Here is a 53,033-nt window from a genome sequence, read left to right as displayed (position 1 = left end):
TGATGTAGCATTCCCTCCCTTCTCCATAGTTTTGCTTTAACAAGTCGGTTCTCACATTCACTATAAAAAGCGAATACAGTAAGCACGCCAGTAGACTGATGATGTTGGAGCTGACTTGCTTAAACCATGTTTTCATCTCCATGTGTTTTGGGCCACCCAGTCAAATGTTTGGAGAAATAACTTGTATGTCACAAATTGTGTATTAAAGTTGTTCCACATTTAGTGTATGCATAAACCATGGCCTACGGGTATTCATGTAAACAAACTCCCTACAAGAAGACCTAGTGTGGCAACAATTTTCACACTTGTTAGATAAATAAAGTACGCAAATAAAAGTTAGAAACACTGGATGATGTAAGGTCCCATCGTGAAGCGTGTTCATTTGCATGCGTTTACGCACCAAGCGCACTGTCATTGGTTAGGTTGTTTTGGCTCAGGCAGGGTAGATGGAAATTCGTATGGTCGATGGCTAAGGTAGGGAGTAGGCGGGGTGTGAATGGATGGAGCCGTGCACAATAAGGATATGCCGATGCATGCAGCTTCCTCTCCCAGACCCGGCAGATCTGTGAAGCAAGAGTACAACGGTTGATTGTAACTTGTCTCCTTTATGGGTTTTGGCAAAAGAGGAGAGGACGCCGGTGGACATTTCCTATTAATCGGGACCGGTGGAAACCTCTGCCCAACAAACGAGTCGCGGAGTTCAATCCTAACATCTAGTCCGCAACGAAAAGGTAGCCTATCATTTGTTTAAATGTTTGTGTAGGCAAATTAGTGTTGACGTCCACGTTCACGTTTGTTTCATCCCAAACTGTTTTTATATATTATGAGAGACTATAAAGTTAATATTATAGCCGTCATATTTTTTTTTTTACTGCATGTCGCTTTATTTATATTTAAATAATCATAGCCTACAACTTTATTTACAAACATGCGTAGCCTATATTGTTCCCTCACTTGTTGATTACTTAAAATGTTGATTACAAACACCGATCCGTTTTGAGACCTGAACATCCTACTTACACACACACACACATACACACACACACACACACACTCACACACACGCACACACATACACGCACGCACGAACACACGCATGCACGAACACACACACAAATTCATGCACTTTTAAAGACCCTCTCCTTACTGTCACACTTTCCTGTATCCTGGAAAAGCAAAACAATGGGGTTGACGGAGACCGAGAGAAGGCAGTTAATGCATTCAGGGATGTTTCATATCAGACACTTAACAGCTCTGTAAACAAAATACAGTAGTCAATACCATAGTTAAAAACCACTCAGACGTATGGTTTACTGTGTCCACAATCACACTTCTCATGGTTAATATACTGTTCAGTTGCAGTGCCGGATCAGGGCAGTCAGTGCCAATATCCCTGTGCTGTAGCTACAGTGAGACTAAACAAAAGCCTGGAAGTAGTTTGTATAGGGGACATTATTGAATTTGTGGTTCATAAAAGAGTTAGACACATACACATCACAAAAGAAGGACGGCATTGTGTTGACTTTGGTCTAGGATGTTCAGTTGCTTTCATTGGGGTCAGCGTTTCCAATTCAATAAAACTATTAACTGTCACAGAAGATTCCATTGCTGGTGCTCAGCCAGCACAGATAAGAGTTATTTGCCAATCAGAGTACATTAATGGACCCATCCATATAATCCTTTCAGAGGGTAAACAGCAGAGACCTTTTCTGTTTAGATGAAACAGAAACAGCCTTCAGAGTAACACAACGTTCATAGACACAGGTCTGAGAATTAAGTCAATAATATTTTCCCATCTCGGCACAAAGCCCACTTACCTTAACATTTCTCACAAACATTTTAAAAGGAGGATTGTCAGTTAGCTGATACCCTGGGAATGCAAGTTCATAGAAACCTATGTTAGATTGCACTGATCCAGTATAACAGGTTTTCAAAACTGAGAATTCCTCCACAGACAATGCTTCAATCTGTCTGACTACAAGGACTACCTAAAACTGGGAACGCAAATAACAATAGGGTAAATACTTATAATTGTGTATGATGATCCCCAATTCACATTCTTTCTCAAAATATTGCATTTTGTGCAGTTTTATAGACATTATATCATAAAGTCTATGACGCAAGTTTGTTTAAATAAGCATGCTTTCTCCTTTATAATAATGGGGTCTAGTGTAGGTCCAAGCCCCAAAGCGATTCTGGTCAATGCCTGTTTGTGGGTCAACTGTAATCTTTAAGCTAAGCAGTGGAAATCAATTCAGAGCTTCTGCCACTGTGGATTGCTGTGTGAATGACCAGACGGGAAATCTGAGGAGAAGTAGTACAGTAGTAAAGAAACACAATATGAGAGAAGCATTTAAGCAGTTAAAAATATTTGTTTGTGGTGGCAGAGATTACCACAATGTTACTATATGTTTGGATTTACTCCTCTAAGAGGTGCTACAAGTGCCCAGTCTCTAAGGCCAAAAGAACAGGAAAGGTTCTAAGTGTAAGAACATAATATGCTGCCAAATCTCCCAATATCGCAAGAACGAAACTGTTGCAATCACGGTTAACAGTTGTGTACACCGTCATCTTTTCTCACTCGGCTGAAAATCTCCAGAGCACACAGGCAAGACCTTTTCCTGCCCTGTCCTTGTTTTTCCTTTTGTCTCCAGACAGGACGTCCTGTGTAGAACAAATAGTCTGCCTTGTTTCCACAACACTTTCTGGAATATCCCCGATTTTGGAATAACCCACTCAAAAAGATCCTGACAAACATACAGTGTATAGGCTGATGAGGAGAGAGACATGAACCAGGAGTACTTTCCTTCTGGTCCGTTCTCCTGTCTTTTAATGTGGTTGGAACAGTTATCCTCTAATGACTTTTGATGAGATATACTTGATTTCCATCATGAACCGGGTGTTGGTGCACAACAATGCAGCAAGCAGAAGGTCTCTTTACTGGAAGGCTCTTCCTCTGGGATCCAGGTCCCATAATCATTTAGATGAAAGAGACTGTATTAAAACAATCTGCGATCTATTTAAGGATATGGTATTCCCAGGTGGTGAACAATCCCTCCTTCTAAAATCCCCAAGCACATACAACTCCATATAAATTATGTAGGAAATGGGGAATGGATTTATGGATTATCAATTTGTGTCAGTTGTCATTGATTGAAGCACTTCACAGTAAGTGGCTCTTTTCCTATGGGAATTACAGAATTCACAGAAAAAGTCACAAATCAAATTTTTTAAGCATAACTACATTTTGGCATTTCTGGTGTAGTACATGTTCCTTAAATACAGTTGTACAGGAACAAAGCTTGATAACTATCCTATATATCACTGATCTATGAATATGCTAATCACTGATAAAGCTAGTGTCTTGATTACCTCCATTATATGGAATCATTGTCTTTATGTATCTTCCCAGATATATTTTCGAATTCCCTTTGCTCTGATATAGGGGTCTTGTCTGATCCACTACCAGTAGGTCTGGTAGTGGAGCTGTAGCACAGCCAGGACTTACTAGTGTGGGAGTGAGACATAAACTGCAGGGTGTAACTCCCAACAGAGAAAACATCAGCAGCATCCTAGTGCGGGCACCAAATATCCCTCAGCTTTGTTTTTGTTAGTCTCTTCCTCATCCCAGGGCACCTCAGACAAGGATTCAATTGCTCTGAGGCTCGCAAGATGGAAATAACAACAAAGCCAAACCCTTAGATACCCTATCTCTGTGTGTGAGGGTGCAAGCCTGCTGCTAGGCCTCCTGACTGGGGGAGCTGTCGATGAGCCTTCCTGTAATTACCCAGTTTGTGTCCTGTCTTGCTCTCTTTCCTTCTCCACTCCCCCATCTCTTTCTTTCTCTTTGTGTGTATTATTTCCCCCCCCCCCTCTCTCTCTTTCACACGCACACACACACCCTGTCTCTCTTTGTGTGTATTAGAGCTGTGTATAAGGGGGTAAGCAAAAAACATGCACATGTGCACACCAGGGCAGAAGGAGAGATTATTTAAGGGGTGTTTCAGGGATGAATGATAATGACCAGTGAGAGTCTCCATGCTGAATGGGGGGATGGATGTGGACAGAGAGCTGTGCTGCTATTATTTTCTCAGTGAAGCGTTCTACTGAGAGACACATGCAGAGCCTAGAAACAGGCGTTTTCACAAAGCAGACATACCCTGAAGCCTTGAAACCAAAGAGATCAATAAAGCTCAGTGGTTAAAACCCCATGTGAGTATTTCACACATCTAATGCCAGAGGGGGTAGCACGGTGAAGAGGCTGCTAGCAAGCCAAAGTTCCATATGAATCTCTGATATTGAGCGTTCCTCTCAAAGGCTCATTTTAAAGATGCCTGGAGTAAGATTATCTGGGATACATCATTGTCTCATCATTCTGTTTCTATATTGTACTGCACAGATTCATCAAGCATGTGATGTTTCACCTATTGTGCATCTCTTTTATAACTTCTGCGTGGCCTTATTATGAGATATACTGTAAGCTGTGTTCATAAAATATTTAAATGATGTTGTGCTAATAGTGTTGAAAGAGACAGACCGACCGACAGGTTTTACGATCCTTTAGGTGGATGAGTGGCTGAAAGCCCTGCATTGTTAATGGTGTGATGTATGAGCACCCTTCACCCACACACATCTCTCTCTCTCTCTCTCTCTCTCTCTCTCTCTCTCTCTCTCTCTCTCTCTCTCTCTCTCTCTCTCTCTCTCTCTCTCTCTCTCTCTCCCTCCCTCCGTCTCTCTCTCTCTCCGTCTCTCTCCCTCTCTCTCTCTGTCTCTCCCTCTCGCTCCCTCCCCCCCACCTGTCCCTGCTTTAGAAAGCCACCTGTCCCTCAGCACAGTTCTTCTCATCTCTTCTGATCCACTGCAGCGTACAGAGCAGGCGCCCAGCTGCGGTCACCTTCCCTGCTGCTGCTGCTGTGTGTGTGTGTGGAGGGGGGGTGGGGGGAGGTGGGGGGGGGGGGGGGGGCGGTGTAGGGACCAGTGGGTTCACAATCACCTGCCCAGTGGCCCAGAACCAAGCCAGCGGCCCCGCTGATCTGTACAGGGAAGCCTGTCTGATCACTGCGACAGAGAGGAACACTATCAGATTACTGGTGGCAGATAGAACACTCAGTTATCACTGAGACATGAGGAGGGCTGTCCTGCCATTGTGTTACTGACAGAGGGAAACCCTGCCTGGGTCATTCAATGGAGAAGCTGTTGTAGAGTGCACAGGGATTGTTCAGTGTATTATGTGGTTAGAGGTGGCTCGGTCACTCCCTGTCGTTTGAGAACAAGAGATATTATGTGAACTCTGCTGCTTTGACAGTCTGTGTACGATGGCAGAACCTGTAACATCCACAGTTATGGGACCTCATTTGTACACATTTACAGAGACAACAACTCAAGCTTGACCCCACATTACCAAGGCTTCAACTTATCGGTTACAGTAATAGGAAAGCTCACTTGATGTAAGTGGCTTTTGATAAAGTGTGTGCTAAATGCTGCAAATGTCAGCAGTAAATCTAAGACTGTGGTTAGCAGGGTCGGACTGGCCGTCGGGAGATTTCCTGAACAGATGATCAAACGGCCGCGGCATAATGCAAAAAAAAATATATATATAATAATAATACACAGTCGTGGGCCGGTCTGCATTTCAAAGTCCCAGTCCTGACCTGGTGGTTAGCAATGTCACTGAATAGTTTGCAGCAGTGAGTGAAAATATGACCTGAACCCACACAGAAACCTAATATGCTGTCCGTGTGTCTTGGTCCTAAGCTGCCTTGGGGTGCTTCCATAGAGACAGCAGCCCCCTGTCAGAGAGACAGCAGGTGTCATCCACACTAGCTGGTAAAGTCATCCCCCAGAGAAAAGACTGGGGGAGGTTTTCTTGAAGAATGGTCAGTGACCTTGTTTGTATTTGCGTACAGAAAAAATGACTGACAGTCTATGCGAGTATAGAACATCTGTACAGAGAAGAGAGCCCAGTAGCAGGTTATCATGGCCTCAGGGTTGGTCCTGACAGGGACTGAACGAGTTCAGAGAGCTGTGTCCGTTTTGTGACAGTAAAGAATGATCTGACATAGTTGAATAATTGCGATTTGTGAGCAACAGTTATCACATAAAACTAGTGGATTATCATATCTCTGTTCTTGGAAAGAGTTATGTAGGATGAGACAGACCAGTGTTCATCCAGTCGGTCAGTATTATGATGACTAGAGTGATATAGGTTTGGTTTTAGGCTGTCTAGATCTAGATCTGTTTTTTACTCATCTCGTCTTCCATATGTGCCACTGTGTGTGTACTTGACAGTTGGTGTAGCATGCATAATGACCTCTTTACTGGGTCCCAACAGACCTCGTCCTGGTCTCCATTCAAATCATGTTGATAATTAGATTCATGATGGGGTAACTCATCCCATCCCAACCCCCACCTCTCAAGTAGCTTCTAAACACAGCTTTGAACACAAACAGTCCAATACTGCGAGTCCAATATTTAATAGAACAAAAAGAAATGTACAAATGTATGAATCAAAAAAGGCTTTATATTTTCAAATGCATATTTTGACATTCAGTCTTCAGTGGTCTCTTATCCCCTTGTCTCTCTCCACCTTGTGAGACTCTTTTTTTCTTTCTTTCTCCTTCTGGCTCTCTTCATCTCCCTCTCTTTGTCTGTCTCTCAGGACCCCCACAGAGATATTAAAGGAGGCCATTCATATCCTCCATCTCTTGTATATGATATTTAAACCCGGCTGCTCCAGCACTTTTTGCACTGTAAGAGCTGCCTCTGCAAATCTCAGCACCGAAAATCCCTTGAGGGGCTTATTTGATGGGGCAGACAGTGTGCGGGTGACACCAACGGCCTTGGTACCCCCCAGGCACCATGGCATCTGGGTTATACACACACACGGTTTGTCACAGTCCAGGGCTTCCAGCAGGCCTAACACACTAGGCCTGTATGACAGTGAAGCAGACTCCAAATCCCAGTTACAACAGACATCTCAATGGGCTGATGGTGGCAATGCTGACCCCCAGGCCCTGTTCCCACCCCCTGCCGAGCAGGACAAAGCAGGGCTTGACTGTACCATCCAGGCATTCACAAAAAGCTTTTCTCTTTCTTGCCTGACTCACCAACTACAGATTCATCACATGGCTTTAATTGGTTTTACTTGAAATGTCTTATGTATTACCTAAACAGATGCAGTGATAACTCGTCAATATGCATAATAGCTACCACATTCAGAGGTGTAAATGTTATATGGTAACACAACTACACAACTACTACAGAACTAGCCTTATGTATGTAATACATACTTTAGTTCATACTAATTAGGCAAAGGAAGGATTGAGCACAGGCCAGAGGATGTTATTTGAATCCAATTAGATTCATGTTTTTGCTCATGAGGCATGTAGGCATGCATGAGACATGAGGCATGCACATTCAATTACAAACTGAATGCATGACTTGACATCTCAAGCACTTTAATATTTTATAAAATCACAGCAACTGATATTATATTTATGACTACAAACGTCCCTATTGGTGTGTCAAGCCTTGTAACAAATTGACCACCTGCTGAGGTCCTAAACAGAAGCAGCAGTCACTTGTTTTCCTTGTAAGCCAGGTCCCTGGAAGCATGGGTGGCATCTAAGGGTAAACAGGGAGTCTTCACACTGCAACATCCAGCCAGTGTGCCAGTCAGGCATCCAGGGTTACTTTCAGTGTGTTTCAGTGTGTGTTTGTGTGTGTGTGTGTGTGTGTGTGTTTGTGTTTGTGTGTGCGTGTGTGCGTGTGTGCGTGTGCGTCAGCCTGTCGGCTCTCTGTCTGTGGTGGAGGGACTGTCAGCTGCAGAACTATGTTCATGACAGCTGTTTCCCTACCCTCTTCTGGAGCTGCCTCCAACTGTGGCTGGCGTCCTTCTTTTAGACTATTAATATACTACTTACTGTACTATATGCTAACTGCAATTCTACAGCAAAATGGGTTAAGCTATGCAGACAAGTGATGGTGTATACCCTGTCAGGCTTTTTCTTATATTCTCTAAAGACCCAGCCTATTAATACTGATAAGATAGGGGACTGAACAGAGAAGCACAGAATTGAATCTGGCATACGCTGTTTCTGTCTGTTAGAAGAATCATTAGAGGAATGCCTGAGGTTTGCAATTATGTCAGCAGAAATCACAAATTAGATTCATGAAACTATTTTTGGAGGTCATGATTGCTAAATGCAAGCAATGGCACACAGGAGAGAATTTGCTTTCAGATTTTCTACACCAAATGGGTTCCCTTTGTGTTCCCAAGTGATTCTCCTTTGGGGAGGAATCATCCCATCTGCTGGTGACAAAGGCTTATTGCAGCCTGTGGCAGTGTGTCATCTTGTATTCTGTTTCAAGGGATAGAAAGAAATACACTAGCTTGAAAAATACAACTGCTTGTCAAGTACCCCCTGGTAGTCCTGAGGAAGATAATCAATTGTGACATAAATGTGTCTTGTTTGCTGCGTGTGCTTAGGAGGGCCTTATCAGAGGAGTGTTTACCACAGTGACATCAGAGAGGATTGCGAGTCATTGTGTGAGATCATGCTGTGTTGGTACCAGGCTCTGTATTGTGTTATGGGCATGGCCCAATCAGAGGAGGGAGGGAGGGAGGGAGGGAGGGAGGGAGGGAGGGAGGGAGGGAGGGAGGGAGGAGGGAGGGAGGGAGAGAGAGAGAGAGAGAGAGAGAGAGAGAGAGAGAGAGAGAGAGAGAGAGAGAGAGAGAGAGAGAGAGAGAGAGAGAGAGAGAGAGAGAGAGAGAGAGAGAGAGAGAGGAGAGAGAGAGAGAGAGAGAGAGAGAGAGAGAGAGAGAGAGAGAGAGAGAGATGAGAGAGAGAGAGAGAGAGAGAGAGAGAGAGATAACTGAGCTGCACTGAACACTCTCTTCACAAACCACACACCATTTAAATTAATATGGGTTATGGACAATGCCCACTCTAAAGTTTAGTTGTAATTTAGTTTGTGGATATATTGGCTGCATTTTTTAGGTCAATAGTCTTCCTCCTAAACAGGGGCTGTTGCAGACTGATGAAGTGATGATTAGATAGATTAGATAAAGAGTGTGGTTACATCTCAGTCAGGAGAGGTAGTCAATTCTTACCTTCCCCTGGGATCCCCACTGTCTGTGTATTCACTTCTCAGCTAACCCACAGACCCCTAGCTCATGGATATCAGCTATGATGATCAGACACCTGCAGGCAGTGTGTGTGCGTGTGTGTGTGTGTGTGTGTGTATTCCTGGTTCAACTGCCCTCTTTGTGTCTCTGAGTCTGTGAAAATAAACATTGCATATTATAACGGGGGTGTAACAGCTCCGTCCTGAAGGCTTCCTGGACGATGTTCGTCCCTGCCCAGGCTCCAACACGCCACCTCTGACTGCCAAGTGCAACCACTACCAGCCATGCCAAAGAAACGCTAGCTATTCGTTGACGCGGGTGGCCTACATACCTGAGGAGTGAGTTTCACCGATTCACACCGGTTACACATACTCTTGTTTTGTAGAATCCTACACACGTTTTCTTCCGGTCTTACATAGGGTAAGGAATCATCTTACCGTAGTACTACAGGGGATAATCATGTGACAAGGCTGCCTTGTGTCCACCACAGCTGTGGCTGTTATGGCTGTTGTCACTTCAAGCAGCTGTTTACAGGCACACATCTACGATGGGACACATGGTTCATTGAATCTACCCTCCAGCCGAAGCCACAATGTGGGTCTCTAATGAATTTACCATCCAGAATGAGATCAATCCAATTCCTGTCATGCCCTAATACACAAATTGAAATATCAATAAAATGAAGTCATTCTTTTTTAAATTATTGCTTCACATTTTGGTTCATGGTACTTTTCCAGTCTGAGTCAGGACACTGTAGACAGATGACAAGGGATTGATATTACCTGGAGGGTCATCAGGAGGTGTGTGTGTGTGTGTGTGTGTGTGAGAGAGAGAGAGAGAGAGAGAGAGAGAGAGAGAGAGAGAGAGAGAGAGAGAGAGAGAGAGAGAGAGAGAGAGAGAGAGAGAGAGAGAGAGAGAGAGAGAGAGAGAGAGAGAGAGAGAGAGAGAGAGAGAGAGAGAGAGAGAGAGAGACACAGAGAATGTGTCACACCTAGAAGACTACCTGTCCTCTCACTCATCCACACAGCTGCTAATGTTTTCTAGCCACAGTACAGGCACAATTGATCAGCCCATGTTCATGTCCCTCTGCTGATTTAAACCGTCTTCAGTTACATCAGTTAGCCTCAGGCTTTAGGTTTGTGATCTGTGGCTTTGGAACATGTTCTGCATGTGTTGACTCCATTCATAATGCACACGAACACTGTATATGTTTACAGATGGACCATAGCCTGAATGTACACAATGCATTTAAGTTTATTTTCTCTCTTTTTTTACCTTTTTGATAATGCACATACTATGCATTTTACTGTTGATCAAAATGAGCTACAACAACAGGATCCATTAGGATGTTTGTAGATATTAAGAAGAAACGTGAAGCTCTGTGCTTGGTACTGTGCTACAGTTAGCAGTGGAAAACTCATCACACTCATTCTATATTCCCTTTACACCGGATGTGCTGTGAAGTTTCCAAGGGAGTCAAAGGGAAACTAAAGTTCCAATTGTAGCTGTTAGTAACATTGCTCTGTCACCCCTGCTGGTCCAGATGAAGTGTTTCCTACTGGATACGATGGTCAGACACATCTGCTATCCTCAGGAAACTGCTACCTCGCAGACACTCATCCTGGGTCAATAACACCTCAGCTATATCACACTATGACATCCTCATACTGAAACCACAAAACCGAGAATCTGGGGATTCCTTCAACAAACCTACAGAAGGAGTAAGAAAGAGAGAGCGAGGGAGGGAGGGAGAGCAGAGCCCTTTGCACTGTGACTCAGAATGAAAATCAAGGGTGTGTTTACAAGTAGTGGAGAAAATGAGCTGTCTGTCAGACTGCATGAGAGTGTATGCGTGTGTGCAACTGTGTTTATGTGGTGGGCATACAAAGCCTCTGGTTCTTTGTGGGCCCACCCTTCTCTCCCTTCCTCTCCCTCCCTCGCTCTGTCCTGGACCAGGGCCCAGGGCGGGATGCTGGAGGCTGGCAGACCAGCCTGTGGCGTCTACTCCAGCCTCTCAGGAGCTCTGACATGACATCAGCAGCAGTCATAGCGAGTTTCTACAGGGTCGAGGCATTCTGAGATCACAACAGCAGTGTCACAGAGCCTGAGATTGTCCTCCTAGCTATATCCTGAGGATCCTTTGTGACTTTTAGAGGACTGTTACATACATTGTGATTGTGAGACTTTGTCAGTAGCCATAGGTTTAGCTGGGCATCAAGGACTTACGTGAGGGGGGAAACAGTCACAGTGCTCTCCATGACTCGGAGTTTCATGTGTGGCATGGAGGAGTTTCTGACATCAGGCAGCCAGTACATGTGGCGCCTGGCAGAGCAGACCTTCAGGAGATGGTACTTCCAGGGGCTCACACCATATCGACGCTTTTTTGAGAATTGGCGCAGGCTGGGAGAGTGTTATCAGGTATGCCAGGAGCGATCAGTGGGGTTTTAATTTTGTGCTTATATTGACAACCTGTTGTAATGGTTAGGGGGTACGTTTTCGATGGAATTCTACTCTAGACTAAAGCTAACCTCTAGTATGTGTGTGCATGATTGTGTGTACGTGAAAACCTGTTCTTAATAAGGGTCTCCCAGCATCTGGAAGTCATTAGCAGACAGCATGCCCAGTCTTTTGATCTCACCCTTTGACTGAAGTGAATCACTTCAAAGTAATCTTTAAAACAATTTGTATTGTGAGGTGAGACGGTACTTATAAAAGTCAAGTTGACAAAAGTCACATTTCTTCTCGGTTAGTTATTCTAAATCTAGCAGACTTCTGCAAAAACATCTAATTTGACTAATAAGGGCTGACAGATGACGGTTAACTAGTTCGTTTTGAATTTAGAGGCCGTCTGTTGAGCCGAGCATTAGGAGGGAGGTGACCAGGTTGAGGGGCGGGGAGGGCAATGCTGTGGGCTGGGTGCTGCTAAACCCTTGTAGGTCAGTGGCAGGGGGTCATATGAAGAGGGCAGGGCCGGGGCCCATCACCCTAATGACAAGAGCTTCAGGGAGATGACCTCTCTGCTGTGGCCATTACAGAGCACATGACCTCCCTTTAAACATGCCTGACCTCCTCCTAACACTCTGACAGCTCCTCAACTTTAGTTTGGGCCCCTGCCTTCCAGCAGGTTTTCAAATGAGAGTCCTACACCCTGCCACCAATGAAGAGTAAATTACATTAATGTGTACAAGATACACCCATCACACAACATATTACCTTCTCGTAGTCGATGGGTATTTAAAATGTTTTATAGCTCTTTATTTATTGGTTGTGCTTGTTGAGCTCTTGAGCTGTGAAATATATTCAGCAGACAGGGAATAAGATATCCCATCAGATGTTTTTGCAAAGGTGGATTTATACTGCTGACAGCTGTGGGGAATCTAAGTGTTAAGCCATGCAGTTTTAAATCTTTTCTGTTTTGATGTTTTGATGTCATTAGTCTGTAACAATGCAGCATTGATATGTACCCTGGTAGAATCATGCACTGGGCGACCCCACAATCCTTTTAAGGGTTACTATAGTGACTAATCCTGTCTTAGACAATGGTGCTTGTGTAATTAACAGCTACAATAATTCTCTCCATTAAGACGGATTACACACAATCCTATGTTGATCTATGAATTCAGATCCATGGCCTAGCTGTTCTTTGTGTTCTTTGTCGGATTGAGACTGTGATTGTAATAGTGTGCAACAGTACGCCATCCATTGGTCAGATATCTAGGCCCTTGCTTGGTCTTTCATGTCCAGTCCTATTGTACCAATAAAATATAGTAGGTCTTATGGCTCAAAGCAAACTACAATAGATGGGCTTTCCTAATCCACGTAAACTAAGGTTTTTAAAAAAAATACATTCAAGTTTCCATGACAGTCCAAAAAAATAAATCAATAAACATTTTGTCCAGACTTAGACAGTGGGAGACAGTACATTCTCCCACATGAATAGGAATCTGAGGTTTTGTGTTTTTTTGTATCAAAGCAAAAAGTAGCTTGTAAAACTGCTTAATGGCAGCTCTGTTGTGGCAAGGAGAACAATATATCCTCGCAGACTGCAGTTAACACCAGCCCAGAACCTCTCCTCCCACCCTGTGGTCACTGCATGGTCGTCAACATGACTGTCACTTTCCACCAGAGAAGCCAGGCCTGACCATTTGGAGGCCACATGTGTTTTACTTTGAGTCACAGAAGTGAAGGTTGTCTATCCCTCATTCCTGAGTGGCGGCCATCCTTGAGAGAAGACTCTGACACACAGGCTGTGCTGTGGATTGTGTACCTTTTTCTTAATCTTGTTTTCTTATCTGAGCTTCAACAAACACATTAATCCTATCATCAATGGATTTTCCAAGAAAAACTGGATATGAAAGGCAGATTGAGGCTCAAAATATCACCATCTCAAACAGTAATTTGAATGTGCTGAATAGTACACATACTATATACTATATAGTATGTGTCGTCAGTGTGTGGTTGCCATAAACAATTAAAACACTCACTCAGCAAGGACTAGTCATAGAAAAATGAGAATGTGCACCTGCAAAAAATGCTGACAGTGCCTAAATGAACACTAACATCCATTTGGACAATGGAACAGAAATCCAATTTATCTCTTTAACAACTCCACATGAGGAATTCTATTTCCTTACAGCAGAGCAAAGGTACTGATGATTCAATTGAGTTCCTGTTAATAAGAGAGGCATAGATGGAGGTCATGGTTGTGGAGCAGCCAAGTAGCCACGCTCTACACTCAAGGTGGAAAATACTAGATGAAGATAAGGTGCAGCTGTTGTTTGAGTGTAGATGGTAAAATAAGGTGGGAAGTGATGGTTGTCTGGGTACTGCATGGTGGCCTCACACCTGTTCTGTTCTCACAGATGACAGAGGGCCGACTCTGCCAGGTGCACCTCCTGGACGACAGGAAGCTGGAGCTGCTGGTCCAGGTAAGGCTAATTAGCAGCAACAAAGCTGTGGCCACAGCCTTGAGTACCAGACTTGGCATCTAAAATTGCACGTATTTATCTGTTTATTCTCAGCCCAAGCTCTTGTCCCGGGATCTGTTGGATTTGGTGTCGTCACATTTTAACCTGAAGGAAAAGGAGTATTTTGGAATATCCTTTATTGATGACACGTATGTCATTTATCATGCTACAATGTCTGAGCTGTATTTTTAACCAGTTGGAACGGTGATGATATGGCATTTCTGACCCTCCCTCCAATCCCCTACTAGTGGTCAAAAGAACTGGCTCCAACTGGACCGAAGGGTCCTGGATCATGACTTTTCTAAGAAGACCGGTCCCTTACAGCTCAAGTTCCTAGTCAGGTTAGTAGGCTCTGCATCTTATCAAATGAAAAACAGAGTATGAGGTATGGCACTATGGAACTATGTATTGCACCTGTCCAAGGTATATTAAAGTTAACTGAGTAGAGCTTCTTAGTAGTAGCACTTACACTTACTATACACGTCTGTGCATGTATTCACATTGTGTGTCACGTGTGAGATGAATAAGGATTGTTCTAATCTTCAATTGCAACTTTTCAAGTTGCAACTACTGTCCAGCAGGTGTCACTGATGTAACAGTGTCAAACCCTTTCATATACATTTCAAACTTGTATTACCATTTTTGGTGTTGTGATTTACAGGTTTTACATTGAGAAGATCTCATTCTTGAAAGAGAATACAACAGTGGAGCTGTTCTTTCTTAATGCAAAATCATCTGTCTACAATGTAAGTGCATGAATGATCCCTCAGAATGAATATTGTTATGCATTATGTAAAACACGCTCTGGGTGTTTAATTCAGTGTAAGATGTGAACATGTAAGATGTAAGACATAAACCAAATGCTGCAGGCTAGAATTTGAGGGTAAATGTATAGGCTAATCTTACAAATGGAATTAAAATAATAGGTTGGGGAGTCATACATTTAGCTGAGAAAATGGCTGACTTTAAGTTGTGACAAATCAATCTTAATGTAGGTAACAGTTCTTTGCAGTTTAGCGCATATTTAAATGGGCCTGTATGATGGACCATTCAAGGTCGAATAAGTAGAATAATCCAATATCTGTCTGTTCAACTGTCACACTTATGTTATTTGTTGCCCAATATAATGTGGTATCACTAATGTCTCGCTCATCAAACAAAACGTCCCTTAACCCATGCGCTTTCTGAAATTGGTTTTAAAACTTCATTTTTTGGGGGGGTGGGGGGGGGGGGGGGGGTTCCGGGCGTGACTGGAAGCACTGTGTTACAAAGTGCAACTTTCTTTACGCGATGGCCAGAGCCGTTGATGGCGATTGGCCACGATGTGGTCAAAGGAAACGTTGAACCTGTTCGCAGAGTGTACCATTTCCTTGGAGGGTGTATCTCATAAATCATTTTCATTTACCAGGCTTTTAATGACAATCGCTATCATTTAACGCTATCCTAATGTTAAAATATCATTTAAAGTACTGATTAACTATACTAAAACTACAGTTTTTGAATTGATTAATATTCAAAATACGTGCACCACAAATGAAGCGCAAATGGTTTAGTCGGTAACTGTGGAACGAGGTACGGAGTGCACGGGACGGTCGAGAGGGAAGAATCTTCTGAAGTCAAGTGCTTCAGTTGTTTCTAGAAACATTATCTTGTTTTTTCATTGAATAATTCCGTCTTTTTCCATCGTAGGAGACAGTCGAAGTGGAAAGTGAAAATGTTTTCAAGTTAGCCGCATACGCGTTGCAAGTAAGTGTTTCACAAATTGAATTGAAGTGTAGAAAGAGGGTGAACTGGGCTATTTGATACTAATCCAAACGCAACGAAGACAGACCCTTGCGTACATAGTAATCACTTTATGGTTGATTAGAGGTTTTAACCGTTTATTTGTGCATATAGGCTACCCGCATTTGGTTCTCGGCTCCTAATTGCCTTTGTTTTATTTTACCTTAAGGCATGGAGAACAGGGGACAGTAAACAGCATCAGATTATGCTTTCTACTATATTGCAAAGCTGTTACCATAATGACGTGTACATGCTAACAGCTTATTTTATCCATTACTTTGTAGGAAGCAAAAGGAGACTACACAAGGTAATGACATATTTCCATTATTCAAAATATGTATACTGACCTATAAATACATTAACGATGTCAACAAATAGCTTTAAATGTATAATTACTCAATCAGTGGACCCAACTCGCTGAGTTGCAACTCATGGGCATTTGCTCACTTATAGCCTAACTATTTATAATTGGAAAGTCGCTGTAGATTATTATATAGATGCCAAGGAAGTGGACTCTTGTTTGACCTGATTGGTCGAATCCCACTGAGTAAACTGTAGACTCAAGAGGGCCTTGGTTGGTGGGTAGTTAATAGTCAACCTCATTGACTCAGATTTTGGTTTATGTTGAAGTTGATGATTCCTGGACATTGTACTTGCCCTTGTATGTTGCCTGTTTTCCTCTGAGAAAGAGCCAGTGTGTAAAGTCAGCCACTGCTCCTGCCAGGTGTAAACACAGGGAAAGTCTATCGGCTCTTAGTGGTCAATTGTGTAAAGGACATTAAAGGACGTGAAGGTTTATTTCAAACTCCATTTATCCACAGCAACAAAAAAAAACGAATCAGACAACGATCAGACTTGGTTTACATTATTGATGTTTTTGCCTCTTGGTGGCTGTGCGAGACCCCACTTAGAGAAATGTTTTTGTTGAGGCCCTCACACGAAGAGACTTGACCTGGTGATAAGACTAGTTATTTTAGCGATCAGTAAGATGGGGGACGCCTGCTCTGGTCTAGGAATATGGACCTGTGTCTGTCAAAGTGGCTGAGCAGGTTATTGCAGAACCTGTGTGTGTGTCCTAGCTTTGTACCTCTAGAGGCCCCTGTGTATTATCTGAACACAAAGCTTTGTGCTCTGTAAGGGATTGTATGGAGTGAATGCACAGTGATATTTCATGCTGAAAATGCAGCTTGGGCCATCTTTGTACTCTCAAAAACACGCTTCAGCATATGTTTTTGTCTTTTTTGTCTTTTTTTCTTCACTTTACAAGCCTGACTGAGTTGATGATGATACACAGCTTGCCCTCTAATGCCCTGCTCTGTTCTCGCAGTATTTTTGTAGATGATTTTGGCCTTAAGTGTTATCCACGCGAGTTCCATCTTTCAGGTCATGTAGGCGTGGGGATGGGCTGCACTGTGTTCAGACTATGAAAGCACAATAAAAAGCAATCTGCCAGCAAGTCTGTAAAGCTGTGTGGATGGATGGGAGCTGGGCCAACTATGAACTGGTCTCTCTTTAATTGTCTCAGGCTGATGTGTCTTCCCTGGTGGTTTTCATTTCTACCTTTTGGAAGGAAAAGGTCTGCAAATCCCTTCATAAAACACTGTACTGCTCTAGACAGGCATGAGGAGTGGCCCTGGAGCGGAGAGATTAGATATGTAGGAGTTCGGGAGACCCCCTTCCAACCAACCAGCCAGCCTGTTTTAAGAGGGATGAGCCTTATAAGTGCAGTCCCACAGCCCAATGGCAGACAGCCTGGCGTCAGAGGGGTTAACCAATGTGATGTCATCACTGTGGTCTGAGCCAACCTCCTGCTGTACCTACCTTGTCTGTTTCCCAAGTCGGTCAACCCGTGACATGATTCTCAGTACTGGTAGGCAGGATACATGGCCATTATCATGGTTAACTCAGGTCACCTGACAATAAAGGTTTGTGCTCCTTTACTACCCTACTTACGTAAAAAGGATGGATTTTTGAGCATGATTACTTAGCCTAAATAATATGGCCAGAGCATGCTACATCCTGAGATTTCTTTTCACGTTTACAACAGTAGGCAGACCACATGCCATATCCTTGCATTTCCTCAAGTTACCAAGTTTCTGCCTACTAAAATACAGCTGACGTGGGTGTTTGTCCTCCACTTTGACTGTGCTGGGCTTGACTGGGTGGAGGAGTTGCCCCCATGTTCCAGGAAGATAACAGACATCATAATGAATTCCAGATTGCTGACATGGCAATGTGGCTAAGTAGTAGATCACCCCAACATCGCCAGCCCCAGCATCCCATAAAATACACGCCTGCGAACTGCCATGGCAGCAAAACCCAGTCAACCCAGAAAAGGTTGTTGCTGCTGAGGAGCAATCATTCAAGTGGCACTGTCGTAGGTTTTTCTTTCGTTTTTGAACTTAGGTAGCAGGCCGTTTCAGTGACGCTCATGATTAAGTTGCTTTCCATTAGGCTAATCTTTAAAATCACAAAGTATAAACCAGCTGTTTGAAGTCAGGATCAGGTCATGTCTTTTTGTTTTCTTATGTTTTGAAATGGTGGCGATTCTTGCAGACCAATTATGCACAGGGAAAGCAAACCAGACCATCCTGGACGTCACAGTGGGATGGTACTGATATGAGTACAAGTTTGGAGTCTTGCCTTAGAAGCCAAGTCCTATTTTTTAAGAGCTCTGGGACGTGTACAGTACCTTTCAACACTGTGAGAGCTGCCAGTGCTGGTGAATGGCTTTTGTTCACTGCTTCAGTGGATTGGCTGCCAAGTCATAGCCCTCTTTGTCCACTAGTAATTGTAGACCAAGTGCCTCCCCCTCATGTTGTTGGAGTGAGTCATAGTTCACTATCGTAGACCTTGACAGTGACATACAGTTTGTCCACAGACACAGAGATAACATGCTATTGCTGTCCATCACTAATCTTGCATTTTACTTCACACTCAAGGGTGATTGGTACCTGTTTATTTTATAAACTATAATCTGTGGACAGATCATACACTTGCTCGTAGCAACCTGCACTGACATGAAAGAACTTCACGGATAGAACCATACCGCAGTCTTATTTTAAACAAGACCCTCTGTTGGCTTAAAAGGGCCCGTATGTTCTACCATAGAGGAACTTTGGCAAGACATAAGTTAAGATCAAGCCCGGTTCTGGCAAGCATCAGTGCTTTTATAGATAAAAAGGTGAAAAATATCCTGACACTGCACCTTTCCTTGAGTTTGGTTTTTGAGTGATCACTGTGATATGCAGCCACGCTAGAAGATTAAGGCATTTTACTGCTCTGTTAAACCACAAAGAAAGGCTTCATACAGTAGAGTATTTTCTAAACAGCACCTTAACATTACTTTGTGCTCGATCTCAAATGAGGTCATTACAGGACACAGACGTATTAAGACTGGGAGAGAGATATTCATCTAAAAGAGAGCTAGGATAGTAATTGGTATCAAGCCTTTGATCAGTCAACAGTGTCATTATGGATTCTCCAGGTGTATGAAAATCAAAATGCTGTTGTGAATGATCCACTGCTGTAACATGAAAACAACTCTCTTCTTCCACAGTGTTGAAACAACCAGATCTGACCTGAAGCAGCTCCCTGTTCTACCCACTAGAGTCCTGAGGGAGCACCCTTCTCTGGCTTACTGGTAAGATGCTAGCACATTAGCACATTAATCATTCAGGGACACTGAGTATTATTCCAGGTGAATTCCAGACAGACCAATATAGACCCACAATACTGACGACACCCCCCCCCCACCCCCTCCTTCACATGCCACCAGAAGGCTTCAGTGGAACACCTGGATGCGCAGAGCAATTATTTCCCCAGATGAGCAGTTTAGAGCGAGGGAGATGCACGCCGAGTCCTGCCTGGCAGGATGTTCACCTGAGACGGGGGGGCTCATTAACGAGCAGCTACGCCGTGTTAATCATGTCTGGCCAGCCGCTTGGCGTGTACAGGGAGGCGCTGACGGGGCAGATGCAGAAACTGCCACTGTCTGTCCGAAGCCTTCGTGAGTCCGTCTGACTCCGCGCCACTGCTGTCTCCTCCTGAAGCCGGCTGTAGTCCGTCTGACGAACAGCAGCTGGATTCACATCAGTGGCCAGATTGGAATTGGTGTGTGTGTGTGCGCATGTGTCATGATCTGCAATTCGGCGGTCCCGCTTGCCTTTTAGGGGGGATGATTGCCGCCAGAGCTAAATTTGTGTGTGTGTGTGTGTGTGTGAGAGGAGGAGCTGAGAGCCATTGGCAGGCCACGGGGCCAGACATCATTTTCTGCATGAACAGACAGAATGTGTGTCAAGCTGAGGACTGTCTGACCATCACTTTCGGTTGGGCATGTGTAACAGTCTGATGGATTATTCATCAACGACTTGGTTTGTGTATTCCAGTGAAGACCGAGTGGTGGAGCGTTACACCAAGCTGAAGGGCCTGAGCCGAGGACAGGCCATCGTGCGGTAAGTCAGGGAATCCATTCTGTACTGTACCTATGATCACACGATCACTGAGCTGCCTTTCATCTCAGTGTTCATCTCTCTACCTACACCCTCCGATCTGTCGGTCTCTCTCTCTCTGTCTCTCTCTTTGTCTCTCTGTCTCTCTCTCTCTCGTGTTGTTGTCGAAGGAGGTTGCTGTCACCGTTCAAGAATGTGTCATTAATTAGTGGACAGCTCTTACTGTTGGCAGCCAGCCAGCATGTAACAGTGCTTCACTGTGTTAGCCCTGGGACAGCACGAGCCCAGGTCCTTTACATGATGATTGGTGCCCTTGGCTCAATCAATCGGCTTACCCTCTCCCTGTCATGGCCCTGGAAAAGAATATATATATATTGATTGACCTGCCACTGTGAATGACAGTGGCTGCCGAATGACTGTGACTTAAACCCCATTCTGTCCTCTGTAGGGCAGCCACCCTCAGACAGTGATGAAGTGTAACTGCTTGAATTACTCTTAACGTGTTCACTCTCTTTGAAGGTATTTGGCCTTAGTCCAGTCCCTACCTACGTACGGAGTTCACTATTACTCAGTGAAGGTAAGAGCATTCTCCGGCAGACGACAGTTTCTAATGTGGACCTGCGCCGTCAAGCCACTGTGCCCTCCTTCTCATTTTTCAAATGTGCTTACTGACGTAAGCGCCTTCCTGAACCACGTGTGTCGTGAGGGCCGTCCAGCTGCTAAGTCCTGGGTCTGAATGTGTGCTTCTGTGGCCCTTGTTCTGTGTTGAGTTCAACTAAGTAAGCGGTCCCTCTGGAAATCTCCATGTGGTGCCTTGGCCACACTGGCTCACCTTCCTCGCTAACCCAGAGTGTCTGAGGAGATCAAACATGGGTGTTAAAATGACTCAGCCTGGCGGCCGATGTTTTAGGGCTGCTTAGGTCTATTTGATCTCTCCTTGCGTTGCTGCTGCTGCTGCTACCAGCCTAATGGGGTGATTGCCTCAGTAATGTGCTGTTCTTCTTTTCAAATGTTCCCACTAAAACGTCCTCTAATGAGTGGTGTGGCGCGGTGCGCCCTGTGCTTCTCAACAGGACAAGACAGGCATACCGTGGTGGCTGGGAGTCAGCTACAAAGGCATCGGCCAGTACGATTTACAGGACAAGCTCAAACCTCGGAAGGTAGGCTGGCCTCTCTTGTCCCCTCCATTGTGACTTTTGTTCTGCGTGCTCCAACTGGCCTCCCGCCCCCGGTCCTTGTGGTTAATGTTCTACCAAACTGTAAATAGCTGAAACAGAAAGTATGTGCTCTTGTCCAGGGTCGGGGGGGGGGGGGGGGGGGGAGAAAGTGAAAAGGAAATGGAGACAAGTTCTGTTTCTGTTGGGATGGAATTAAGGTTACACTGATAAGAGGGTCACATTCCGCATGAACTAGAACAGTAAACGGAACAGTAAACAGTGACATGTAAATCACTCACATATAAAGCCCTGTGACTTTCCTGGGCTTTCTGTACCTGTCTGGTGCGTTCCTGTTAGATCTCTGTTGATGCTGCTGGGTGTGCTGTGGCAGCAGATGCCAAGGCATTAATAGCCATGTTCAGCTTATTAAACCCACCCTACTACAGCTCCTTCCCCCAGCCTCCCAGTGGAAGGTGTAATTATGGCGCACCATGGGGAGCAGCAGGGCTCTGGGGCAGGGGCTGGCAGAGAGCCAGGCCTGGGCCGGGTTGGGTGAGGGGCTCGGCTCACCCGGAACAGCACTCCCCTGTAGCACCCCACCCCCAAGGGAAACGATGGGCTTTTTAATACGCTGCTTTTTTGAAAGTACACAATTCCTTGTCCCTGTTTCTTGAGGGGCCCATCATCTGGCCATATTGATAGTGCTTCCTGTCATGGCTGGCAGCCTTTGTATTCAGCACAGCCCCCCCCCCCCACTCAACCCTCTCCCAGCATGCAACGCTCATTATGCAAAGCTGCTTGTCATTGTGTGTCTGTGCGTGTGTCTGTGTGTGTGTGTGTGCGTCTTATAGCAAACAATTGATCAAGATCAAGCAATAAAACACAATCACCTTGGTAGGGGGCGTGAGAGGGGTGTTGTGGGGGGGCTGCAGATGGATCCCACCCTGTTCCTCTCACCGTTCCTCTCACCCCAGGAAGAGTTTTAGGGAGCCGGGATAGTGAAGGGTTTATAAGTGTGGTTTTCCCCCGCTGTGGTGGCAGGCTCTAAAAGAAGCTACTGTAGCTTAACCTCTCATTATACGTCCCTTTATGGGTGTCTGTTTCGTCACTTCCTAATGAATGGGCTGAGACCAGAACTGTCCCCCTGCTGAGTTGGAAGAAAAAAGGAGACTTGACTTGAAATGTATCAGGTTGTCCTTCGCACAGAGTTTCAGCTCTCAGTCTGGTGTCCGGTGATTTGGATATGAACAAGGAAACGCACATCAAGATCGACCGACATAACAGTCCACTCACGGACTGAGAGAGTGCTGGATTCGAGAGGCAACTTCCAAGATGGAACAGAAGCCGCCGTCACGGAGAGGCTCTTTATTCACAGAGCCTTAAATCATTCATGAGGTCTTCTCTCTACCTCTCTTCATTTCTCCTTCTTCTGTTCCCGCTCAGCGGGTTGCAACACTTTAGGATTGCGTTCTGGACACACAAAACAACAGATACTTTTCAAGTAAAGTTTCTTATTTTAGTAAGGTAGACAGTTTAGTTCCCAGAATAATGTCATTAAATCAGCCATGTTGTTCCTAGACGCATGAAACTACTCCATTATTTATAAGGAGGCTGCTACGATAAAAAGCACTCCTCAGTTCTATTGGTGTACTTAACGTTCCCCACAAATTCAGATAAAGCCATGCAAAGATTTTCAACCCTGTATTTAAACTGGTTAAAGCACACTCCTAGTGCTTGCATGACTCAATCATACAGTAGTTATATGTCATACTCAGTGCAGTGCCCCCAGTGGAAATGTACAGGTTTGCCTGCCTTTTGGCTGCGTGACATGGGAAGCAGGGTGGGGCAGATTGTATCCCGCACAGGCGTGCGAGTCAGGACCTTTGACACATATTTATGTTAGGCTGGGGGGTCTCCGAATCAGGATGTTCTGAGCCACAGGCATTTTTTCCTCCCCATAATGAGGAGTTTTAACAACTAACAGCTGAAATGAGCTAGGAAGAGATAGGGAACTACTGCGGGTTTCATATCCATTCACTGCATGTTGGTATATTTGTCTCAGCTAAGCTAAACCGTCGTTGTTGGAAAGTTACAAGTCTTTTTTGGTTTGTTCTGTTTGTCTCGTGACTGTTGAAAGATACTTCTGTTCCTATGTGCAGTACACCTGTGTGGTCTTGTGGTGTGTCACACCCAATATGGAATTCACGTTATAGTTGGCCTGGCTTACACTTGGCTCTCATTAGCAGTTACAATTCATTAGCATGGTTTCTAGTGTGTATGCGTGTGTTAGCACATGAGTGTTTTCTAGACGTTAAATGACCTAGTTAAGTATGTGTTACATGTTATCTGTTTTTTGGAATACAAATGCTGGTAAGCCAGTGTGGCTCCAGGGTTTGTGGATTGGAGAGAGGTGTCCCATACAATGGGACGAGTCTGTGGGAAGTGGAGAGACAGCCGCTTCCCATTGTTCATTAATGACCCTGCTCCCAGTTCACTGAGGCTGCCCCCTGGCATTGATCAGGACTGCAGTATCATCTGAAGCAGCAGGGGGGGACCACGTTAGACGCTCCACCGTCTGGAATTCCCGACACGTTTCAATGTATCTGGGATTTCATGCTGTGATATGGATGTGTTCAGTTTAACACACGAGAGATGTTGTTTTTGTTGGGATTGTCTTAAGTCGCGTCATGCCTGCTGTCGGTATCTGTTGCATGTGCAGAGCAGGCGGTGGAGGGGTAGTGAGAGATTCCTCCAGGTCAGGTAGGACCCTGGTCTGGGTGCTGAGATATTGCTGCCTTGTTTTCTCAAGGAGGTGAAGAGGGCGAGGTGACTGAGCCCCATCAATGATTATACCAAAGTTGTAGATTCCTTACATATTTGCCCTGGGCAGTGGTGGTGGCTGGAGTCAATTGCACTGTCCACACAACAGGGGCCTGCGTGGTATTAAGAGACAAGAATACCCAGAGTGTACCGCAAACACAAAGGGTTAGATTACAGAGTGATTATCTGGAGAGGATGCCGGAGCCTAAGTGAAATCAAGGAAATGAATGACTTCACATGAGAGATGATGCATCAAATACCTTCGGGGAAACCCAACTGGTCTGTCTGGTTTGACCTAGAGGTTAGTGAGGTGTAGAGAGCGAGCGAGAGAGAGAGCGAGAGAGAGAGGAGTGCCAGAGGAGTGACTCTGAGAGATAGAATGTATGAGAAACTGAAGGAGACCAGAGCACGGCACAAGGTGGGCGAGGGCCGAGGGAGGTGTGCGCTGATGTCAGAGGGAGGGGGGGGAGGGGGTGGCAGAGGGGCGGGGCCTGCTCAGCTGAAACTCTTGCAACACCTATTTGACTGCTTGAGAACAGACAAGAGCGTATTGTTCAAGGAAGCTCTAGCCCTGTGGGAAACTCCGCCAGAGGACTTGCTTCTACTCACCAGGGATTTCATAAGCGACTCAAAGCGATTCCCCTGGTAAGCTCTGCATTTTGTACTTGACTCAACAAGGTGGCTGAGTTAATCTGTATTTTTTGTGGTTGAAGTTCTATGGTTGTCAGTTTTTGATAGGCCAGTTTTACCTGGTACCTTCAAAGTGACTTCGCTGTTAAGTATAAAAAAAAGTCGATAACTGGAATATGACAGGATGGGTAAGTTGAGTTTTTATAAAACTATTAGTGTCAGTGTTTAGATCAGTAAGTAGACTTTAGAATCTCTAACGTGAGAGGATCTTGATTTCTGTCTCAAGGGACTGTTCTCTGGTCTATGATGTGTGATTACTGTCTAAAACTCTGGAGGCCAGGGTAATATATGACATGATTCAGAGCACTGCTTTGCTGGGTTTATTAAAGTCCCCCCTACATAAATCTCCTATCGTGGATTTTCTGTTTATTGCATGATTGGAGCCAGGGAAGAGCCATTCACTATGAAAAGGACTGAAAATAAAATGACTGAATCTGTAGAAACCTGCATTGTACTGGAGCAGATGTTTTCTCCTGGCTTAAGACGGGCTCTCCCTCTAGGGCAGAGTGAAATGAGGGTCTGGCTAGGCTCAGGCTTGTACTGTGTAATCAGTTTACTGACAAGGTGCTGGGTAAGACTGGCCTCACACCTGACTATCTGCTCACAGCAGCCTTGACTGTTGTTGTGCTGGTGCTGCTAATACTGTAGGTTCTCTGGAACAGTGTCTGGTTTATCTAGAACAAGGCATTTTGGTTTCCCCTTCCTCGTAGCAGTGTCGTTCAGTCAGATGCGACGTCATGCATTGGCTGCGCCAAAAGCCGCTTTGAATAAAGGGAAGGGATGTAGCTGTTTGTTTGTATGCAGCTCTGTGTATCAAAGCACACATCTCCAGGCTGGCTCTCAAACAATGTGTCCTTCTTATGCACTAAATGATGGGTGCTGTTCCCCCCTCCCTTCCCTGCAGTTGTTCCAGTGGAAGCAGCTAGAGAATTTGTATTTCCGTGAGAAGAAATTTGCAGTGGAGGAGAACAACCCACACAGGTAAGAGCAAACAAGAGGGTGGATGCTTCTATAGAATGTAGATTATCATCTTATCATCTTATCATTCTCACAGTGACTGTTTAACTCAAGACCCTTCTTGCATTTGAGGTTCCTAATCCCTTAACTAGTTTAAAGGTGTCTGCAGACTCGAAACACATTTTAAGAGCACCGTGTTAATGGCTCTGACCTGACTCTCAATTGAGACCTTTCCTGTTGTAAAAGATTGCTGCAGTATTCACAGGTCACTTCATTACTACTTGTCACTCAGCACATAGGTTTTAGTAGCGTCGCCCCTCACTTACAGTCTGTGACACCAACCCTGTTTCACTGTATTATGGAATCAAACTTGATTTGAACCAGTTCTTGAGTTTCAACAAAAATCCAACTATGAGAGTTTTTTCTGATCCCTATTTTTGGTATTGCTGTTTTGATGTCATCACTTTGCCTGAAAGTAAGCCACACTTGTATTAACTAGGTATTTCCTTGTGTTGTTTTCAGCTGGGATTACATTTATTGAATGACCCACGCAAAAGTGGCATCAGTAATTAAAGTGTGTGTGTCAATCTGTGTGTGTGTCTCTGTTAATCCCCAGAAGGCCAGTGAGCAGACGGACGTTGGGGCAGACAGGACTGGTCATCCACTCGTGGTATGCCAGCCACTCTCTGATTAAAACCATCTGGGTGATGGCTATCAGTCAGCACCAGTTCTATTTGGACAGGAAGCAGAGCAAAGTGAGTGTGTCAGCAGCACCCATCTCTCCTCCCCAGGCCTGATCCCCTGATCTCCAGCATCTGGCTCCCGTTCAGCCTCCTCACGGCTCATTACGCCCATCTCTTACCCTCCTGGCCAATCCTGCCCTAACATGCAGTGACCTCCCTTGACCAGATCTGCGTGGCCATACCCTTCTATTCATCAGAAAGTCATTAGAAACACCCATGTCCTCCATGAACCCCTATAGTTTTATTTCCCGTTTTGTAGAGTAGCCGCAAGGCTCTCTGTTGAACGATGTTTAGAGTCTGTGCGCAGTGAATCAGCGTGCTGCACCTTGAGGACATGTTTCTTTTGATGTGTGTACACTAGTCGTGCGTCACGGCCGTCACGCAGCGTGAGCAGTGTGTGATGCGGGTGTCGGGGAACGGGTGACGTGGGGCTGCAGTCAGATGAGGTTTTTAGCCTCGCTGGCTGTCTCAGAAGCAGATGGTGTGTCAGCGTTCATCCAGGAATAGTGCCGGGCCTGATGGATGAGAGGGCCCCCTCGCTCGGAGCCCCGGAGCATGCAAATGAGCCTGCTATCACGGCGCACCATCATTAAGATGAAACACTGACAAGCGCTTCTGGTTTTTTAATCTTTTTTCTTCTCTCTTTCCTTCTCCCTCCCTAGTCCAAGATTACCACAGCCAAAAGTTTAGGAGACATCGCCATGGATTTGACAGAGATAAGTGCTCCCCGGATCAGTAAGCTGTCCAGTATGGAGAGCAAAGACAGGCTCATCATGGCCAGCAGTGGGAGCCTCGTCTCAGCAGGTAAACCCAGGGGGACTTCCTTCTACTAAAGACGCTATTGGAAGTGGTTGGTGGTTCATGGGTGTTCACGTGGAGCTAACGTGACCTGTGTGCCCGTGGCAGGTTCGGTAGACTCTGAAGTCAGCGAGGAGCAGAAGAAAGAGAAGATCGCTGACCTGAAGAAGAAGGAGAAGGACATGCAGGACGCCCTGACTCAGAAACTGGAGGAGCTGAAAAAGATCTGCATGAGAGAAGCTGTGAGTATCCCCACTCCCAGAGCCCCCATTGTTTCACGCATGCGAGATTCAGTGGTCTCATTTGCGCTCGACCATTTGTGGTGTTTTAGGAGCTGACCGGCAGACTACCTAAGGAGTACCCCTTGGCTTCAGGTGAGAAGCTCCCAGCCGTCAGGCGACGTATGGGAACAACCTTCAAGCTGGACGACCTTCACCCCAACGAAAAGGTTAGTTGGACTGCAAGAGTAAACAAATAGCTTCAGCCCCTTTCTTTCAAAGTAATCCAATACTTTATTGACGTGTGACACAGAGTACACGTGTCTTGAGAACGGATGTTGGCAGGGACCCGTGGTGAACGTATGTTTGTGTCCAGGACCCCCATCTGAGGAACCTGGAGAGCAGGTTTGCTCTGCAGCAGAAAATCGTGGAGGCCGCCATGAAGCTGGCCAACGAGGCAGAGCTCGCCAAAACAGTCAAGAAGAAGAGGAAGAACAACTGCCTGGATGCAATGAGGAAGCTGCAGGACATCGAAGACGAGATAAACGCCTACAGAGTCCAGACTGGCAGGAAGCCCACTCAGAGAGCATCACTGATCATACCAGGTACTAGACAGCACACACCCCCCCAATCTCAAACCGTTCTGGACAAATGATTCCAGCCGCACTTTGTCTGTTCTGTTTTGAACCCAAAAATGTCCTGGATTGGTATCAGCTAGAGATAGGTTTAATGGTCTTGGAGTGACTTTATTGAAAAGCACCAGACGTCTCTGCCACGTCTCTGAAGGCCTGTTTCTCCTCTCTGTTCGCAGACGATGTGAACCCTGCAGAGCTCAGCTCGCTGTCTGACAGCCTCAACCCAGAAGAGGGTGAGTTGTGACACTCTGAAGTGCAGATGTGTAACTGGAAGCTAACACTTCCCCAGTCACTGACAGTGCCCTCCTTCCCCCCCTCTCTCTCTCCCCCCCCCCCCCCCCCCTCGTGTCCCAGACGACGACCAGGGGCCTCAGAGGCAGCGCTCGCCCTCAGTGCAGTACTCCCCTCGTGCCCACCACGCTGACACCCTGGGCCTTTACTACCAAGCAGACAGACGGGCATCCGCCAACGACCAGCATCCAGACCTCAGCCCCAGTAGCAGGTAGGCACCGCCCCAGCTCCCTGGGCCCCAGCTCCCTGGGCCCCAGCTCCCTGAGCCCCAGCTCCCTGAGCCCCAGCTCCCTGGGCCCCAGCTCCCTGGGCCCCAGCTCCCTGAGCCCCAGCTCCCTGGGCCCCAGCTCCCTGGGCCCCAGCTCCCTGGGCCCCAGCTCCCTGAGCCCAACTCCCTGGGCCCCAGCTCCCTGAGCCCAACTCCCTGGGCCCCAGCTCCCTGAGCCCCAGCTCCCTGGGCCTCTGTCTTGTTTGTCTGGGAGCAGCCAGTACAGACCTGAACGTAGAGAACCAGGCCTACATTCCTGCCTACTGCTCCTCCACAATCTCACCCTTATCAACCCAGACGCACTTCGACTTTTAAAAATAGACAGGCGTGAGCATGTTCCTGCCTGCTAAGGAGTTTGAATAACACGAAGAAGAAAAACAGTCTAGAACTGTAGAGCTGGTTTGGAAGCAAGAAACTTGAAATGCAGTCACTGCTTGAAATGTTTACCAAATAATATGGACAATTTGCTGCTGTGAGAGAACAAGGATTCAGTGAATCGTGATCATTTGAAATAGGTTGCTAATGTTGTTTGTTGTTCCATGAGGAGGTAGATCAATGAACTATGAAATGGCAGTCACCCAGGTGTAAGTTATGATGCCATCATAGCGTGAAATCAAATATTTTCATTGGTTCATTTCCTCGTTGTGAGAGAGAAAAAGCTCTGCAGTAAAAGCACCGAGGAAGTGAAAGGATTGTGAAAGCATACTTCTGATCTGGGTTCCAGATTACATTATGACCAAGTCCAGGAATCGTTCCACTTGAATCACCAAGACGCCCCGTTGAGCCAGCGCGGCCATTACAGGCCTGCCTCCAGACAGCCGCACCATGACACCCGCAGCATGCCCCCCACCCCGCTCCTCACCCGCAACGCCCACAGCAGCATCCAGCTCAGGTAGGACCTCCCTCCTAACCCCACCATGTACAAGCACGCGCGCAAACAACCTCACATGCACACCCGTGCTATGTTGAACATCAACTTAACAAACCCAAGCCCCGAGAACTAATGAGTCAAACAAACCCCCCCAGTAGTTGGAATGGGATATTGACGGTATTGATGCTCCCTAGGTCGGAAGACGGCCCGCAGCACTTCCGCCAGCGCAGCGGCAGCCTGGAGTCCCAGTTCCTGCCGGAGGTGGAGGCCCCGGCCTTCACCATCGCCCCGGCCCCGGCCTTCACCATCGCCCCGGCGCGCCGCAGCACCAGCACAGAGGTCCTCGACGACGGCTCCTCCTACACCAGCCAGTCCAGCGTCGAGTACGCCATCCCCGGCAACCACAGCCGGCACCCGAGGGACCGCCGGCGCCACAGGAAGGGCAACATGTACGGCAATACGGGCAGCATGCCCAACCTCGCACAGACGGACGCCCGCGGGTACGCGTATCAGCCCCGGGCGAGGCCTACCACCACAGCCTACTACGTGACCGGCTACCCCACCTACCCAGACCAGGAGCCGTACTCCCACAGAGCCTACATGTACGAGGACGAGCAGGAGGGCCACTATAACGTCAACCCCTCCTACCACCAGGCCCCCGCCTACCACGCCCAGGACGTGTACAGTCGCTACGGCAGCGACGAGATGGACAGTATGACGCAGCACCCCTACGCCACCCTGCGTCCGGCGCCCAGGGCCCACGTGGCGCCCCGGAACGAGTACGCCCCCAAGAACATCCAGAAGGCCCTGGTGGCGGAGCACCTGAGAGGCTGGTACCAGCGCAACACGGGCCACAAGCAGGCAGGCTACGACTACGACGGGGGCTCCCAGCACAGCCTGGGCTACCAGACCATGCCAGCCCCCTACAGCCACAGCAGCAGGACCACCTCCTTCTCCTCAGGTAGACACGGCGGGGCAGGGGGGGGGGGACTAGCCCATATGCAACCTGTTTGATGTTTATTTGTACGGCCGTGAGTGTGAGGGGTGCACACAAACGGGGGCGGTGCCTGCTGCCGTTCATGACAGATCCACATCGCACACACCTGTTTCTCGTTTCTGAACGCTCTGTCTGTCCTGTTCCAGTGTCGTCGGCCTCCACGGCAGGACCCTGGCGAGGACACCCAGGTGGGGGCATGTCGGAGTACGACGTGCCCGTGCAGCAGCCCTGCTCCTACAGCACCGCTCACTACAACCTCACACCCGCCCACAGCAGGTGAGAACGCAAACCCTGGCCCTAATTCAGCTCCTTGTCTAATTAGCCGCTCCCTAATCCCACTGAACCGGGGAGCCAAGCACCGCTCGTTAATTAGGTAGCCTGGACACCTGCGGAATATCAGCTGCTCTCTGGTGTCACTAGTCCTACACGTGAACATGACCTTGTGGCCTATATTACAGTCGTTTCTAGGCGCTGAGCGGTTGTTGGGTCAGAGCTCACTGTGACGTGCACAAGCATGGCTGTTGGGGGGGGGGGGTTGGGATGAGAAGGGGGGGATGTGTGCAGCCGAGCGTCGGGGCTGCCGCCGGGCTCAGGGTTTGTGCTCCTCCTGCTTAACTGTCCACCGGCCGCTCTCTTATAGATACGGCCCCCCCGTGCTCTCTAAGGGCCCGTGGTGCAGCCCCGACGGCCAGAGGCAGCGGGCCTTTGTCCCTGCTAGTTCTTCCTCCTCCGCTTCCTCCTCCACCTCCTCCCTGCTCTCCTCCTCCTTCCCCTCCTCCTCCTCCTCCCCTGGCTGGCGGGCCGGCCGGCTGGCCTGCAGTCCCCAGCAGCCCCACGGCTCCAGAGCCTCGAGGCTCAGTAAGGTCTCCTTTGCTAAGTGTAGCCCACCATAGTAAGTAACCAGTGTGAGGCCTGTGGGATGTCCTCAGTCTGCCGTCCTGAGCGTGATGTCATGGCTTGCTTTTGTGTATGTTTTTGTTTTTGTTTGAAGTGAGCTCAAACGTCTCTCTGCCTGTGCTCTGTGGGCTACTCGTGACAATGAGCTTCAGTGCTGCTTGTTTGATCTGTCTCTCTGTGTGTCGAGGTAAATGCATGACTTTGCCACTGTTGCTCATGTTTGCCATCTGTTTTCAGCTGCCATAAAACCACTCAGAATTGTCATCCAGCGGTCACATTTGTCTTGCGGTGTTCCTTCACCAATTAGACTGTTCCCTCTTACCTCTCCACACCTCCCCCTTCCCCCCTTAGTCCCACCTCTTATGTGATGTCACTCATCCTTGACCCCTGACCTCTCGTGTGCAGATGTCCCCCAGAGTATGAGTGGAGGAGCTGGGATAGGTCGGGGGGCGCTGCTGGGTCACTAGAGATGCATGGTGCTGTTGCCTATGCACATGAACAGGAAAATTAACCCCCTAATCAGAGGCACAGTACAAAAGAAAGGGTGAGAGAAAAACCAAAGCCTACCCTTACTTAGATTCTCTGGTGTCGGTAATGCATGGGATCGGAGGGGGGGGGCACCTGACACTGGGGTTTTGACTTAATTTTCTCTCTGGTGCTCATTGGTGGTGGGACTGCATACAGTCAGGTGGGGGAATATGTGGAAGGTGGAAAATGTGACCTCTGAGTATTTGGTATATGATTGCTGTGTGTACAAAGCTTGTATGTGCATCTGACCTGTGTGAGGTGTGTGTTTTAATCCTGGGACTAACACTAGCCAAATTAGTCTAATATGATTTAATTACATAGGCCTAGATACATTTTTGGGGGGAGTTTAGGTAAAATTGCGTAAATGTAATAGCTCATAATACAGGTCATAGACTCCATTGTGTAGTAAGTGAAAGCCCAGGTTTAAAATGATTCCAGTGCTCCATTCTCAATGAGTGTTCGATTAAAACATTTCTAGAGACTTCCTGCTGAATGTGCTGCCTAACGTGCGTGTGTGTGTGTGTGCCTGTGTGTGTTGCAGATCCTATGTAGATGTCAATCAAATGGACCCCCACATCAACAGTTCATTGAACAGTACCTTGGACCCAGAAGACCCAATGATTTACTGGCATGAGAATTCCAAACCCGGAACAATAGTCTAGCGGACATGTCATGCACTTCCACATTGTGAAGGTGTCATGTGCCTTAGACTGCACTTACCCGTTTTTCTGGAAGAAGGAATTCAAAGAATCAACAAACTACTACAATGGAACACAACCAGTAGGGAAACTGTAGGTTCAGTTTCTGAATGAGTTCCTTGCCAAACAAATTGCCAAAGCGAACTAGAAATATCCGCACAGTGTACTGTTTGTCCTCTGAAAACAAACCTGGGCATCTGATTGCCATATTTTGGGTTAGTGTGGTAATGGCACTTGTGTTGCACACTGAGCTTACCCCTGAAGTAGGGTGCTATGGTATGGAGTCTGTGGTGATGGAAGCTCCCATAACCATCCTTCTCACCTTGGAACTAAGACAAGACCTCAGTATTTCATTACAACACTACTGTGGGAGACTGCAAACATTTGGACGATTCCAGTCTGAAAACTGGGGACTATGAAAATGACTCTTTCAGTATGACAAATGATAACCTACCCACAGAATCATCACTGTGACTATGAAGAATGTGTTAATATTGACACAATTAAATATTGAAATGAAGGACTTAACTCGTCTAACTTGTGAGGATGGCCACCTTAACACCCTCAAGTCATTTGCACCAGCTATTTACCAAGTCTGGAACCCTATTATCCTCAGTAATTAGAATACTGGATCTTCATTACCAAATCCCTCATAGTGTAACTATTTAATTATAGCCCAAAACACATTGTCTTTTCCACTCAATTTATCGAAACTCTTTGATATAATTGATGGTTGTGTTAACCCTTGATGGCTTCATCACATGGTTCATTGCAGTGAAACAGAGTTCCAGTAGAAAAAGAGTATTACATTCCATGCTGGCATCCATGGACCGGTGCTCTCCATTCCTTTTATGAGAAGGAATTTGTATGTACATGTTGATAATGTGAATAAATTGTGGTTCTGTATTTTAGGAGCCTTTTTATGTATTTGAAGAAGCATGTAATATATAGTAAACAATCACATTTGTTAAGCTGGTTCTTAGTAATTTGTACAATTGCGATCTGTTGGAATAAAAAAAAAAAAAACATTTCAAACAGTGTCATTCATTCACTTGTTTTTAAATGGCCGATTGAGACAGATGAAATGTTGAATGAGCAGAATGAAACCTGTATTGATTTGTTGAAACATATAAAATCCAAATCCATTTAATTAAGCAGTTGAAGTCTTTGTCTCTTCAGCAAGTCTAGTTAATGAAATGGACATCACTGAAAGGAAATAAGGATTTCAGGACAGTGAGAGAAGGGCCTGAAGCTCTCTGATAGTTGAAAGAGGTTGTCTAAAGGGAAGTGTCCTATGAATGGCTTTGGTCTGGATTTTCTTCATTTTCAGTATCAAATCATAGTCCCAGAACCCAAACCAGAGACCTGTGTTCAAGTCAATTTTATTTATCCCACTAGGGGAAATGTGTTTGTAGACAGGTATTAAAACACATTCAATCCATTATAAATACTACATAAACAGTATACCTGACACCACACAGAGACAGCAACACAATACAATATCGTACAAGGATCACTTCATGTTGAAACCCAGAAATAAGTTCCGACAATGAATACTTAGTGCAATTCTTTTATTCAAATGTAGCCTCCCAATAGCAAAACAAACAAAAGAGTCCCCAGGTCTATTTGTTCTGTGTGTGGAAACTCTATACCTTCTTCCTGAAGGCAAGAGCTCAAACTCCCCCTTCAGGGGATGGTCAGTACAAGCCAATATGGCCTGGGTCTTCCTTACGACCTGCCTAACATAAAGCTCAGAGAGCTAAACTCTGTTTACCCCAATGACTTATTAGCCAGATTCCAAAACCACAACACAAAAGGTCAGCACCGACTCAATAAAGGTTCTATAAAACATCATTCTATGAGTCATCATTTTGGTGCACACCTTTAAAAAAAAATTCTCAGGAAATAGAGACGTTGCTGTATGCAAATGATCATTATCATCAAACTTATTATCTTTCTTAATGCTATTTCTTACTGTCATCACAAATAACAATTTGAAACATCACTGACAGTAGCCCAGCCAGTACCAACTGTGTGTGATGAAAAATACTTGATTTAACTGACATGAACATGTGTATTGACCTATTTGGCTTTTGCGTAATAGTATCAGTGACACTGTAGGTCTCTTTTTCTGCACTGCTGTGTAGCCAAGCTGGTTTTCAGTCTCTAAGTAATAAACCTGAGAAACCAGTATTAAAAAACCAGACACACCCTTCTTCCTATAACCTCCCCTGTTTCTTTTTTCTCTCTGAATGACAGTCCAATGTTAACAACACAATCTGCTCTATAGGAGGAGAGAGAGAGGCCGTATAGTGAAGTGAGCATGTGACCCCTGTCCATGCTGCTGCTCTTCAGTTGAGCAGTCTGTGACCCTTCACCTCCTTCTTACCCTCCTGCTCCACACTCTTCTCAGCATTTCAAGTGTATCCTTTCACTTCTGACCTCCTATTGAGTTCACCAGCTTTGCTTGTCCCTATCCCTCCTTAGAGTGTGGTGGTCTTTAACTCAAGTGAACTCTGGGGAGGTCTTATTGGGTTCCAGATCCTGTGTTTGGGAGAGAGAGAGAGAGAGAGAGAGACAGAGAGAGAGAGAGAGAGAGAGAGAGAGAGAGAGAGAGAGAGAGAGAGAGAGAGAGAGAGAGAGAGAGAGAGAGAGATATTTGCAGCTGTCTCCCCATGTCTCTCTCCAACTTCCTCCTGGAGACCAGCTGCCCACAGATATCAGGCGTGCTACAGATGAAACACAAGTACATAAACAATGAGCTCCTATAGGCTCCCCCAACTGACACTCCACAAACAGTCTCCCCTCAAGTCAATCGCAGATATGTGTCAACCCAATCTGGGGTTAATCCAACTGTAAATCATGACAATAGCTCAAGCCTCTTCCTCAGTGCAGGGAACCATGCCTTGTACACACTGTGGAAAGGCAATGAGCTGGATCACCAGTCAGGCTAATTGTTTGTGGGCCAGACGGTCATGAAGAGCAGGAGGCCCCTCCGGCAGGTTGAGGTGTTTTCATGAGGACCTGATGTGTTGTTCCCCACGCAGGGGGCTTCATCAGAGCATTCCGCTGAATGGTTAGTATGTGATGGGGCTAGCTGACCAGCTTAGCCCTCCCAAAGCCTCTCAGGGAAGCCAAGTGTGCAGTGGGGCATGATGGAGAAATGCACAGCAAGCTTGTGTTGAAGTGTAGCTGGATGAGCTGGCCTTTTGCATGCTGCATCATACTAACTTGCTCTCTTTACAATGGCTTTTTACAATGAGAAACAGCTGGGTTGGCCAAAAGTCAGAACAAAATCAACACATCAGTTTAAAAAAATCACACCTCTCTGAACAGTGTAGGCAGTTCCAATGGGATTGGATGAGACATTCCACAATGTAAGAAAACTGTGTTTTTTCGGGTACACTAAATGTCTTCTGAGTCGTTTATGCAAGACATTACTTTTCTATTGAGACCTTTGCCAGCTTTACATGGCTAGACCCACCCATGTCCAGTCAGGCAATACACCAAAGGCACACGCCTGTTGGGTGAGCAGCACATAACAGACACACATGTTTGTGAAGATCCCAACAGCTGCAGGGGAGAGAGAACAAAGGCCTCCTCTGTGCACACACAGGCTTGACTTATGCCTGCTCTTGCAGGTTGCACAATGCAGTGCACACGAAGGAGAAGTACCTGGATGGACCATAAATTACATTTCTGCAGTACTAGGAAATGACAAAGCCCCACAGCTGAACTCTCTCTGTTGATAGCTGTTCACAAACACACTCACACTACACCAGGGCATATACAGGGCTTTAGAATCAATGTCTTTATAACACACATCACATCATTGGAATTACTATTTGTTTATACAATTATAAAGAGTTAGTGTCATGGACTCATATATTCCCAAATATTCCTAACTATCACTGCATTAAAGAGCTTGTGTCTCACTGTTTTGTTGAACACTATCTCCTCATTTGCAAAGGTTTTTTGGAAAGCAACATGGTTAAAGTGACCAAAGTAGCTGACAAAGCAATAGAGAACTGTAAGTTTGAGTGACTGCAGATGAACTCAGTCACAACACTTAACTCTTCACTACAACCCACTGCAGCCCCTTGATTGGCAGTGAGACAAGTAGAGAAGAGAGCACTGTTAGTCTATCCATCACCCCGGAGAGACTGTTAAGATAACCTTTTGAGAAGCGGGATCAATAGGGACAGACATGGATTAAGACCTTACCCTCTTTTGAAGTCTTAATTCAAATGTTTGTACAGTGACCATTAACTGTAATTTTGACACCTGGTATTTTTAAATTCATAAATATATTTAATATACCCATAAACAGACACAAAGCAAGTGCATAGAAACATTCAGGATTGCTATCCATCAAATGTGTAAAAGACACATTACATTTTTTAAGGGGAAACATATTCTTTTCAGTGACAACTGATACAATCCAGTCCTCACAATAGTTTGGCAAATATGTTTGTTTAGCAAGCACTTTCATTCTTTGGCAGAAACGGAAAAAATTTCAGTTTACTTTATTAACATTTATTAAATAGAGATTTAAATAGATGCTTTGTTGAACCAAACAAATTACAGTTGCCACAATACATGCGTCATTAAACTTCTGAATAAAAAACATTGTTAACCACATCATTTGTAAGATAATTGTGAGTTTATTCATGTAACATTAGTTTGGTTTATTAGACCTTTTATAAAGTGACCTTGGTTTGTCCAGTTACATTATACAGATTCTGCTTTGGGTTTTATTAAATAAAAACCAGAAAATATAATAATTTATCAGTGATGCAAGTCACATTTGCATACTCAGCTACATCCAACATACATTCTGAAAACATGCCAAATTTGAAGGTGTTGTGAAACGTTGCATTGTAAATACATCAAAACTTCAGGGAAAGAGCCCTGACAAGTTTTGGGTGGAGTAAGACACAACCTGAGGTTAGGATATTGCCTATTTCACTGATTAAACACACTTGGTGGTTGCTCTTCTCTCACACACACTCTTCAGAGTCAATATTACACTTGATCGTAAATGATCAAACTGAGATATTACAATGCATCAGCGAAGAAGGTGTCTCCTTCAATAGATGGCAGAGTACAATTGTACATTGTGCATCCATGTGTGTGTGTATGTATGCATGTATGTATGTATGCATGTATGTATGCATGTATATATGAGCAATGTGGCATGTGCTCTTTTCACTCTTTTAATTTGCTCTCCAGGAAGTTTTGGATCTTTTGCAGCTTCTCCTCCTGTTGGCCCAGTGCCTCCAGCAGGAGTCCCATGGGGGACTTCTTCAGCCCCGCCCCCTCAATCCTGTTCTCCAGTTTATTCTTCATGTTGCGGAGGCGAAGCGATGCATGAGCAAAGATCACTGAAACCATGCAGCAAACACAGTATACACATAGATTTTCCATCAGACACTGGAATATGGTACCGCTTCAGTCCTCTCCTAGAGGCTCTTAGAGTGCAGTCGTTACAGTTATAATGAATATATAATCACTATGCTACATAGTTCTAGTAGCATATGTATATTAAATGTATATATCTATGTATATAGATAAACTTGTTTAAAAAAAATCTCAAACTTACAGGCAAGAGGAAAGGTGATACCAGACATGAACACCATGACACCCCCGAAGAGCGACATGAGAAAGTAGCTGGCTACCATCACAGCAATGACAAACATGGTGGGATTCTGATTCTTGAAGTTCTTGATTATAGCCCTATTCTCACCAGCCCACACAGAACCCAAGAAGACCAGAGACACAACTGCCATTCCCATGAACATTCCTATGGGATTCAGAAACCTGCAAAGAAACAGAGCATGACATCGTGAAATATTGTTTTTTCTAGTAGTCATTAGCCCCATCTAGTGACCAAATATTGCCAGTACAAAGAATATATTTTTCTTCTGACATCCTTTATTTAGACAGCATTTACACGTTGCTCAAATAATTTAATGGGTCGAGCTGGGTTTTTCACAGAATAGTCACCTAATTTGTATTAATTTATTTTAGGGAATTGTAAGCCTCTGATCAATGACCAATTATCAATGATCAGTGACCTTTCCACACATGCACAGCCATTTAGACAGCTGTCAAAGTGTTTTTGAGTAGTTGACCTAACAACCTAGCTGACCATAACAACATGATGACACATAAAAGTACAGAGTTCAAGAATGTTATCTTGAAGAAACAGACCCCCTGGGTCTTTCCTCTCTCTCATAATGTGCCCGAGCATTCACACAACTAGGGTCTATTTCGGTGGTGAAACCATACTAAACTTGCTAAAACCATGCTAAACTTCTCTTCTCATCTTTAAAACTGTGATATGAAATGTTACAAAACATTAGTCTACATGTGCCACATCATGCCCTGGTCAATGTTCCATATCCACAACATCCTCTTGCTACTTCAGTGGGGAAAAACTTCACTTTACCATATAATACCAACCATTTGTTTGTTTATATTACGACCTCTTTGACTTCTTGGACAAAAAGGAAGGGTTTACATTTAGTCATTTTTAGCAAGGGTTAGTACAATCATATAGGCTACACATAGGCTTTATGCAATTCAAAGCATGCTTGGTTATTTCCTGGTGACCCCATTCTAGCTATAGTGTTTAATCAAGTTGTTTACAACCGTTCCATTGTAACAGTATAGCCTTTCTTGTCATACTACACGTCACCGCCAATTTAGTTTAAAAAAACGGGTAGTCTGGACCTCCGCTGCAGAGTGAGGGGGACTTCATAACGCAAAATAACACAGCAGCACCAGAGATACTCACCCAACTATGAGGAAAACAATAATGGCCATTGCCAAATAGTTTGTCTGGTAATAGAGCAAGTTACTGACAACCCTGTTGTTCCATTTAGCTAGATCTTTTACATCTGGTTTGGCGAAACGTTCCCAACCTGGGAAGAAATCGTCCCATAGTCTCAACGGTGTCAGCTCTACCTTGGCCATTTGGCTAGTGGCTACGTAGTTTTTGACCCAAGGCAAAGGCGGAACTGAAGATTATTAAGCTGATTTGGAATTCACACGTTTCTCGCGATAGTTGTAATATACATCTCTACATGCTTCTGGTTTACAGAGAAACGTTTCGAATGATTTTAAAACTATAAATACAGTCGATAGTCGATTGGCTGATACTATTTATTTGTTTTTTATTATAGTTCCTTTTTTCAACAATGACATTACTTCCAGCAAACGTTTTTTAATCTTAAGAACGCCACGATACTTAAATGTAGGCTACTTATATTATGTGTAGTGGGAAATTACATAATATATGATATAATGATACATTAATATTTAATAGAACACCAACAATAAACGAAACGGTGTTTCTCTATTTTCGATATTACAGAAACCCCGCCCCCCTTATGACACATAAATGTCTTACTGGTCAACAACCACGTGTTATGAAACACACTTCCTCGCTGAATTTGGCAGCGTCAAACTGGCATCGACAGTCTTCAATAGCATTTCCGGATTTGCTAACTTAGAATATGAATTAGTTTGCGGAACCGGGGTCCAGTTACAGTTATTTACACACACTCCCTAATTGAAGGAGGTTATGTAGAACAATTATATATAGCTTAACAGAGTGTAATTATTTATTTATTGTTCTACAATAAATAAATAAAATATCTATAGGTTTTAAGCCTTTATTTTGAAATGTTTTTCCTACATTTGCCGGAAATGTGTTTCTTAATGAGGCTGTCTTCGCTCGATTGCAGCTGAGTTGCACGTTATGAACGTTAATGTTTTGCTGCCTTGTTAGCAAGCCATCAAATAATATCCATTTAGTTTCAGGTCAGTCGTTATGGCAGTAGTTTGAGTGTGTACGCTGTTTCAATTTGATTTATAACGTGTAGCAACTAGCTCTAGCTGTAGCTTGAACAATTGTTGAAAAGCTAGCTAGTTATATCGTTATAAAGTGTGCCTCAGATTCTGTGTATCTGAAATTATCTGCCTTTTTTAGGTTACTAGCTAGCTCAAGTCAGACCCATAGTTAAATGAACTGTCGGGTAGTTAGCTAGTTAACCATGTTTGTTTATAATAGCATGTAAGGATTTGGCTCAAAGTTGGAATAATGTGTTTCATTCCAGATGTGGGGAAGAATCCTGAATCCACGTCTGATTGGCAAAAGAATAGGTAGTGTGTGTTTCACTTGGAGCAACAGAAGTCTCTTTACCATGCAACTGAAGACTAAGGAGTTCCAGTCTTTATTTACTGATGGACTTAATGGAATCGCAGGTAAAATTTGATCTGGTCTTTCACATATATTTTCCAAGTAATTTAAAAACCCTAAATTGTAAATATAAACTATATTAGAAGGTTTAAGGATATAAATCACATGATCGGTTGACATGTTGACACTATCACACCCACCTGTCTTGCTGGTTTGATGATAACTTTCACAGAACTTTTTGAGAAGCACCAGTTTGAGCTGAGGATAGCTGGGGGTGCAGTACGTGACCTCTTGTCAGGGAAGAGGCCAGAGGATGTGGACTTTGCTACCACAGCCACTCCAGAGGAGATGAAGAGCATTTTCCAGGCAGCAGGGATCAGGATGATCAACAATAAAGGGGAGAAGCATGGGACTATCACTGCCCGAGTAAGACATCCTTCACCACTGACTATTTGAACAGCTGCAAGAATGAACCGAGGCAATAGGGATTGCATACTCGTTCTACACATTATTGCTGTTAGCCTCTCTGTCCTCCACCTTGCTGGAATTTGTCTGTTGTTCCAGCTGGATGTAACAGTGTGTCCTTATCCAGAGAGAAAAGAGATGCCATCGTACCTCATTTTGATCCTACTGCTGTACATTATGTATTTGTAAAAATATTTTTGCATATATATTTACATGTAAGCTTCACAATGAGAACTTCGAGGTGACCACACTACGAGTGGATGTCCAGACAGATGGCCGGCATGCTGAGGTGGAGTTTACTACTGATTGGCAGAAAGATGCTGAACGCAGAGACCTCACCATAAACTCTATGTTTCTAGGTAAAACTTGAATGAGGAGCTCATAAATGACAATGTCCAAATACTTGCACTTAACTTGTTCGTTACTCATCTTGTTGGTCTCAGACTATTCCATTGTCCCATTGCAGGGTTGGATGGAACTCTGTATGATTACTTTAAAGGGAATGAAGACCTCAAGAACCGAAAAGTTCGGTTTGTTGGCAGCGCTGAACAAAGGATTCAAGAAGACTACTTGAGGATACTGCGGTATTTCAGGTAATACTGAGGCATGACCAGCTGGGACTGGGACTTGGAATAGACAACGTCTATTAGACGTGGCTATTTGGAGGACTTAAGAGGGTCATACATATAGTGACATACTTACCCGCCCCTTCCAGGTTTTATGGTAGGGTGGCAGAGAAGCCAGATGAACATGACCCTGACACCTTGAAGGCTATCAAGGAGCACGCTCGTGGGCTGGCAGCCATATCAGGGGAGCGCATCTGGGTGGAGCTGAAGAAGATGGTGGTGGGCAACCATGCTGATCACCTACTGGAGGTCATGTACGAGCTGGGCCTGGCTCAGTATATCGGTGAGATACCGAACCTTGAAATGAAAGCTACTGAAACCATGTTGGAAGTTGTACAGGCACTACAGTCTGGGAGTGAAAAATGACCAATAACTGTCCTTCATTTTAACATCAATGTTTGAGAGGTAATACATTTTTATTTGCATTTCTCAGGATTACCTCCAGAGGGCAATGTGGAGGAGATGAAGCAAGTCTGTCAGCGTACAAAAGGCCATTCTCCAAAGCCCATGACCATCATCTCTGCACTATTTAGAACCTCAGAGGAGGTGGACAAGATGGACCTGAGGCTGAAAGTGTCCAGGGAGGAGAAGAACCTGGTCTTTTTTCTGATCAAACACAGACGGGACCTCCACAAGTGCCAGCAGGAGCCCGGCAGTCTGAAACCCTTCACTGACTTCATCATAGATGTAAGCCCGGCAACTTGTGTTTTACATTACATTCGTGTGTTATGTACTTGTATTGTCATATTTCTCATTGCAGGACAATAGGCCAACAACTAGACAATCTTTAATATAAACCAATTAGGCTATATTTTCAGTATGTCTATTTTTTATTAAATTATCATATATATGTCCATTAATCACTTTAAATAGGTTTACAGTGAAGATGATTTCCTTTTGACTTTCTCATCCCCCTCTCCCCTGAAGAATGCATGTGGACTGTTTGGTTAATTAGACTTGATGTCATCCTCAGAGTCGGGAGGTGGATGCCCAGAGTAAAGTGTGTGAGCTGCTCAAGTACCAGGGAGAGGAGAAGCTCCTGGCAGGGCTCAGCAGGTGGTCCATCCCCCGCTTCCCCGTCAGTGGACACGATCTGAGGAAGATGGGCATCACCTCAGGCAAGGAGATAGGCACCATCTTACAGGATCTCAGAGATGTGTGGAAGTTGAGTCACTATGAGATGGTCAAAGAGGAGCTGCTAAGTCATGTTAACAAGTCATGAGTGGTCACGTACTATAAGAGACTGGAGGGGGTAAGATGCTGACTGACCACTACATGAACTGGGATGATTCAGCTAGCAAGTTCTGCTCTCTGACAGACTCACATTCATCACCCCTGTCAGTGAACCAAGATGAATGGAATGGAAAGGAATTAATATGTCACTAAGAATGGGCTAATTATATTGAATTATACTTACTGCATTGGGATAATATAATTTCCTATCTGCACTTCTGTATGTGTTATGGATATAATGCCCTGCAGCACAGCTCCTTCTGCATAGGGAAAGCGAGTTTGCAATCAACAGATGCTGTTGGTTTCAGAATCTGTAGCATTATAAATCTCTGCTGATTTCTGTGCTGCCTGTCTGTAAATGCATTTGAGGGGGAGCAATATGCTGTTATGGGTTCATTTGAAATTCATCTAAGAAGTTTTCATATTGGAAAACAGACCCTTCTCTATAGTGTTACTACTCAATTGTGAGAGAACAGTTGGTAGTGGTACATTTCTCCATTGTTGTAAATGTTTCAGAGCAGGCTGCCCTAACATTAAGCAGAATTTAGTATTTATGTTTGAATTAGGAATGTTTTTGTTGTTGTTTTGTTTGTGTATGATAAATAACAAAAAGAAGCCCATCAAAACTGTGTTATTTATTATGGCTCAGAATAAAAATGTGTGGTTATTTAGTCTGTCCAAAGAATTTCCACCACAATGTAGTTGTATTAGTAAGCATGAACTTGAACTTGAAAATGTGCTTATGCTTAAAGACAACATTTGGGAGCAATTATCAAATATCCGTGTTTTTTAGGCCTATGTTTCTTAAAACGTGACGCCCTTGTTGTCGTTCAAAGCTCCTCCCCGCTGCAGACCCTCGAATATATAAATCCTTGGCTTCTGACTTCATAACTTGTCTAACCCACACCTTTGAGATCGTGATGGCATATCTAAAAAGACAGAACGATATTTTACTTCTGTCATCGATAGCTATAGCTATGATCTTTTACTTATTAATAGCACAGGCGTATTTCAGGTGATTCAAATGAGCTTGATTAAGCACCAACCGTGAATCTATATTTAGATTAAAATACCAAAATCGACGATTTTGTTGACTAAAAACGTGATTCTTTTGCAAGACAATGTCTTTCTTTAGTCTTAACTTGAGCAATATTAGTTTAGAGAAGGAGACACACCATGATCATCAGCCTCGTGATGAGCGACTGGCACAGATTGAAATAGCTTTATTGAGCATTATATTGTTAAGTGCCGCAACCCTCAACTTTGGACTATTAGTGGTTCTTTGGAAACGGAGAAAACAACTATCGAGGATGCGCGTCTTTGTTTTTCACCTTTGCTTAGCAGACTTGGTGGTTACATTTTTCCAAGTGTGTCCTCAGTTGATATGGGACATAACGGATAGATTCATAGGTCCTGACATAATGTGCCGTCTGGTAAAGTATATGCAGGTCGTTGGCATGTTTGCATCCACTTACATGATTGTGGTCATGACGATGGATCGTTACCAAGCCATATGCAACCCGATGGTCACTTTTCAAAGACGCAGAGCGCGTTGGAATGTCCCTATTTGTGTTGCGTGGTGCGTATCCCTCATCTGCAGTCTCCCTCAAGTGTTCATCTTTTCCCGGGTTCAGGTTGCGCCTGGTGTCTACGACTGTTGGGCTAACTTCGTCAAACCGTGGGGACTTAAAGCTTACGTGACTTGGACGACGCTTTTGATATTTGTCTTACCCATCTTAACTGTTTTAGTTTGTCAGGTGCGCATTTGCCGCGCTCTTCACATGAACTTTCACATAAAAACTAAGAAATGTGGGGAAAATGGCACCAGACCAATGCCCTCAAGGGCAAGTAGCATAGCTAGGGTATCGAAAGCAAGGATCAAGACCGTGAAGATGACAGTGGTCATTGTCCTTGCCTATGTAATATGTTGGACACCGTTCTTTACTGTCCAGCTGTGGTCCGTTTGGGACGTAAACGCACCCACCGAAAGTAAGTACCGTTTGTTGCTTGAACTGATACGTTAATAACTGGTAAAGCGATGTTGTTAAAATGATCTAAATCAACCTGTAGTCTGAATAAATAATGTAGTCTATCCCAGCAAGAAAACCCACTATGACTGAACACCCCTCACACATCCTTACCAATCACTTATGTGTAGCAATACCGATATATGTAATGGCTTGTTTTCTATTTTTCATGTGTGTTTTTGTATTTTATTTTAGCTGACACTTTTACCGTCCTGATGCTGTTGTCAAGCCTGAACAGCTGTGCGAACCCGTGCATCTACCTGCTCTTCAGCGGGAGGCTTCCTCAGCGTCCTGTAGAGATGTCTGTGAGCCAGTCGGACATAAAAGGCTGTATGAATCACGAGGACGCTACCATGGTCAACTCCTTAAACATCAGTTTCAAGAGCATGTCTGAGTCCCGATGAAACTGCGCTATCTTGGATGTACCTAGATTATAGAGTAAATATGTTTGAGCTCAAACGCAAAATCAACAGCAAATTAGTGTTCGATGTCTCTCACATGTTATGTTTCTTAAAAGTGGGAGACATACTGTAATGTAAATATACTAATATAATTAGGTTCATCATGTATTTCTATGTTTTACTTTATGCATATTTTGATATATAGCCTCTATATACATATATGTATATATATATGTATATATATGTGTGTGTAATTGTATTGTATAGGTGTTGATACTGGACATATCTACAAACATTTGTACAAAATGTGTTAGTTTTAATTCCATGTTATTTTATTGATATAAATGTCTGTGCTAACAGTTGTGTACACTTTTATATAAGTGTATTGTTGGAATAGTGTGTACCATTAAATTGGTAGATGTTCATTGTACTAAAATAAATTATATGATTGCTACCAAAGGAAACAAACACACATTTGGCTGCATATTTGATGCCCAAGCATGTCTCGATCTGCTTCCCATGTTTGGTAGAGAAGGGGGAAATTTTGCTCTGATATGACTGATTAAATCAAGATTTATGTTTGTTTTCTATTTTTGAATGAATGAAACGTCTTCATATCATCCAACACAATATGTTAGGATAAAATATAATGCTAATATGTCACATTCATGTGGTCCATGTTGGATCTGGGTAATGTTATTAAACACACCACAATTATCACAAATAAACTACATGTAATGTTGATCATGATTACTAATTGTGATCATAGTTATTCTCAAAGTGTAAGACTAGCAATCAGGGAGTTGCTTTCTAACCTTTTGTGCAGATGTGAAAGTGAGGGATGATCCTGAAATTTTATTGTGGCATCTAGCGCAGGGCTTGACTAGCGCAGGGCTTTACTTTTTCAGTGAAAGGATGGCCACCAGTCATCATCCCTGCCTCTTCACAACAGATCTACTGGCTACGTCAGTGCGTTTGTGTCTAATTTTTACAACTACTACTACTTGGTCTCTGATATAGGACTAGTTTGTTTTATCTTGCAATGGTTATCAGTTTTCATTATCCCACAAACTGAGTTTAATAGCAACTGATAATAATCTGTTATATTTTTTGAATTATTATCTTCGAGCAATATAAAATAAATGTTATGGGTCTGTACTGGAGACAAAGTCAAAAACAACTGGAGATTCCTTCTCCCAAGACTTCGAAGACTTGAAATATTGACCACATCTGTGAAGATGATGCCTGCAGTTTGTTTTTCATTAACAGTGGATGTAAATCTCCTTGTGTTTCAACATGTTTCTGTTTCTCTGTTTAGTGGTGTTACTTGTGAGGTGAGGAATGCTCAGTACCAAGATGGTTGAACAGGTTCTTATATAAATGGTGTTTCCCTATCAAGGGTTAAGGTCTAAACCTGATTTTTATTTCATAGCCCCCTTCCCCTCTCTACAAAAAGCTTCTGCTTTTTGCCAGGCCATCACTGAAAATGATGAGCATGGTAACAAGGTACACCTGTAAGGCTACTGAATATCTGCTCTTACTGTGTTGTTTCTAGTACAGGCCAGTCTCAGATAACCTTGTGTTGCATTATATATTTTGCTTCCCCTGTACAAGGATTCTAATGAGGTTCTATGGTCTGGACCATGAGGCTCTTTAACACTGCTCCATTTCGGAGGGACCAGTGAGAGCTGATTAGCTGTGTAGACCACTGGCTTAGGAACTGTTCCCCATTTACAGGCTCATGACTTTACATGTGTATATGTTTTTTACCTGAAAGTTCTGGACTGGTGTACACAAGGTCAATTTATATTGCTTATTTGCGCTCTATTATGGTATTCTATATCTCATTAACCATACATATAATACTATTTTAACAATATAGATGTCCATCTTGCATTTACAACAGTATGCTTTTTTTTTAATAGCATTTACATATTTATACAGACATTTATTCTACTTTATTTATTTTGACAGATCATACTATTGTGTTTATTCTATTTTGTGTGTTACCTCTGTTTAGATTTGTTCTGTACCTATGCAGATGGATATACTGGAACTCTTGAATGTCCTTTGGGATTGATAAAGTGAATTAAATTGAACTGAATTTGAACTACGTATGTCAAGACAGCAGCTGTTGCACCTCAGGTGCTGTTCTTCACCCCTTGCTGTGCCCGCACAATCAATATTTAAACACACTGCATGAGACTGTGCCACATAAACAGACTACTGTACACAGCACAGTAATAAGGGAGCAGTATTATAATGTTTTGCATATGGTTCTTGAATGTTACCTGGTGCTCAATGTGTTTATATTGCTTATGTTGTCTAACACCAAAAACAGTTTCCAGATGTCTAAAATCAAGTTAAAATCAAACAGTTCACTCAACATAGATGACAAGACAACAGTATCACATCAAAATTTCAGTTACATTTTGAATTGTCTGGATTCTAATAGCGCATCACGTGAGGCAGGTGGAAAAGTTTCTCTAATGTAATATTTATTTCAAGAATTATGGTGTGGGTTATTTATGCTTTCAACTTCTGCTTCATTAAAATGAAACGGAGCCATGACTTTGTGAAGGCTGGTACATTTCCATGGAATGCATTTTTCATTCTTATCTCATAGGGGATTAAAGAAAAGTGCTCTATTAGCAAAAAAAAAGCCTTCATGAATATCCTCATTTTGAAGTAAAGGTTCAGGTGCATGAGGGATCTCCTCTCAAGATCGCCCTCCACCAGTACATCAAGAATAGGCTTGGAAATGTAACTTCCTTGAGAAACCCTTACCACCCTCTCCAGAAGGAATGCCCCTGTTGGTGTTTACATTTACATTTAGTCATTTAGCAGACGCTTTTATCCAGAGCGACTTACAGTAAGCACAGGGACATTCCCCCCGAGGCAAGTAGGGTGAAGTGCCTTGCCTAAGGACACAACGTCTTTTGACACAGCCGGGAATCTAACCAGCGACCTTCTGATTACTAGCCCAATTCTCTAACCGCTCAGCCACCTGACTCCCTGGTGTTGCACTATATACTATATACTGGATATGAACTGCACAGTAAGTGACTAACAACTGGTGACATGAAACAGACACGGCTGAAGGGTTGATATCCTCGAGCTTGAGCCTGGTTACCACTCACCTTGATTATCTGAAGCCCTCAGGAGACCACAGCCAGACTTTGATGCGGGTAGTGGTTTTGGAGAGAGCCTCCTGTGTTTTAGGTCTCTCTCATCAGTGTTATGTAAGCTGGCAGTCTTACATAACACTGGCTTCCATTTAAGGAAAACAGCAGGAGGAGAGGTAGCAGGGCAATCAGGAAAGCACAAATTGTCAGGAAGGTTGTTGGTTGCTCAATAGTAAGGAAGCTGTGCAACATAAGAGGAGCCAGTGATGACAACAAAAACTGGGAAGGTCTATGACGTTTTCTGGTCTTCAAGATCAATGGAGAAAAATTCTACCACAGTAATCAAAGGTGCTCTGGTGTTGCTCAACACTTTATTTACTAGAACGAGAAAACCGTGATGTAGGATTGTAACATAAGGGTTGGAAGCTTTAGAAAGATCCCTGTGCACATTTTGAAAAATTGACTTTGTCTATGATGAGAGTCCATTAAGTATATCCTTATTTGTGAGCCGTCAGTCCCTTGAGAATACTTTGAATGGGAGGATTGACCATGGAAAGCAGAGTCCATGGTACAAGGAGCATGCTTAATATTATATATTTGCTGTTGTGTTTTGATTGAGTATTGAATAGGTGCCCCTTCCAGATTCCCATCTTGGACACCCTGCCAGGGTATGATTTTTGAAGTCAGACTAGGAGATGTTGAGCTATCTTCACAACACACCTGTTGCAGATGTGAATTGCTGTTGAACAGGCTTTGCAAGCTTGATAGGTACAGTAAGTAGTTCCTGTAGAGTGTAATGTACTGTAGTGGACGTTGCTCTTAAGCATGCTGTACAAGCCGTTGATTATACTCAGGAACTGTTGATTAGGTCTTCTTGTAGGCCAACGGTTCTCCGTTGCCTGAGTTTGCTGGACATAAGTAGATCCATTGAAAAAGGCACAATTGTACTTGCTAAGGTCTAACGAAAGATGGGTGAAGCCTTAACTTCAGATCATACCTTCATATCACCGATCACATCACAAATAGCATTAAGAAAAGTATCAAATCACACTGTCCACCTAATCATAGTAATCACAACATAAAGGACAATTGTTTCACATGTGTTTAGGTAATGTGTGATTAGCAAAAAGGCAAAGCTCAGAATTAATGTTGTATTGCTATATCCATAAATATGGAAGATTTGACTACACCATTAAAAGAGAGGGAGATTATAAATGTTCTTATGTATGGAAATCTTGAGGACCTTGTTTCCCTGCAAGCTTAAGCAGGGAAAATGAAAGCCGTGGTGAAGCATGTAAATAGACGTAGAGAAGATTTATTCTAATTGAGAATTCATGTTCGTGTATCATTTTATGTATTCATCAAATCATGTGTAGTCAACTCAATCCCTGACTAACAAGCGATCATGTTACAAAGCACAATCTTCCAGTTCTCTAAGTATGTTTTAGCTGTGTCTGAGAAATTGTTGTGTGTTCGAGGGACAACATGTATATTTGTCTAATTTCCGAATTTGCAAGATACAGAAGAACAGAACATGGAGAAATGTACTAAAGAGAGGCTTGGATCCTGCCAAAATGACACCTAATAATGACAAGTATTTGTGTATCTACATGCCTTTGGTGTTGATGTGGTGATCCATTCCGGTGAGACCTCTGCCGCAGTTTTCAAAGAGAAGCTCCGACTTTGTTGGTAATGTGTTTCACTGATGCACCTGTCTCCACCTTCATTTAGAGGATCTCTGCTAAAGAGCTAACATTCATTCTTTTCATGCTGTCTAGCTGCTGACTGACAGATTAGGCTCTAATCGTGTCTCACATCACTATGCCAGACGGGAGTGAGTGCAGCCTACTGTATGCCACAGGTTCACTGGCGAGACAGGATCACTGGTGCATTATCATTATTTATCAATAGACTGCAAGTTAATCATTGGCCTGTGTCTGTATGTCTGTGTGTGTGCTCCACTGATAATGGTTAGTCATAAATAATGCTGTCAAAGAGTGCACGTGGGGAGCATCACCTTAATGTCTTATGGTTTTTAGATGCTTATGAAAATATGAAAGCCATTGAGGACTTATCGGAGCAAAATTGTCTATTATCAAACACAGGTTGGATCTCATAGAGAACATGTTTGATTGCAGGCTTTAATGTCAACATCAACTAATTTGCTTCTTTGATGGTTTACATTTGAGAGGATGCCTAATTGGTTATGTAAATAATTAATATGACAGTATCATTTAGTACATTATAAATGTACAAAGGACTTGTAATCCAACATCATGTTTGTTCATAATCCTGCCGTAAGATCCAAAGTTTTCAAAGTAAAGTTTAACATTTGCAACAGAGCAGAACTATTTCTCCAGTTTGACCTTTTGCTCCAGATGTCTCCCCTGTATCTTTCCCTTTAGTACTCGCTTTTACGTCCCCCTTACGCCCCAGAGAGAGAGACCGTAACACTGCCTCTCATACAGGTCACACACCCTGCAGTGTTCACTTCTAATTGGCCTGTCTCTCTCTCAGCCCCCGCTCCACCTCCTTCCCTAGACAGTTTGGGGGCGTCCTGCTCTCCACATGGAAAGTCTTTTCTCAGGCCTTGTAGGTTGCTCGTCCCATGTACTTTCAGTAAAGATCTTATTGAATGGTTTTAACTCTTCATTCCCAGCTGTGCCGTTCAATTTAATATACTTTGAGTGCAGAGGTAAAATTGCAAAACCAAGTTGTGATTACATCAAACACGTACTATAGCACTGCACAACCTACCCAGAAAAAGACATGTTATACCTTGTATTGTTGTACACGTGAGAACATGTCTTTTTAAAATAACTTTTATAACAATAATAACATACATGGTTTGCCCCTCCCCTCATTGGCCTGTAGAAACTCAATATATTAATACTATTATTTATGTACTGAAGTGTTGTCCATGCTGAAATACGAATTCTGAAGCTATTAATCAGAACCATAATCATACCTTGAATTTTACATTCAATGGATGAAAAAAAAGATAATGCAGTCTCATTTGAGACAACAAAATAAATCGAAAGACTCCACTGCAATGCTGTAACACTTTCAAATTGTACCCATTGCTGTGTAGCGTGTACGACACATGCGATAAGCCTGCAATCTTCAAGAAGGGACGTCAAATTCCATTTCAAAATGGAGGGAGAGTGGACCATTGAACAAGAATGACAGATAGGCTGCAGACATCTGCTAATAAGACAGGTCAGAGTCATGCTGTGAAGGAATACACAGGCTGTGAAAGGAGATTGGTGGCTTTACAGGCAATGTTTGATTTACCTGTTCATTGACAGCCACACCTGGACCCACGTAAGTTAACATGTGGCAGAAATGAAATAACTAACCAAGTGATTAATCTAAAGGGGAGAAGACAAGGATTCAAATATCAATTCAAAAGTGAGCCAACACCTGCCCGACTGTTCATGATCAGCAAAACGAGATTACAAGAAGCCACCCTATATTGGGATGATGAAAGGCACTGTATGTTGATGTTGTATCAACCAATCAGTTTCAATGCCATTTTGAGGGTCAGTCAGCTCTACTTTAACAAGACCACTGGTCTTTCACACACTCAAAGTAAGTTTACCAAATATTTAAAACCTACCTACAATAGTCAACAGTTTTTGGGACCATTCAATAAAGTGTATGAGATTGACAGGATGATCTGTTAGAGCATCAGTACCATGATTCTGTATGTTAGCAAAACAAGGGATGTAACTAAATGTACAACAGTCATTGATCCTTGCTGTATTCAAGAATATGCTGCCAGGCTCTGCTTCAGAGGCTTTTGAATGGGAATCATCAAGACTCATTTGGCTGTGGTTTGTCGAAGTCTGCCAGGTCCAGATAGACAGTGTGTGGGAAAATGAACCGTTCTGGTACACACAGCAGGAGGAATCAATCCTCAAGCAGGATTCAATGTGCTGATTGCTTTCAGGGCTGTAATGTTTCACAGTCGTGAAGCCCCTGTAAGTCAATATGGGTACGATGATGATGGGTGACCACCTATAGATATACAAGCCTTGTAATAGTAGTAGCAT

At 44.1% G+C, this 53,033-nt stretch overlaps 4 protein-coding genes across 7 annotated transcripts; 3 read left to right on the top strand and 1 right to left on the bottom strand.

The window, feature by feature from the left end:
• The first annotated feature begins 527 nt into the window (after positions 1-527).
• frmd4ba (FERM domain containing 4Ba) lies at positions 528-33,932 on the top strand. Of its 4 annotated transcripts, none has more exons than XM_062463430.1 (24): positions 528-731; positions 13,990-14,055; positions 14,149-14,243; positions 14,343-14,435; positions 14,756-14,840; positions 15,784-15,840; positions 16,161-16,183; positions 19,436-19,519; positions 20,265-20,330; positions 20,847-20,904; positions 21,401-21,487; positions 25,899-25,975; positions 26,568-26,706; positions 27,357-27,498; positions 27,601-27,734; positions 27,824-27,940; positions 28,087-28,315; positions 28,522-28,578; positions 28,700-28,847; positions 29,629-29,796; positions 29,970-30,736; positions 30,919-31,048; positions 31,413-31,664; positions 32,739-33,932. In XM_062463430.1, coding segments are annotated over exons 2-24 (3,075 nt in total). In that variant the 5' UTR covers positions 528-731; the 3' UTR covers positions 32,740-33,932. The 4 variants fall into 4 exon arrangements, with proteins under 4 accessions (XP_062319414.1, XP_062319386.1, XP_062319404.1 ...); XM_062463402.1 differs by lacking the exon at positions 528-731 and adding an exon at positions 11,336-11,545; XM_062463420.1 differs by lacking the exons at positions 528-731; positions 31,413-31,664 and adding exons at positions 11,341-11,545; positions 32,075-32,213.
• A 3,472-nt stretch (positions 33,933-37,404) lies between these two features.
• Positions 37,405-39,916, bottom strand: arl6ip5a (ADP-ribosylation factor-like 6 interacting protein 5a). Its single transcript, XM_062463390.1, has 3 exons — positions 39,695-39,916; positions 38,498-38,715; positions 37,405-38,279 (listed from the first exon to the last, which is right to left on the bottom strand). Exons 1-3 carry the CDS (start codon positions 39,871-39,873, stop codon positions 38,104-38,106), a joined length of 573 nt encoding a protein of 190 aa, XP_062319374.1. The 5' UTR covers positions 39,874-39,916; the 3' UTR covers positions 37,405-38,103.
• Positions 39,917-40,600: 684 nt separating this feature from the next.
• trnt1 (tRNA nucleotidyl transferase, CCA-adding, 1) lies at positions 40,601-44,043 on the top strand. The gene is made up of 8 exons (XM_062463364.1): positions 40,601-40,722; positions 41,019-41,166; positions 41,334-41,527; positions 41,787-41,925; positions 42,033-42,159; positions 42,282-42,475; positions 42,626-42,879; positions 43,166-44,043. The coding sequence occupies exons 2-8, from the start codon at positions 41,019-41,021 to the stop codon at positions 43,412-43,414; spliced, it is 1,305 nt and encodes a 434-aa protein (XP_062319348.1). The 5' UTR covers positions 40,601-40,722; the 3' UTR covers positions 43,415-44,043.
• A 125-nt stretch (positions 44,044-44,168) lies between these two features.
• On the top strand, positions 44,169-45,963 carry LOC134022120 (oxytocin receptor-like). The gene is made up of 2 exons (XM_062463377.1): positions 44,169-45,414; positions 45,648-45,963. Exons 1-2 carry the CDS (start codon positions 44,547-44,549, stop codon positions 45,854-45,856), a joined length of 1,077 nt encoding a protein of 358 aa, XP_062319361.1. The 5' UTR covers positions 44,169-44,546; the 3' UTR covers positions 45,857-45,963.
• The last annotated feature ends 7,070 nt before the right edge of the window (positions 45,964-53,033 follow it).

This window comes from Osmerus eperlanus, chromosome 1 (assembly GCF_963692335.1).
Source record: "Osmerus eperlanus chromosome 1, fOsmEpe2.1, whole genome shotgun sequence".
NCBI lineage: Eukaryota > Metazoa > Chordata > Actinopteri > Osmeriformes > Osmeridae > Osmerus > Osmerus eperlanus.
This window is presented reverse-complemented; position numbering and strand designations above follow the sequence as displayed.

What these genes read in the sequence shown, in the direction of transcription:
- arl6ip5a (XM_062463390.1), bottom strand. Translation starts at nt 39,873, where the DNA reads ATGGCCAAGGTAGAGCTGACACCGTTGAGACTATGGGACGATTTCTTC. An exon ending in ATTGTTTTCCTCATAGTTGG is followed by an intron (nt 38,716 to 39,694) that starts GTGAGTATCTCT and finishes GTTTCTTTGCAG; the next exon opens with GTTTCTGAATCCCATAGGAA. An exon ending in TATCACCTTTCCTCTTGCCT is followed by an intron (nt 38,280 to 38,497) that starts GTAAGTTTGAGA and finishes GCATGGTTTCAG; the next exon opens with TGATCTTTGCTCATGCATCG.
- frmd4ba (XM_062463402.1), top strand. Translation starts at nt 11,384, where the DNA reads ATGACTCGGAGTTTCATGTGTGGCATGGAGGAGTTTCTGACATCAGGC. An exon ending in ATATCCTTTATTGATGACAC is followed by an intron (nt 14,244 to 14,342) that starts GTATGTCATTTA and finishes ATCCCCTACTAG; the next exon opens with TGGTCAAAAGAACTGGCTCC. An exon ending in GACCACCTCCTTCTCCTCAG is followed by an intron (nt 30,737 to 30,918) that starts GTAGACACGGCG and finishes GTCCTGTTCCAG; the next exon opens with TGTCGTCGGCCTCCACGGCA.
- trnt1 (XM_062463364.1), top strand. Translation starts at nt 41,019, where the DNA reads ATGTGGGGAAGAATCCTGAATCCACGTCTGATTGGCAAAAGAATAGGT. An exon ending in ATGGGACTATCACTGCCCGA is followed by an intron (nt 41,528 to 41,786) that starts GTAAGACATCCT and finishes TTTACATGTAAG; the next exon opens with CTTCACAATGAGAACTTCGA. An exon ending in AGGATACTGCGGTATTTCAG is followed by an intron (nt 42,160 to 42,281) that starts GTAATACTGAGG and finishes CGCCCCTTCCAG; the next exon opens with GTTTTATGGTAGGGTGGCAG.
- LOC134022120 (XM_062463377.1), top strand. Translation starts at nt 44,547, where the DNA reads ATGTCTTTCTTTAGTCTTAACTTGAGCAATATTAGTTTAGAGAAGGAG. An exon ending in CGTAAACGCACCCACCGAAA is followed by an intron (nt 45,415 to 45,647) that starts GTAAGTACCGTT and finishes ATTTTATTTTAG; the next exon opens with CTGACACTTTTACCGTCCTG.